Raw genomic sequence first — 72,089 nt, forward strand, 5'->3', positions numbered from 1 at the left:
GCCTCCTGCCTCCCCCTAATTATGTACCCTTGCCCCTTTCCCCACCCAAACAGGGAATGCTCCTTTACACACCAATCCTTCCCTTCACACCACACTGGCTTTTACTACTCCCCTACTTGTCCCTTCCTATTTTGTTATATCATTTAGGCTTATGCCCAAAAGGTTTCTGCCCCATGATAGTCTTTTATAGACTTTGTACATCTTATGCAATTACTAGATAGAAAGATAGAAAAGATGTAGAGATATTGTGAAGAGATGGTTGAGCAGGCTGCGCTTAAACCTATGAGATGAGTCTCTCCAGGTAAGTCTCTCTCTCTAAAGAGGGGTTGAGCACAGGAGGATGCATAAATCTCACAAGGTTGGCAGCCATTAAAGCCTTCCCTCCTCCACAGAAAGTCTTACATCTTCCCACCTGAGCATGGCATTCCTTTAAAACATTTAAGCCTGCTCCATTCCATTTTTCTTTACTGTGTCCATTTAGATATAAAGGGATAGGAGGAGATGTTGCAGAGGAGTTATTCTGTTGCAGTCTCCGCCCCCAGGTTTTTCTATGCCCCGCTAAATCCTAGAGTGCCCCCTTTCAACCAATCCTGGCTCTGCCCCCAGGTTTTCCTATGCCCCGCTAAATCCTAGAGTGCCCCCTTTCAACCAATCCTGGCCCTACACGTCACCCCTGGTTGTCGCCCAATAAAAAGCCCCCTCACCCCTCCCCTCTCTCTCTCTGGGCTCTCGGCTCTCCCTCTCTGAGGTCTCAATCCCTGCTCTCCCCCCGTGGTCGGCCATTGCTGGCTGGCTCCACGTGGTCTGAACCAAACCTCCCCCCCATCCTATAATAAATATTTGTGTACCCCTTTGCTCTGGACGTCCGCTCTCTTCTCCGCGGTGCAGCCCGACACCAGACCACCGCAACAACAGGCCATAATCCTGGAGGCAATACAGAAAGAAAGAAAAAGAAAGAAAGAAAGAAAGAAACTGATAGAGAAAAGAATACAGGTAATATACATGTATATGTGCGTCGGTGTTTCCAGTTAGTACATGTAAATGCACTTTTATTTATCTAGTAAAGCAGATCTGCAGGGGTCTACCTTTCTCTACCCCATCTGTCTTTCCCCTCCTCTCTCCCTTTCTATCTGTCCTATGCAACAATATTAACAACAACAATAATAATAACCATAACAAAGTTCAGGCAACAAGGGCAGCAAAAGGAGACAGAATGGTCTGCAGTAGCAGTGGATTTGTGGTGCAGGCTGTAGTCCTGACAATAACCCTGGAGGCAATAAATGGATAAATAAATAAAGAATTACATAAATTAAGACTACATGAGGAAAAATACAGGTAATATACATGTATATTATGTGCCTGTGTGTTTCTACTGAGTAAAATGTAAATGCACTTTATATATTTGGTGAAGCAGATCTTCATGGGCCTGTCTTTCTCTCCCCCATCCTTCTTTCCCATCCCCTCTCCATTTATCTCTGTCCTCTGCAAAACAGTAACAATCACAACAATAATAACAACAATATTAACCACAGTTATCAAGCAACAAGGGCAGTAAAAGGGGAAAAATGGTCTGCAGGAACAGTGGATTCATGGTACAGACACTGAGCTATGGCAATAACCCCTTGAGGCAATCAATCAATAAATGAATAAATAATACAGGTAATAGACATGTATATGTCCCTGTGTGTTTCCACTGAGTACATGTAAATGCACTCTTAATTATTCATTCACTAATTTATTTTATTCACTATTTATTTATTTCTTACCGAGCCAAAGAATTTTTTTTCATTGCTATAAAATGTCACAGGTGGTGCTAAAACTGGTTAAGCACCCATGTTACAGTGCACAAGGACCTGGGTTCTAGACCCTGGTCCACAGTGCAGGGGAAAATCTTGACAAGTGGTGCAGAAGTGCTGCAGGTGTCTCCCTGTTTTTCGAACTCTCTCTCCCTCTCTTCCCATTCAATTACTGACTATTTATTCCAATAAATTAATCAATAATAATATAAATAAGAAAAAACAAATGAAAATGAAATATCCAGAAAGCCAAAGATACTGTGTATTTATATAACCAAGCTTTTTATATTTATTTATTGAATTAGTTAGTTATTGAGGAATTAATGTTTTACATTCCACAGCACACTAGGATTCTGACTCCAGTAGTCTTAAGTATCCCTAGATGGCTCTCTGCCTCTACAAAACCAATGCATAGACACAGGCATCCATCCATCCATCAATCCATCCATCTCTTACATAGCCAGGTGAATTTCATTTCATTGCTAAAAAAATGTCACCTCAAGGGTACCAGGTGGTGCCATACTTGGTTAAGCACTCATGTTACAGTGCACAAGGACCTGGGTTCAAGACCCTGGTTCCGACCTGCAGCGGGAAATCTTTACAAGTGGTGCAGGTGTGCTGCAGGTGTCTCTCTGTTTCTCAAACTCTCTATCCCTCACTTCCCTCTCAATTCCTGACTATTTATTCCAATCAATAAATCAAGATAATAAAGTGAAAAAAAAGAAAGAAAGGGAAATGAAAAAATCCCAATAATTCATGGGGCTATTCAAGACTGTGCTTTCCCTGTTAAGATCCTCACCGCATACCATAAATTGTTTTGTAATTTTATTTCTTTATCTTCCCTTTTGTTGCCCTTGTTGTCTTTTTTTATTGTTGTTGTATTGTTGTTGTAGTTGATGTCATCGTTGTTGGATAGGACAGAGAGAAATGGAGAGAGGAGGAGAAGACAGAGCGGAGGAGAGAAAGACAGACACCAGCAGATCTGCTTCACTGCCTGTGAAGCGACTCCCCTGCAGGTGGGGAGCCGGGGGCTTGAACCGTGATCCTTATGCGGTCCTTGCGCTTAGTGCCACCTGCGCTTAACCCGCTACGCTACCGCACTGCTCCCGAGAAATTAATGTTTTACAATCCACAGCACACTAGGGCCCTGACACCAATGGGCTCAAGTACCCCTAGATGGCTCTCTGCATCTACAAAAACAATGCATTGACCCCTGCATCCATCCATGCATCCATTCATCCATCCATCCATCCATCCACCAGTCAACCAAGCTCAGTACAAAAGGAAATACATCCTTGAATGATGAAGACAATCAACCCTGAACAGGTAGGTTGCAAAGTGGCCAGTTCGGCTGAATAGGGCAGAGGGGCAGAACCAGGGAATGTGTTGGGGGGTGTGGGTGTGGGTCGGGTGAGCCGGTGACCCTGTGAGCTGGGTCAAGTCAGGGGTGTGGGGGGCGAAGGGGGTGCAGGCTGATGTTACTGGAGAAGTGTCACAAGTGTTGGAGCTCCTAACCAGGGCACCCGGAATAGAGATCATTCAAGAGGAGAGAAGCAAAGAGCAGAGCAGAGGAGAGGATAGGAGAGGAGAGGAGAGGAGAGGAACTGAGAAACTCACCTGGACAGAGGCAGCATACAGACATCAAGGAAGGCAGGCAGGCATGCAGGCAACTCTGACCTGGGCTCCCTGGATCCCAGGCTCACCACCTCCTTTCCTCTCTTGGCTACCAGCCCTGAGGTCCCTCCTCGGTCAGCGCTGTCCTCCCATCCTTCCATCCCTCTGAGCCAGGGCCCTGGGGTCTGGGCGCTGCTGCCTGTCCTAGTGGCAGGGCAGTTGGGCTGCCCAGTGGCAGTGTGCCTAGCAAAGAATTCCTGGGGGAGGACATCACAGAGGGCTCCTCCTGTTGCTAGGCCACAGGGACCCCACCCATCCAGTTGAGCCCTAGGGAGGCAGTGGTGGTTGTGGCAGCAGCCATGACCACCAGCCAAAGTTGGCCAGCCACCAGAGCCAGAGCCCCAGGCCAAAGCTGGTGGTGGCCAGCCACCAGAGCAAGAGCCCCAGGTCAAAGCAGGTACAGGTGGGCTGGGCTGAGGGGCTATGGGCTGAGTGCACTCTGGTGGTCAAGAGTCTTTTTCTCTTGGGGTAGGGGAGGGAGTTGAGTCTGTCCAATGTCCTGGGGCGCAAGAACTGCAAACAAACCATCTACAATGTAACATGTGGGTCTGAGGCCACCCAATCCCTTGTGCACTTTGCAGGCCTATGACTAGGGAAAACACCCCAGTCTGAGCACAAGGTTTGGCTGGGCTAGTGGCTCCTCCTGTGGACTATGAGACAGACAAATAGCAGAGTCTTCAGGTTCACAACCTGTTCTTCCCAGAACCTGATTATTCATTAGGGTTAAACAAACAAACAAAAAAGGCTTTCTTTTTCTTCTTCCTCTCTGCCTGGGTATCCTGTCTGATGCCTCTTTCTCAGTGAAAAAATGGGAAAAATCTTTTTTGGAGGGAAAATGACCTAAATGCAGGCAGGTGGACTCCGTGGAGGGTGGATGGAGGGTGGAGCCTGCCCTGGCTCTGGAGCCCCAGCTGCTGTTCCAGGTGCTCTCTGATACCAGAGATCCCCATGTGTCCTGTCATGACACATGTGGGTAAAAAAAAAAGATGTTGTTGATATGTGAAGCTCTCAAATACCTTCTCAATCAGGAACAGTGGATTGCACAATGTTTATGCTAATGATTCTCCTGACTGAGGCTTTCAACCATGGTTCTTCTGTTTACCTTTCCACATTTTATTGTTTAAACTGTTTAAAAAACCTTAAAATCATACTAAAGAGACTTCCAATTATAATGGAATTATTCAATTGTGGTAAACTTCTAACCTGCTACAAGTTTTGTTTTATAAGTAAATGAATTAGAGCTCTCAAGTTCTCTACAGAAGAGCAAAATTCCAGCAGCTGACCTTCCTCATGCAACGTTCCACCACCTGGCATTCTTCCGTGGACATCTGCTTTGGACTGGCACTTCTATCGGACTCACTGGTACACCTCTTGGACACTTTTCACAAAACTAGCAGCTTCCCTTTACACTTCTGGGTTTCTCAAAGACTGACTGCAGCCAGCTGCCTTGGAACTCTATAGGCAATAACCCCCCTCCTTGCTAGGTAATGCCCACAGAGGTAGGAAATGCCCATCGAGGCAAGAAAAGCCTACAGAGGCAAGAAATGTCCTTTAGTTTGAGAAGAGAAGCCCACAGAGGCAATAAACGCTCCCTCAGGCCTTCCCTTGACATCACACTGGTTCTTGTTGCTTGCTTACTTTTTCCTCCATGTTTATGCCAGTTTCTTTTTTAAAAATGCCTATACGATATAGGTTTCTGTTCCCCACACTCCTGATACTATGGTCAAATAGTTAAAAAGAAGAGGGGGAATTGTTGGTATGCTTCTAGTTGTGCTTCTGGAATCTAGTTCTGCTTCTGTTACATTGCTTGACATTGTAGTCTATTTACGTGGTCATTCTGTTACATTGGTTTGGCCTCACTCCCCCCTTGGTCCCCCTGCCTCTGGGAGATTTTGGTTTAATCCTTTCTAGTTTCTGCTTCTTCCTTCTCCCCTCTCCCAGCCTATGTACTTCCTGAGTTCCTGACTCTGCCACAGGAGGAGAAGGATGCAGGACAGATTTGAGTTGTGATTAGATTAGATTAGTTTTTTTAACAGTTCACTCATGAATAAAGAAATACTGCTTCTCCCCTCAGCTGTGAGTCCCTGGTCTCTGTCTCCCACCCACAAAGCTAGCATACTGGTGCCCTGAACTCTGAGTGACAGCTACCTGTAGCTACAGGTGGGTTTCCCAGTTCCTCTCCTTTCCATTCCTCTCCACTCCTAACCTCTCCTCTCCTCTTCTGTCATCTCCTCTTTGCTTCTCTCCTCTTGTCTGTCATCTCTGCCGGGTGCTCTGCTCACCAGCTCCATCGCTCTTGACAGTTCTCCTGTAACAGCCGCCTGCACCCAGTTTCCACCCCAGTCCCTGACCTGACCCAGCTCACAGGCTCACCTGCTCATCCCACCCACAGCCACAACACCCATCACATTCCCTGAATCAGCCCCTCTGCCCTATTCAGCCGAACTGGCCACTTGGCAACCTACTTGTGCAGGGTTGATTGTCTTCATCATTCAAGGAGATACCTCCTTTTGTACTTAGCTTGGTTGACTTGTGGATGGATATTTGGATGGATGCATGGGTTGATGGATTGGTTTTGAAGAGGCAGAGAGCCATCTAGGGGTACTTGAGACCGCTGGCATCAGAGCCCTAGTCAGCTGTCGAATGTAAAACATTAATTCCTCAAAAATACATAAATAAAGTAAATAAATATAATAAACTGGGTTAAAAAACATGGTGTCTTTGCCCTTTCTGGATATGGTATGCTGTGAGGATCTTAACAGGGAAAGCACTGTCCTGAGCAGCCCCTTGAAATGTTGGGATCTTTCATTTTCCTTACTTTTTTTTTCTTTTTTTCTTTTTTAACTTTCTATTATCTTGATTTATTTATTGGAAAGAGACAGTCAGGAATTTAGAGGGAAGGGAGGGATAGAGAGTTTGAGAAACAGATAGACACCTGCAGCACTTCTGCACCACTTGTAAAGATTTCCTCCTGCAGGTGGGGACCAGGGTCTTGAACCCAGGTCCTTGTGCACTGTAACATGAGTGCTTCACCAGGTGAGGAACCACCTGGTACCCTTAATGTGGCATTTTTTAGCAATGAAAAGAAATTTTCTTGGCTAGAATAAATAAATGAATAAATAGAAGTGCATTTACATTTACTCAGTGGAAATACACACGGACATATTCATGTATATTACCTGTATCATTTATTTCCTCAATGGGGTTATTGCCACAGCTCAGTGCCTTCACAACGAATCCTCTGCTCCTGCAGACAATTTTTCCCCTTTTGCTGCCCTTGTTGATGATTATTATGGTTATTATTATTATTGTTGTTGTTGTTTTTGTTGTGATGGTTACTGTCCTTGTGGAAGACAGAGAAAAATGGAGAGAGGAGGGGAAAGAGAGATGGGGGAGAGAAAGATAGGCCCCTGAAGATCTGCTTCACTAAATAAATAAAGTCCATTTACATTTTACTCAGTAGAAACACACAGGCACGTATACATGTATATTACCTGTATTTTTATTCATGTATCCTTTATTTTGTTTATTTATTTATTTATTCATTTATCCATTTATTGCATCCAGGGTTATTGCCAGGGCTAGGGGCCTGCACCACAAATCCACTGCTCCTGCAGACCACTTTTTCCCCTTTGGCTGTCCTTGTTGCCTGATCTTTGTTGTGGTTATTATTATTGTTGTTGTTGCTGTTACTGTCCTTGCATAGGACAGAGAGAAAGGGAGAGAGGAGTGGAAAGACAGAGTGGGGAGAGAAAGGTAGACCCCTGCAGATCTGCTTCACTAGATAAAAAAAGTGCATGTATATTTACTAAGTGGAAACACCGAAGCATGTATACATGTATATTATGTGCATTTTTTTCTCTATGAGTTTATTTATTTATTGCTTCCAGGGTTATTGCCAGTGCTCGGTTAATGTTATCATCACATTAATTGGTAACTGGGTTAACTTGGAAAAGTCCTTTTGTTAGGGTTTGTTGTACAGTACCCAGTATCTTGTATATAGCTGTGCTATTGGCTGCTTCTGATCTACTTGGTCTAGGCTTTTGAGTGAGTCCGCCTATCAAATACACAGCCTATATATTAAAAAGACTCAGTCTGTGTTTTAAAAGACTTCAAGACATACAATTAATTCTCCCCTCTCATATTAATTAACTAGTGATTTATATGACTACATTTTACTAGGAGTGTACATAAACACCATTCCCACCACCAAAAGACTGTAACCCATCCCTCCCATCGACTCCCACCCCCCACTGTCCCAGGAAGCTGCATGTCTACCCCTCACCACAGGGTTTTTACTTTGGTGCCCTACTTAGAGTTTGGTCAGGTCCTCCTTTTAGTTTCCCTTTCAGATCTTCTTACTCAACTTCTGTTGATGAGTGGGATCATCCCATACTCATCTTTATCTTTCTGACTTAGTTCACTTAACATAATTCCTTCTAGCTCTGTCCAAGATGGGTCAGAGAAGGTGGGTTCATTGTTCTTGATAGCTGCATAGTATTCCATTGTGTATATATACTACAGCTTTCTCAGCCAATCATCTGTTGTTGGGCACCTGGGTTGCTTCCAGGTTTTAGCTATTATGAATTGTGCTGCTATGAACATAGGAGCACACACCTCTTTTTGGTTGGGTGTTATGGAGTCCTTGGGGTATAACCCCAGGAGAGGAAATACTGGATCATATGAAAGGTCTATGTCTAGCCTTCTGAGAGTTTTCCAGACTGCTCTCCACAGAGGCTGTACCAATTTACATTCCTACCAGCAATGCAAAAGGGTTCCTCTGTCCCCACATCCTCTCGAGCATTTGTTGCCACTGTCCTTTTTGATGTATGCCATTCTTACAGGAGTGAGGTGGTATCTTACTGTTCGTCTTAGTTTGCATTTCTCTGACAATCAGTGACCTAGAGCAGTTTTTCATATGTTTGTTAGCCTTTTGGATCTCCTCTAAGGTGAATGTTTTGTTCATATCCTATGCCCATTTTTTGGATGGGGTTATTTCCTTTTTTGGTGCTAAGTTTGCTGAGTTCTTTATATATTTTGGTGATTAGTTTCTTGTCTGATGTATGGCATGTGAAGATCTTCTCCCATTCTGTGAGTGGTCTCTTTGTTTAATAGTTTCTTTGGATGTGCAGAAGCTTTACAATTTTATGTAGTCCCATTGGTTTGTTTCTGCTTTAGTCTTACTTGCAATTGGGTTTGATTCATCAAAGATGTCCTTGAGGTGTAGGTGGGAAACTGTTTACTGATGTTTTCCTCTAAGTATTTGATTGTTTCTGGTCTGACACCCAGGTCTTTGATTCATTTGGAGTTGATTTTTGTTTCTGGTGAGATAAAGTGGTTCAATTTCATTCTTCTGCATGTTACAACCCAGTTTTCCCAGCACCATTTATTGAAGAGAGCCTCCTTCTTCCATTTAATCCTTTGGGCCCCCTTATCAAAGATTAGATGCCCATAGGTGTGGGGATTTATTTCTGGGCTTTCAATTCTGTTCCACTAGTCTATGTGTCTATTTTTGTTCCAGTACCATGCTGTTTTGATGATGATGGCTTTATAATATAGTTTAATGTCTAGGAGTGTGATGCCTCCATTTCTGTTTCTTTTCCTCAAGATGGTTTTGGCAATTCTAGGTGTTTTCATGTTCCAGATAAATGATTGTAGTGTTTGTTCTATTCTCTTAAAGAAGCTTGGTGGAACTTTGATGGGTATTGCATTAAATTTGAATATGGCTCTGGGGAGAATATTCATGTTGATGATATTTATTCTTCCAATCCATGAGCATGGGATATCTTTCCATTTATTGGTATCAGTTTCTATTTCCTTTAGTAGCGACTCATAGTTTTCAGTATACAATTCTTTCATTTCTTTGGTCAACTTTATTCCTAGGTATTTTATTGATTTTGCTGAAACAGTAAATGGGAGTGATTTCTGGATGTTTCTTCTTCAGATTTAGTGTTTACATAAAGAAATGCCACTGATTTTTGTACGTTGATTTTGTAGCCTGACACCTTGCTAGACTGCCTAATAACTTCCTATAGTTTTCTGCTGGATTATTTAGTTTTTTCCATGTATACTATCATATTATCTGAAAATAGTGAGAGCTTGACTTCTTCCCTTCCAATCTGTATTCCTTTGATTTCTTTCTCTTGCCTGATTGCTATGGCAAGAACTTCCAATACTATGTTGAAGAGTAATGGTGACAGTGGTCAGCCCTGTCTAGTCCCTGATCTGAGGGGGAATGCTTTCAGCTTCTGTCCATTGAGTATGATGTTGGCAGTAGGTTTGCTATATTTAGACTCCACTATCTTTAGGAATTTCCCATATATTCCCATTTTTGTAGAGTTTTCAGCATGAATGGGTGTTGGATTTTGCCAAAGGCTTTCTCTGCATCTATTGAGATAATCATATGGTTTTTGTTTTGTTTTTATTGATGTGGTGAATGACATTGATTGAAAAAATAGCAACCAAGTCCAAGTGAAGAAGAAAGAGAATAGAAAGAAGGGATAGCAAGAATAGACAGTTATGCAAATCTAGTATCCACTGTATATTTTAGGGGTAATAAGAGGAGAAAGGGAAGTAGAGCATATATACACACATAGAGAGTCCACTCTGAGTCAGATTTCTTCCATAAAATAATTCACAAATTCAGAAAGGCAAAGGATAAGGAAGGAAGAAGTGTATGACAAAATAAAAAAGAGAAACAAGAGAGAGAGAAAAGATAAGAAAAAGAGCTGTAATTAAAGAGCAGTGAAAGGAAAGTTTTTTAATTGATTACTTTATGTTTTATTTTATTTTTTTTAATTAGCTAGGAGGAGGAAGAAGGGGAGAGTCTGTAGAGGAGGGAGAAGTAATGAGACAAGTTCCTCTCACAATAGATAAGATGCCCACTACCCTAGCAATGATAGATACCCTAAGAGTTAATTCTGATCAACCTAAAAGGGGGGGAAGATATATTAATTTATATAAGATTAATAATAAAATAGAGCAGGGTAAAAAACCCTGTCCCAGATTGCCTCAAGCCTCCTGAGCAGAGGCAGATGATTGTTAAGAAAGAAAAAAAAAGCCTCAGGACTAGACAAGGATAGCAGGAATAGACAGTTATGCAAATATATTATCCACTGTATATTCTAGGGGTAGCTAAAGGAGGAAGGGAAGTTGAGCAGAGATACTCGCAGAGAGAGTCTACTCTGAGTCAGTTTTCTTCCCCAAAATAATTCCCAAACATGTATCAGTGAATTCAGAAAGCTGTAGGATTAAGGAAGAAAGGATGACAAGAATGAGAAAAAGAAAAAAAAAGCGAGAAAAAAGAAAAAGATAAGAAAAAGAACAGTAATAAAAGAGTGGTGAAAGGAAAGTGTTATTTGTTTATTTTTTTATTTAATTAGCTATGTGGGGGGAGGGGAACTGCCTGAGCAGAGGCAGCTGGTTGGCTACTTAGAAAGAAAAAAAGGCCAGAGGTTTCAGAAGGGAATAGACTTAGAATAAATGATACTCCTTGGTGGGACGGGAATCTTGGTAAAGAAAGAAGCTCATCAGGGGAGCCTGCTAGGAGCTGGTCCCCAGGGACTGGTTATGGGGGGAGGGGGAGGAGGTTTGGGATTAATAATTTAAAAGAAAAAAAATTTTTCCCTTTCTTTGTACTCTATTTTTAGCCCAAATTAAGTTATAGTCACCTCCTTGGTGTTACCGCTAGGACCCCTTATTGACTGGCCTACTAAAGAGATAAAATCCTACCTTTTCCGGGAGTCGGGCTGTAGTACAGCGGGCTAAGTGCAGGTGGCACAAAGCACAAAGACCAGCATAAGTATCCCGGTTCGAACCCTGGTTCCCCACCTGCAGGGGAGTCACTTCACAGGCGGTGAAGCAGGTTTACAGGTGTCTATCTTTCTCTCCTCCTCTCTGTCTTCCCCTCCCTCTCTCCATTTCTCTCTGTCCTATCCAACAACAACAACAACAATAATAACTACAACAATAAAACAATAAGGGCAACAAAAGGGAAAAATAAATTAAATAAATATTTTTAAAAAGTATTTAAAAAATCCTACCTTTTCCAGTCGATGTGGTCAGAGCTCAAGCCACTAGCATATTCTCAGTCCGCCATCTTCCTGGAACCCCCCATGTCTCAACTTTTTAATGCACAGATCATAGGCTGAGTCTTTGATATGTTGACTCTCTTAAAAGCTTAGACCAGGGAGAGCAGTAGTAGCTGGTGGCACAGCTATATACAAATAATGTCAAAGGATATAAATTATGGTGATGTTGGGTATGATACAGCTAATCCTAACAAAGGGATTTTTCAAAGTGAACCCAATTACCAAGTAATGTGATTATAGCAATATCAATCTATTGTCTTTTTAAACCCTAAGACAGCAGGAACTTCCCCCTTCCTCTATAAAGCCTATATTTCCCCAGTCCTGGAACCTCTAGAGTGGGGCTCACTTTCCTGCATGCTTCTCTCAGTTCATACCAAATGACATCACATCTGGTGATCCCCATCTAATCCATGCAGCTAGTACCACCTTGGCATGCTTCACTTCAGATTGTTTCCAGAGACATCAGGCATGGAATGTCAAATCTTCAGCCTCATTACTTGAGTGAGACCTTTCCTTTCATAGGATTCTCTAATTCCATTCCAGGTGGTTCACTTCCTAACAGAGTCCCAAATCACAGATATAGACCAGGTCCTGTGAGACAGAGCATATGTTCACATGAATCCATAAATTAGGGCAAAATATATACCTGAAGGCAAAAGTACACAATACTCTTTAGTGAGTCAGTATGAAGATCATAATGAAATAGTGTCTACTTAGACTTAGATACCCTCCTCACCCACTTCCTATTATACTTCCCTCACTCACTTCCAAGCTATCCTTATCAAAGCAAGATATGTGAAATCTGAATAAGGGCAAGTGACTGGCATATTTTAAGGATGACTCTTTAGTCACCATCAGGCCACCCCATCATCTGGGGCCTTACTTGGGGAGTCCTGAGATTCCCAAAGGGAAATGATGGACCTAGACATCAAATAAATCCCCAATCCCTCTCTCCATTGTTACCAGTAATCTCTACCAGGAACAACAAAACAGACCCCTTTGTGGGCCTCCATAGGACCTTGCCCTCAACTTGCACCAACAGAGGTAGATAATGTCCTGTCCTCTGAAGGGAGGATGGACAATACACTCTATGCTACACTTGAGGAAGAAGGGTCCCGATATTGGGCAGCTTGTACTGTTCCTACTCATGACCACAGAATGTGAGCTCTACAGGGATCTACAGGGATGCAGAGGTCACATAGGCTTCTAAGATGAACATGGGCCCCAGATCATATCAAATCAATGGGGTTTACAGTCAACAATATCTATATACGTTTCCAATAGTTGGGAGCTACTTTCTTCCCTGATCCAGCTTTCTGGTCCTTTTTCCATCCATGACATCATCTCCCCAGACAATAACTAGGATCTACCTGCATATCAGACTTTAGGCTCAGGGAAAAGAAAACTATTATAGCCACAATACCTTTGGTATAGAACTAAAATGTGCCTACTAGATGTTTACAAAATAGACCCCCCAAATCTTCATCTGCACTAACTCCAGCCTTTAGGTTCATGACTAGTCAACAACTTATTTGGCTTTATATGTTAACTCTCTTTTCAGCCACCAGGTTCCAGATACTAGCATGATACCAATGAGACTTCCCTAGACTGACAACCCCCAAAATGTGTCCTAGAGCTTAATTACCTAGAACACCACAACACTAGGGAAAGAAAGAGGCAGGCTGGGAAAATGGATCCTCCTATCAACACCCATGTTCAGTGTGGAAGCAATTATAGAAGCCAGACATCCCACCTTCTGCATCTCACAATGACCTTGTGTCTGTACTCCCAGAGTTTTAAAGAATGGGAAAACTATAAAAGGAGGTGGTGGGATGCAGAGTTCTGGTGGTGGGAATTTTGTGGAGTTGTACATATCTTATCCTATGGTCTTGTCAGTGTTTCCATTTTATAAATAAAAAAGAATATATATGTTCCTTTACTCACATAAAAGAAGGAAAGAACATTTTACTGTGGAATTAAAGCACACAACATAATTTGCTAATCATCTTAAAATCTTTACAAACAGAACTCACTAAGCAATTAGGAAGCATGGGATAAAAATTGTAAAGAGAACTCTCGGGAGTAAATGACACTAACTGTAATCTACTCACACATTCAGAAGAAGAAATAATTCCCAATCTAGAAGATAAGGCTTGCCCACTCTTTAAATTCAGAGCTGAGGGGGAGTCCAATGATTCAGAAGACTGAAGCAACTCTCTGTGAAACTGCAGACTCCATCAAAAGATCAAATATAAGAGTGATAGGTATATCTGTGGAGGAGGACACAGCCAAAGGCCAGTCCATTTTCAGATCAGTTTTAGCTGAAAACTTCTCTCACTTAAGAAAACAGAATTCCCACACAATTCTCACCACCAGAACTCCCTATCCCATCCTTCCCCTACCCCTGAAAGCTTTCCTATTTTTTTAAAATTCCTCTGGAAGTATGGACCCAGGATCATTATGGGGTGCAGAATGAGGAAGGTCTGGCTTCTGTAATTGCTTGTCCACTAAACATGGTCGTTGGCAGGTTGGTCCATTCTACCAGCCTGTCTTCCTCTTTCTATAGTGGGGAAGGGATTTAAGGAGGCAGGCTTCCAGGACACATTGGTGGGGTCATAAGCTCAGAGATGTCAGGTTGGCATCATGTTAGCATATGGCACCTGCTGGCTACAAAATTAAGATATAAAGGGTGCAGGTAAATAGCATTTTAGCATTTTGATTATGCAAAGAGACTTTCACATCTGAGGCTCTGAAGTCACAAGTTCAATCTCCCACACCACCATAAAGTCATAGCTGAGCAGTTTTATGGTAAAAAAAAAAGTTTACTTAATCATGAACCTAAAAGCAAGGATATTGCAGATGAGATCCAGGCTTCTCCATATTGCAAAAATCTGGTAGGTTTGTTTTCGGTATATTCAAAAGGCCCATGACAAGTTTTTGCCTGAGCCTAACAGGTAGACCCAAGGTATTGTCTGGGAAGATGGTGTCATAGTTGGAAAAAGGACTATAAAGCTGGATCAGGGAAGAGAGTAGCTCCCAAATATGGGGGAAAGTATATAAATATTGTTAACTGTAAACCCCATTGATCTTCTCTGAGGCCCATATTCAGCACAGGAGCCTGTGTAACCTCTGTATCCCTGTAGGTCTGAGCTTGCCTCTGTGCTGGCATTGGGCTCCTGCATGCTGGCATCGGGCTCCTGTGTGCTGGCGGCGGCCTCCTGCGGGCTGCGGGACTGCGAGGCTGCGGTGTGCGGGGTTGTCTGGGCACAGCCGGCTGGCTGGCTGGCTGGCTGGCCAGCAACATTATCAATGTGATTTCAGTGTGCTTCAATGCCTCATATATACACTACTTAAGGTATTGAAACTTATATAAATGCTACTATATATATATATCTATATAATTTATATAATTATGTTACATATGTGTTATAGGTAACAAAATGTAACATAATATATTTAAATATATAATGTATAGTAAATATTATTTTTATTAAATTGTGTGATTTCATCCTATTATATAGCATAAAATTGAAATTCTAATATTTCTCAAGATTACTGGAACAGTATGGCCCAGATCTTTGGATTGGTAGAATGAGATTTGTATCTGGATCTGCTGGGCCATAAGCAGTCCTCCTCCTCCTATTCCTCACTGTTGTTTTATGCCTATTACCAAGATACCAACACAACTCAGAGCCAGTGGTGGGGAAAGTTATGGATGGAAAGTGACTGTTGAGAGATGTGCCATCTTCTCTTGTGGCAGAGGCCCTGCAGTGAGGAAGGTGGGACCTGTATTCAGTGAGAGAGGATACCTATGGGCTACAAAGCATCATGACTTCTCTTGGTGGCAAGTAACCAGAACACACCAGCACTTTATTGCAATACTGTCTACAGACAAGGGCTGTAGAAGTCCTGCATTTTAGAGTCTATGGGATTAAGAGTACGTGGAGTTGAAGAATACAATGACCTGAACCCTGTGCTGCTCCTTCTAGACCTTGTACAATAACCCAGAATCTCCAAATGCATCACTCAAAGGAACTACTATTTGCTTCAGGGACCTGAACAGGTGTCTCTTCTCCTGTATCAGTATGTGCATCTCCTCACATTTGTGATGGCCAGTGGATGGCTAATGGCATGGCATGGCATGGCATGGCATGGCATGGCATGGCATTTTGATATGATGTCTGCGGTTCTGCTTACCTGTGTGCTTATTCCCATTAGGACCATAAGGTGTAAGACATATATGGGCAGGGAAAGACAGATCAGGGACTATGAAATGGCTCTACTTGAACTACCATGTTCTAGCACATGTATCATAGAAGTCTGAAGATCCTAGACCTGCAACCACAGGGACAAATCTGACAAGGCATGCGAAGTGTTTTCTGTAACAGTATTTAGCTGAATATATAGAAAATTTCTAGTTATATCCTTTTTCTTTCTTTCTACCTCTCTTTCTTTCTCTCTTTCTTACTTTTTTTCTTCTTTCCCAGAGCATTTATTAGCTCTGGCTTATGGTGGTATGGGTATTAATTGAGTCTAATACTTTAGAGCCTCATGCATAACCATTACACTGGTTCTCTTGACTATGATAGTATTCTTTTTTAAAGATTTTTATTTATTTATTAATGAGAAAAATAAGAAAAGATAGAGGAAAAATACAGACATCACTCTGGTACATGTGCTGCTGATGATCTAAGTAGGGACATCTTGCTTAAGAGTCCAATGCCACATCAACTGCTCCACCTCTCAGACCACTTCTTTGTATTAGTCTTATTTTTATTTATTTAATTCTGAATGACAAGTCCATTGTATAAGAGAGGTAAAATTCCACACAATTCCCACCGCCAGAGTTCTTTATCCCAACTCCTCCATTGAAAGCTTTCCTATTCATTACCCGCTCTGGGAGCATGGACCCAGGATCATTCTAGAATGCAGAAGGTAGAAGATCTGGTTTCTGTAATTTATTCTCTGCTGGACTTGGACATTGGCAAGTCAAGCCATACTCCCTGCTTGTTTCTATCTTTCCCTAGTGGGGCAGGGCTCTAGAGAGGTGGGGATCCAGAACACATTGGCGAGGTCACCTGCCAGGGGAAGTCCAGTTGGCATCATGGTAGAAACTGCAACTTGGTGGCTGAAAATAATTAAGATATAAAGGAGAACAAAGTTTTAATAATCAGTAACCTAAAGGTAAGAATATATACATGTAGCCATAAGTTATGGGAAAATATACACCTTAAGGTAAAAGTGCACAGTGCTGTACAGTGAATCAGTAAGTGCGGTAAGCAAGTGGAAAGATCTGTTAGAGATGAGTAGCTGAGTAAGTTGTGGTCTATATACACAGTGGAATACTACTCAACTATTAAAAATGGTGAATTCACCTTCTTCACCCCATCTTGGATGAAGCTTGAAGGAATAATATTAAGTGAGATAAGTCAGAAAGACAAAGATTAATATGTGATGATCTAGCTTACATACAGAAGTTGAAAAACAAAATCAAAAGGGGAACCACTAACAGAACTTGGACTGGAGTTGGTGTATTGCAGCAAAGTAAAAGACTCTGGGATGGGTGAGGAGAGTCCAGGTCCTGGAACATGGGCAGAGGAGGACCTAGTGGGACTTGAATTGTAATGTGGAAAACTGGGAAACATGCATATACAAAGTATTGTGTTTAGCTGTCAACTGTAAACCATTAATCCCCCAATAAAGACACTAAAAAAACCTGTTAGTACTCTTATGCAGATTCCAAAAATGATATGGGCAAGTGTGAAAAGAAAATTCATAAATTTCAGATCTCAGGAGGAACTAGAAAAGCATCTCTGCTAACTGACATTCTTTAACTGGGCTCTCTGTCTTTCTCCATAAAAATATATTTATTTATTTATTTATTTATTTATTTATTTATTTATTTAATAGAAACAGTCAGAAATGTTGAGGGAATGGGAAAGTAGAGAGGGAGAAAAACAGAAAGACATCTGCAGCACTGCTTCATCACTTTTAAAGCTTTCCCCCTGCAGATGAGGACAAGTGCTGGAACCTGGGTCCTTGTGCAATGTAACGTGTGTGTGCTCTCACATGTGTGCCACCACCCAGCCTCTATTGGGATTTTTCTCTTTCTAGCACTACATTAACCCATTACCAAAGGTATGTGAATGTACTTGAAGTGTTGGTGTATCTGGTGGAACCAAAAGCATTTATTCTACAACTCTAGGATGTATCTGGTACAGAAAGTGTATCAAAGAAAGTGGTAGCCTCCAGGAGATCAACAGTCCTATAGTGTGGAAAAATGTTCACACATTACATTATGCAATTACTTTTAGTGTTGTCTTTCCCTGTCTGAATATGTCCCTTACCATCAGTTTCCAGAGGTCTGTTCCTATTGTGACATGATGCCCTTCCTTTTTGTTGTTACATAAATGTGTGTGTGTGTGTGTGTGTGTGTGTGTGTGTGTGTGTGTGTGTGTGTTCTTTCCCAGCTCCAGCTCCACAGGTGGAAAATCATCATTACAAGAACACATCCTGCCCCTACTTCTGAAATATTTTCTTTCAGCTAAAGTCTTCTCTAACCTTCTTTCACCTGTACACAATTTCAGGTTATTTGAAAGTCTGTCTTTTTTCACATCGTGGAACAATTATAAAAACACTCACATGTGAGGCTGACTAAGGCATTGGTAAAGAGATGGTCAGGGGTCACTATCCCAGGAGCTTCAGGCTCCCCAGGTGCCCCTGGGATATTCTGAAGGCTGAGGTATTTTACCCAGTAGCTACCAAGCCCATTTCTCAGGGCCCTGTGCTGGGGAAATGCTGCCTTGGGAGATGAATTTCTTGTGGTTGTGAGGTGTCTGCATAACTGAAATGGTTCATCTGCTCCTTTCTCACTTACTTGGGAATGTCCATCCTTTGCCCTGCAATGCTCACACTGTGGTAATTGACAGACCTCCTAGGTTGGGAAAGGCTCCAATTGCTCATCCTGACTCTGGGTCACTTTCTTGCCAGAATCTGTTAAGAAGAAATAGCTGGATTTGCTCTTAGCAAGGGTCTGGGATGAACCCTGGTGTGAGTGTGAGGGCTTCAACAAAAATCAACTGATTATTCCACTAACAAAAGGGATTTATCTGGACACCAAAAAAAAAAAAAAGCATTTGTAAAAGTGAAGTCTCATTATGGGACATGTGTGGACTTCTCCCACTTTATATGTACTTATAAATCCTGCTATATAAAGAGCAGCACCCCTCACTATGGCTTTTACTGGCATGCTGTGAGAAGAGACACCTCTGTTTCCCTAATTTTTTAAATATGTTTATTTACTATTGGATAGAGAAATTTAGAAGGGGTGGAGAGACATAGGGGTAAAGAGACAGAGATATACCACTTGTGAAGCTTTCCCCCCTGCAGATGGGGATACCAGGAGCTTGAACCCATGTCCTTGCACTCTGTAATGTGTGTGATTAGCCAGGCGAACCACTGCCTGGCCCTACAACCTCCATTTTCCCTTAACCTTCGTGGGAACTCTCTCCTAGCCTTCTCTGTCCTCTCAAAGATTTTTAAAGATTTATTGTACTTACTACAAATGACAGAGTTTACTTGAGCAAGAGAGAAAGAGACAACCCAGAGCACCACTCTGGTACATGTAGCACTCGGGATTGTGGGGTGTCAGCTGAAGCTAAAGGTCTCCCTACCACATTTCAATAGGATTTAGGAATGCTGATTTATTTTTCCTCTTTAAACATTTTATTTACATGTTTATTTACTTATAAAATAAAATATTTTATTTACTTTATTGGAAGGTGACAGAGAAAAATTGAGGGAGGAAAGGGAGGGAGGGGAAGAGACAGACACTTGTAGCCCTGCTTCACCACTTGCAAAGCTTTCCCTTTGTAGGTGGGGGACAGGGGATTGAACCTGGATCCTTGCTCACTGTAATGTGTGCACTTAGTCAGATTTGTCATTGCCTGGATCTGGAATATTGATTTTCATAAGATTATAATTTATCTCATGATGAATGCTATATGGTCCCCCGAACACAATTTTGAAGCATCTCTCAAGCTAAAAACAAGTCTGTACTAGGCTCAGAGGCCAAGCTTGCTCTCTTCAGAGTAAGTGAAATAGAAGTGAGAAATGGATGAATGGATGAAGTGTGAAAAAAAAAGAGTGGGAAAAAGAGAAAAAGGAAGGAAAAGAGCCAGGGAAAAGATAGTACCTGAGCACCATCTGGATAAAGTAGATCATTAAAAGGAAATCTGGGGTCAGGAGGTGGCACACCAGTAAAGTGCACATGTCACTATGATCAAGGAGCCAGGCTTGAACCTTCCTTCCCCACTGCCTGGGAGAAGATTCACAAGCTGTGGAGCAGGCTGTAGATGTTACTCTCTCTCCATCTTTTTTTCTCTGCCTCAATCATAATTTAAAAAGAGGAAAATGGCTGCTGAGGACAGTGGATTCATTGTGTAGGCTCCCAGCCCCAGCAATTCCCAGTCAGGTGAGCAACTAAGTACCAAACTGTTTCCTCCCTTGTGCATGAAACCTGGCCTGTGGACATCATCTGCTTCTTATTACTCTATTCAGCCTTGCTGGCCACACCAATTGTACCTGAATACTGGTCACTAAGTTCTCCGGCTACTCACAGTGCCCTGGCTTTCTTTGCTCATCCCTGCTTATGTTGCTTCTGAAGAGGTAGTTGGAAGAGGGTCCAACTCAGGGAACTGCCTTCTCTCTAATCTTGCCTACACAGTATTCAATTCTCTTTATTCCTCTACATAAGTTATTCCCCCAATAAATGATGAGTCAAGTACCAATTATAACAGCCTTGGGCTGTTATTGATTTTGACTCAAAAAGTTTCACTTTCTCCAAATAGGGAATTAAGTACAATTTTATTTGCCACAGTAGCTTTTGGCTAAGTATGAAAGAAATGAGCACAACTCCAAATTGTTTCCATGAGATTATATTTTAACATTGTTAGCAATTGTTTCTGACATTATGGCTACTGATTTAAATTACAGTTCAACAAATTACTGCCTATGATATCTATGACTTCTTCTTCTAGCGTTTGCCATATCTATGACTAATATCACTAGCTACCCCACATATTGTAGCAACAGAACAGAAATAGAGGCTTTAGGAGAAAAAAATAAAAGACCCAGAAATGGAGTGGCATGCTGACTAGAGCCTTGGACTCTTCACACAAGGTCCCAAGTCTAACCCCTGCATCTCGTGTGTTGAGTGATATTCTGGTCCCCTCTCTCCTCCTCTCAACAAGTCTTAAAATGAATCTTTAATTCAACTCTCTGAAGACTTAGCTGAGATCCACAGACTCAGATGTGCTTTGTTTTTTTTCCCTCCTCCAGGGTTATTGCTGGGCTCGGTGCCTGCACCATGAATCCACCGCTCCTGGAGGCCATTTTTCCCCCCTTTTGTTGCCCTTGTTGTAGCTTCGTTGTGGTTATTGCCCTTGTTGATGCAATTCGTTGTTGGATTGGACAGAGAGAAATGGAGAGAGGAGGGGAAGACAGAGAAGGGGAGAGAAAGATAGACACCTGCAGACCTGCTTCACCGCCTGTGAAGCGACTCCCCTGCAGGTGGGGAGCCGGGGACTCGAACCGGGATCCTTACGCTGGTCCCTGCGCTTTGCGCCACATGCGCTTAACCCACTGCGCCACCGCCCGACCCCCCAGATGTGCTTTTTTAATATCCACAGGTGAAAGATGTGGACAATATGTTGTCTAACTTGGAAAAATACCAGTCAGATCTGTCCCACTTATTTCACTTTCCATTTATTTTTCACAATACTACTCAACTCAGGTTGTGGTGATGTGAGGGAAAGAAATTGGAACTTCAGGCTAAAAGTTTGTTGAGCAGGTCAGGGTTGTATCTCCCTGATACACTAGAGATGACTTTTTATCACCAGTGTGCAGAGTTACAGAAACATACCTGACCACAAGCACAACAAAGAACACACATCAATCACTTGAACTACTGATCTAAATGATCAGGTAGATCTCTAGCCACTTCATCTGTTCCCAAAGGGGCTTGAAGTGGGGCAAATGTTTATGATATAAGTGTAACCAAGGGCTAGCTAAGGAACTCACTGAGATAGTGTGGGACTTTGCCATGTGTGTGGCCCAGGTTTGAGTAAAAGATCTACCGTATTGAGAGAAAGCATCAAGGCTGTGGTATCATTCTCTGCTTGTTTACCTCAAAATTAAAATAAGCAACCAAACACATTCATATGAAAATATTTTATTGACAGCTTTATGCCACAATAGACTGCTTCACAAATGAGTTCAAGACAGACAGGAATAAAAAATGTCAAGTTAATACTCTTCACCCTCATCATCTCCATTAGCACTATCTGCTCCAATCTCCTCATAATCCTTCTCTAAGGCAGCCATGTCCTCTCGGGCCTCAGAAAACTCTCCCTCCCCCATGCCCTCACCGATATACCAATGGACAAATGCACGCTTTGCAAACATTAGGTCAAACTTGTGGTTCAGCCAGGCCCAGGCTTCAGCAATGGCTGTGGTGTTACTCAGCAAGCACACAGACCGCTGGACCTTGGCCAGGTCTCCACCAGGGACCACAGTGGGAGGCTGGTAATTAATGCCAACTTTGAAGCCAGTGGGGCACCAGTCCACAAACTGGATGCTATGCTTGTTCTTAATGCTGGCAATGGCAGCACTGACATCTTTGGCGACCACGTCACCACGGTACAACAGGCAGCAGGCCATGTATTTACCATGGCGAGGGTCACATTTCACCATCTAGTTGTTTGGCTCAAAGCATGCCTTGGTGATTTCCGGAACTGAAAGTTCTTCATGGTATGCTTTCTCAGCAGATATTACAGGGGCATAGGTGGTTAAAGGGAAGTGGATGCGGGGATAGGGCACCAAGTTGGTCTGGAATTCTGCCAGGTCAACATTCAGGGCTCCATCAAACCTGAGGGAAGCAGTGATGGAGGACGCTACCTGACTAATAAGGCGATTGAGGTTGATGTAGGTTGGTCGTTCAATGTCCAGATTTCGACAACAGATGTCATAGGTGGCTTCATTGTCTACCATGAAGTCACAGTCACAATGCTCCAGGGTGCTGTGAGTGGTGAGGATGGAGTTGTAGGACTCCACGACAGCTGTGGACACCCAGGGAGATGGGTAGATGGAAAACTGGAGCTTGGACTTCTTGCCATAGTCGACAGAGAGACGCTCCATCAGGAGAGAGGTGAACCCAGAACCAGTTCCCCCACCAAAGCTGTGGAAAACCAGGAATCCCTGAAGACCTTCGCACTTGTCGGCCTGCAAAATAAATTAAGTCTTGAAGGTATCTACAGTGACTTTTCTGAATCTCTGATTACAGTGGCCAAGCTTATAAAAGAAATATGAATAATGCTTGTAAAACAGTCAGGACTTTGAGGAATTTAAGTATTCAGAGAAACTTCACAATCAATTACTTGTTGGGGAAAATTCCACTAAAATGGCTATTTTATTTTTTATTAGTGATTTAATATTGATTTACAAAGTTATAGATAACGGGGTATAATTTCACACTGTTACCACCACCAGAGTTCCACACTCTCATTCCTTCCCCTGGAAACTGTATTAGTAATCCCAAGGTCACAGATATGGATTGGCCAATTTCCTTTTTTTTTTTTGCCTCCAGGATTATCTCTGGGGCTTGGTTCTTTCTCTATGAATCCACAGTTTCTATGTTTTCTGGCTTTTTAAAAAATATTTTGATATGAGAGAAGTTGAGAGGGGAAGGGAAGACAGAGGGGAATAAAGATAGATACCTGCCACCTAACTAACCATTTATGAAGTGACCTCGCTGCATGTGAGGAGCTAAAGGCTTAAACCAGGATCTTTCAGTGGGTGCTTGTGCTTTGCAATATGTGCACTTAAACTGGCACACCACTGCCAGGCCCCCAATTGACTTAATTCTATAACTAGCTGTACTTACACATATTTGCCCATTTTACTGTAGTCTTAACTTTTCTTTCTACATATATTACTATGTCCAAATGCCTTTCTTTTTTCCTCTTCTCTCTCTGGGTCCTGATGGAATTGGAGTTCTGAGCCCTCTGGTCATCTTCCCCTAATATTTCTCCCCCTCTGGGATTATACACCAATGTTCTTTATGGGGTATGGAAGGTGAATGTTCTGGCTTCTGTAATTGCTTCTCTGCTGGACATGGATGATGGCAGGTCAATCCATACCCCCAGTGAAAAAGGCTATTTAAAAAGTAAACTACCTTCATTTCTGAAATTAAAGGAATCACAAGATCTGTAATGACTGTATAGTTTAATTTTGAAACAGAATGTAATCTTTGTTGCCCTTGGTGTGACCACAGAGCAAGGGAAACTTATCAGTTGGAGTGTGACCAAGATAGCCTGCAACCACTGCCTCTGTGTAATGGATACTTCAGAAAGATTTATCAAACAGAAGGGAAAACACAAAGCAGAATTAGGTGTAATGCACCAAAGTAAAAGACTCAGGTTGGGGGGGCGAGTGTTTAGGTCCTGGAATGTGATAGTAGAGAAGGGTGGGGGTGGAGGGGGGTGTTATATTATTATGTGGAAAACAGAAATGTTACCCATGTACAAACTACTATAGTTTACTGTCAACTGCAAACTATTAATCCCTCAATAAAGAAAAAAGATTTGGTAACAAGTTTCTGAGCAGGAATATATCAGAACCATCAAGTTCCAATGGAATCAGGTACTGGAGTCAGGTCAGGTCTAGGTCTGGCTCCAGCAGGTTCCTTTCTGTGTGGTTTTAACAAAGTTAATTATTCAGTTTTATATATTTCACTAAATACTAACTTGAAACAGTGATCAGCACAGTAAGGAGTAGTTACCAGAAAGAAAGTTGATAAAAGTGATTATTACAATTCAAGACCCCCCCCCAACACACACACACACACACACACACACCTCACTGGGGTTTCCTACTTATATGGGAAGTGTTGGCTGACAAACTAGTATTCTATGAAAGGTTGCTAAAAAATGGTATCTAACACTCACCTATCAAAAGGTGTTCAGATTTGTGGACATTCTCCACTGACCTCTGTGAGACCCATTTATAAACCATGATGGTTATTGTTCTTAAATGTCATCAAAATAAAACAGAAAAGAGAAGCTGGTCTTGCTGCAAATAGTTGTGCCATAGCCCAAGAGTGTCTCAGCTGAGAGTCTAGATGTTCAGTGAGGGCCATCAGTGTGCGAAGAGTTCTTGTAGTTAGTCCCACGCCACATTGAGCAAGTGATGTTATCTTATCAGTTTCCGAATCTGATCGGAGACAGGGTCTATAACCTCCCTGCCCAAGCTGTAATGTCCACGAGCATAGTTATTAGCAGCGTCTTCCTTGCCCGTGATGAGCTGATCAGGGTGGAATAGCTGGCAGTAGGGGCCACTGCGAATTTCATCTGCAAAGGGAAATCATAGAAGCCTCTCACCACTAGCCCTGTGTAAGAAGACCCAGCCTTAAGGTGTCTGTGGAGTCCCAGGACACACCCCTGGGATCTCACCCAGGTTACAGGCCAACTCACCAATGACTGTGGGTTCCAGGTCTACAAACACTGCCCTTGGTACACGATTGCCAGTGCTAGTTTCACTAAAAAAGGTGCTGAAGGATTCATTTCCATCCCCAGTGGACCTGTCACTGGGCATCTGGCCATCAGGCTGGATGCCGTGTTCCAGGCAGTAGAGCTCCCAGCAGGCATTACCGATCTGGACACCAGCCTGGCCAATGTGGATAGAGATGCACTGACGCTGTGGGAGGAAGATGCCCATATATATATTATATATATTTATTTATCTGATTGTTTTTTTAACCAAAGCACTGCTCAGTTCTGGTTTGTGGTGGTAGGGACGGGAGAAATTGATTCTGGAACATTGGAGCCTCAGGCATGAGAGTCCCTGCATAACCATTGTGCTATTTACCCCCTCTGCAGGTGAACTATTTATGAATGATTCACTCTCAGGGTTCTGGTTGGTGTACCTGGTTGTGTGCAAAAATTAATGTGCAAAGAAACTGGCTCTAGGGAAACATCACAAGTGGTAAAGCAAAGCTGTGTCTCTCTTTCCCTTTCGACCCATCCCATCCTTCTCAATTTCTGTCTATCCTATCAAACAGAAGGGAAAAAAAATGGTCACCAGCAGGAAAAGTGGATTCATGTAGGTAAGGAGATCAGCAATAACCCTGGTAGGGAAAAAAAAAGACTTCCAGGGTGGAGCTATGGTGGCCTATTCACAGAAAGTTGTCCCTTCACCAGAAAACAAATGTTGATATTATAACAAAATAACTAAACAAATTTCATCAGAGAACATCTGGGTTTTTTGGTAAAGAAAGGATCATTAATATTTGAAAGTCATTGATTGTGTGGACTCCAGGAGCTGGGGGAAGGGAGAAAAGGACATTAACAGAAACGCAGCATTGAGAGTGGGGATATATAGCATACTGGATATGCAAAGAAACGTGGCTGAGGCTCTGAAGTCCCAGGTTTAATACCCTGTACCACTATAAACCAGTGATGAGCAGTGCTCTGGTATAAATAAATAAATAAATAAATAAATAAATAAATAAACGCAGCATTGCTTAGACATCAGCTACCATATTTGCATTTGCTTTAGATCCACCTGGTGGATATTAAAGGGCCTCCTGGAAACCATTCAGGAACCTAGTGGTTTAAGAGAGTTTAAGTTACTGTTTAGGGATATAGAAGCCACAATCTATTGTGTGAACCCCAGAGGGTCCATCCAGGAGCACTAGGGAAATGATTTTTCTTCCTTCATGGCAGCCAAGAAGCTTACCAAAGTCTAAGTTGTCCCAAATGGCATAGAAACCCTGGTGAATGGGATCAGACCACCCTGCAAGGAGGAAAGTGACTTTTACTTCAAAGCAGAGTTCCCACTTTTAGGAATCAATCTGGAAACAGTAGGAGGTCTGGAATCCCCCTACCCCTCCCCTGCCCCTGACAGACTGTTTAAGGGACATCAGGTGTCATAATACTGCAGTACTATTTCATCCCCATTGCAACTCAAATATAAGGCAGAACCCAGCACCATTTGCTGGCCAACAACAGAAACCAAACAGATGTGTAAAACTAGGAAAATGCGGGTGCTGCATAACCAAGAAATTCAATGATACAGTTACAGAAGAGCTATCAGCAGAGGAAGAATTTAGCAACTGCATTGTCAGGAAATTTGAAGAAACAGATTAAGAAGGAAGCGACTTTAAAGTGTCCCTTGATAGTAAAATGGAAAACTTGAAAACAGTTATAGGGGATGAAGGACACTTTGTATACATTCCACTCTCAAGTAACAAGTAAAGGAATTAGACTTACCCACATAGAACAGACAATATCAGAAATAGAAGACAGGGAGTCGGGCGGTAGCACAGCGGGTTAAGCGCAGGTGGTGCAAAGCGCAAGGATGGGCATAAGGATGCGGGTTCGAGCCCCCGCTCCCCACCTGCAGGGGAGTCGCATTATAGGCGGTGAAACAGGTCTTCAGGTGTCTTTCTCTCCCCGTCTTCCCCTCCTCTCTCCATTTCTCTCTGTCCTATCCAACACCAACAACAACAATAAAAAAAAAACAAGGAAAACAGAAGGGAATAGATAAATAGTAAAAAAAAAAGAAAGAAAAAGAAAAAAAAGAAAAAAGAAAAGAAAAGAAATAGACAAACTAGCTATACTCTTTGAATTCAAAGTAGGAGGAGAAAAATAACCTTTAGGAAAAATGAAGCAACTCTTAATTTTTTTTACATTTATTATCTATTCCCTTTTTTGTCCTTGTTTTACTGTTATAGTTATTATTGGTGCCATCATTGTTGGATAGGACAGAGAGAAATGGAGAGAGGAGGGAAAGACAGAGAGGGGGAGAGAAAGACACCTGCAGACCTGCTTCACCACCAGTGAAGTGACTCGTCTGCAGGAGGGGAGCTGGGGGCTTGAACCGGGATCCTTACACCAGTCCTTGTCCTTTGTGCCACATGTGTTTAACATGCTGTGCTACTGCCCGACTCCCATGAAGCAACTCTTCAAGAGGATTAAAGACTATTATGAAAGTAATATCAGGATTATGAGTGTCTCAGAAGGAAAGGATAAAAAGGAAGGGAGCAAAGACTACATTCAAGGAAAAGATAACAGAACATTTCCAAATGTGTGATTTGGTCAGAAGGCAGATGTTCAGGAAGGAGACAGAACTCTCAAATTTCTAAACCCAAATAGGATTACATTAAGAAACATCACTGTGAAATTATATAAAGTAAAAGAATAAAGTGATTCACACACACACACACACACACACACACACACACAGTATAGTCAGATTCACAGAAGATTTTCCTGCAGGAACCATGGAGGCCAGGAGAGAGAAGTGGTATATTCAAGGTTTTAAAACAATAGGGTATGAAGAACACTTTGAATTCCTTCCAGTATCAAATAGCAAGTAAAATAAGTAGACTCAGCCATGTATAAGAGAACATCAGAAACAGAAGACAAACTGGCTACACTCTCTAAAAATGTGCCAGTCTCACACATTTTATGCTAGAAGACTATCATTCAAATATGCAAGAGCAATCAAAACAGTGCCAGACATACAAAAACAAAGGAGTTTGCCATCGCCAGACTTGCTTTGCAAGAGTTACTGAAAGGAATGTCACAGAGAAATAAAAAAGGAACATTGAACACTCAACAAAGTGATACATAGTAAAACAGATCATAGAGCACAGCCATAAAAATATGAGACATCAAGGACTGGGGTGGTGGTGCACTTGGTTGAGTGCACATGTAAAATGGGCAAGGACCCAAGTTTTAGACACTGGTCCCCACCTTCAAGGGGAAAGCTTTGCAAGTGGTGAATCAGCATTACAGGTGTCTCTCCATCTCTCTCCCTCTCTATCTCCCCATTCCTCTCAATTTCTGGCTATCTCTATCCAATAAGTAAATAAAAGTAATTAAAAATTAAAATATAACCATTTACAAAAGATATGAAACAACTTTAAAATATGAAAGAAGTGGTAATGGATAAATCTTGCTAGTGAAAAGAACAATGAGAAAAGAACATTTTTTCAAAAGATTCTTTTAGGCTGAGAAGACAGCATAATGGTTATGCAAGAAACTTTCATGCTTTTTTAAAGTTTTTTTAAATGCATTTTTAATATTTATTTTTATTTATTTATTCCCTTTTGTTGCCCTTGTTTTATTGTTGTAGTTATTATTGTTGTCATTGTTGTTGGATAGGAAAGAGAGAAATGGAGAGGGGAGGGGGAAGACAGAGAGAGGGAGAGAAAGACACCTGCAGACCTGTTTCACCACTTGTGAAGCAACACCCCTGCAGGTGGGGAGCCAGGGCTTGAACCGGGATCCTTATGCGGGTCCTTGTGCTTAGCGCCACCTGCACTTAACCCACTGCGCTACAGCCCGACTCCCTCATGCTTTTTTTAAAGAAAGGATTAATTAACAAAAAGGAAAAAAAAAGAACATTAGTGGAAAACTAGTGAAATCCATAAAAAGCTTGGAGATTAGTTCATAGTTATGTATCATTGTCAATATTCCAATTTTGACAAATGTACCTGGCTAAGTCATATGTTAACACTTGGGGACACTGCATGAAGGATAGTAGTGGTTCTTTTGCAGCTTTTCTGTAATTCTTAAATCACTTCCAAATAAAATGTTTATTAAAAATAAAACCTCAAAAAAAAAGAAACTTTCATGCCTGTAGCTCTAAAGTCCCAAATACAATTTCCAGCATTACTATAATCTAGAGTTGAGCAGGACTCTGGTCTCTACTGTCTCTTTATATATTTCTCTCATAATAATTTTGTTTATTTTTTGAAGACTGTTAGGATTTCAGGTCCTGGTGCAAGATGGTGAAGGTGCACCTAGGTGGGGGGGGGGCAGGTTAGAGTGTTTTGCAGAGAACTGAGAAATTTTACACATGTACCAAAAACTGTATTTACTGTTCATGAGTTAGGTGGTAGAACAGCAGGTTTAGGGCACATGGCACAAAGCATAAGGACTGGCCTAAGGATTCCAGTTCGAGCCCCCAGATCCCCACCTGCAGGGGAGTTGCTTCATAGGCAGTGAAGCAGGTCTGCAGGTGTCTATCTTTCTCTCCCTGTCTTCCCTTCCTCTCTCCATTTCTCTCTGTTCTATCTAACAATGATGACATCAATAACAATCATAACCACAACAATAAAAATCAAGGGCAACAGAAGGGAAAATAAATAAATGAAAACCTCTTAGATGTATTTACATTAAACCTATGTAATACTTTCATGTATAATGCATTCACACTCAGAGTTCTCTATGTATTTTTAAATGAAGTAATTATCTCTAGTATGTTTGAGTCTCTCCTACAACTCTGTTTTGTTTTTAATCCCTTCTATATGTAATACTTTGAGGTTATTTAATTTGATATATGTGTTCAAGGATTCTTATTACTGTTTACATCTATAGCCAAATTACCTACATTTCTAAACCAGATGGCTTAGCTTATATGTTCAATATAAAGAACTGAAATACATGGACTTGTATAGGTTTAAAAAGTCAGATTTTGGCAAAATTATAGTGGTTATCTTTGAAGGGAGGTGGAGAGTGGTGAGAGTACTGAATGTGGTGGTTGGTGTGGTATGGAACTACACGCTTTTGTAATCTTATGATATTTTAAACCATTTAATGACTTATAAAAATTAAAAAAACAAATTAACCAAAAAGAAAAGAAATGACTCATACCTGACTAAGTAACCAGCTTTTTGTATAATTATCTTTCTGGAAGCCTCTCCTGCTCAAGGACTATTTCCCAAACATGTTTTGTGAAAGACAGTTCAGAGACATGCTTTGGGAATCCAGAGATATTAATGAACTGCTAGGTTAAGACTAGAGACCGCACCCTAGTTTTGTAGCTGCAATTGATATTCAGAGTAAGGACTATACCATTTTACAAGGACAGAGTAGTAGCTCTTGCACCATTTCCCTCAGCATCTGGGAAAAAGCCTGGTGAGAACGCCAATGCATGCAAAATTCCTCCTTCCAGCTTTCATTCATTCTGATAACTTTGTACCTTTTGAGTTCACCTGGTCTTTCTTTAGTCCTATTCTTGTAGAAGAACTTTTCTTTCTCTATTTAAAACTAGCTTGAATCAGCAAACTACAGTCAAATGATTCATTTAGAAAATGCCAGATAAGCAGAAGTTAGGTACATTCTAAATATTGGAAGCATATAACCTTGTGGAACACATCTTTTTAAACAGCATTTTCCTTTTACTACCAACACTCCTGAGGGAAGAGGAGTGTGTCACAAAGACTTTGCTGTTTCCTAGTAAAATACATATTTATCAGAGTGAAGAAATTGTACAGTTTTTTAGAGTTTAATAATACCAGGAAACTGCTTTCCTTTTCTTGCTAAGCAAAGCCACCCATTAGTTACCAAAATCACTCCCAGTTAACAAAGAGAATGAACAGAAAACTTATATGTAAACACGTGAAAAAAGGGGGGAAAAGGGTGCCGATTATAATTCATTATAAGCCATAAAAGATAATTTTAGACATCCAAATTATCACCAGCAAATATCCCATTGCATTTCTCCTTGAGCCAGAGGATTTCAAGCTTTCAAAAGTTGTGAAAAGGAAAGTAAAGAACTTTCCACACTAGCTAAGCTTTCTTTTCTTTTTTAAAAATATTTATCCCCTTTTGTTGCCCTTGTTTTATTGTTGTAGTTATTATTGTCGTTCTTGATGTAATTGTTGTTGGATAGGACAGAGAAATGGAGATAGGAGTGGAAGACAGAGAGGAAGAGCGAAAGATAGACACCTGCAGACCTGCTTTACCTCTTTTTTATTTATTTATTTATTTTTATTTTTTATATTTATTTTATTTATTTATTCCCTTTTGTTGCCCTTGTTGTTTTATTGTTGTAGTTATTATTGTTGTTGTCATTGTTGGATAGGACAGAGAGAAATGGAGAGAGGAGGGGAAGACAGAGAGGAGGAGAGAAAGATAAACACCTGCAGACCTGCTTGACTGCCTGTGAAGTGACTCCCCTGCAGGTGGGGAGCTGGGGTTCGGGATCCTTATGCCGGTCCTTGTGCTTTGTGCCACCTGCGCTTAACCCGCTTCTCTACAGCCCGACTCCCCTGCTTTACCTCTAGTGAAGCAACTCCCCTGCAGGTGGGGGGGCAGAAGAGTCAAACCAGGATCCTTATGCCGGTCCTTGTGTTTTGTAGCCACTTGCCCTTAACCCTCAGCACTACCTCCCAACTCCCTCTAGCTAAGCTTTCTAAGGGGCCATTACCATAACCTGAGGTAATGTCTTCAGTTATCACCACCTTTGAGTTTTGATCCTTCTTTCCACATCCACTTCCATAAAACAGACATGGTACTCTAACCAAGTCGGCAAACTCACTGTCACTGGTGTGCTCTTCCTTTCTCATTCAGACTGTATTTGTGTGTGTGTGTGTGTGTGTGTGTGTGTGTGTGTGTGTGTGTGTGTGTGTGTGTGTGTGTATGTAGTGGGGGGTTATTCTAGTGAACCCATGCATAGCAATAGCCCACTACTATATCATGCTCAATTTTAACTAGACTATTTCACAGCTCCAGAAAACTGGAGACAATTGGATATCTGTTTATGGCTGTCCCCAAGGCCAGGGTTATAAAATACCTGAAAGGGGTAGTCAGGCGATAATGCAGTGGGTTAAATGCATGTGGCACAAAGTGCAAAGACCAGTGTTAAGGATCCCCACCTGAAGGGGAGTCACTTCACAAGAGCTGAAGCAGGTCTGCAGGTGTCTGTCTTTCCCCCTCTCAGTCTTTCCCTCCTTTCTCCATTTCTCTGTCTTATCCATCAATAGCAACCACAATAAAACAGGTGCAACAAAAGGAAATAAATAAATACTAAAAACAAACAAACAAAAAACACTTGAATAGATCCTGTAATAGAGACTAAGGGCTTCTTTGACTGAAGAAGAGCTTTCTGTGGTTCCCAACTTTCTTTTATCCTGCTGCAGTATAATCTGCATCTTACAAAGCCATGTGGCTACAGCTCTGCTCTCCTGTGCTCACCCCCCCTGGAATTTAGGCAGGTAAGTGGCACAAGGTGGAATCAGTATAGATCTAATTTAAAACCAGCAGTTGTCTCATCAAAAACAAATGAAGGGGGTCGGGAAGTAGCACACGTGTCACACAGCATGAGGGCCGGCATAAGGATCCTGGTTCAAGGCCCAGGCTCCCCACCTGTATGGGAGTCCCTTCACAGGGAGTGAAGCAGGTCTGCAGGTGTCTTTCTCTCCCCTTCTGTCTTCCCATCAAATCCCCTTTTTTCTCTGTCCTATCCAATAACAAACAGGATTAACAATTAACAATAATAACCACAATGAGGCTACAACAACAAAGGCAACAGAAAGGGGGGGGGAAATGGCCTCTAGGAGCAGTGGATTCATGGTACAGGTATTGAGTGATCCCCAGCAATAAGCCTGGAGGCAAAAAACAATTAAATTAAAAAAAAGAAACAGTTTTAATTTAACCAGGAGGCCTCATTAGGTCTGTTGTTTTTGCTCTCCTGCCCTTTTAAAGGTCTCAGTACTCCCTAACTTGCTCCATCTAGTATCTTTTGGTGAAAAGCACTCAAGTACTTTATTACAGTCAGAAATATTTTTGTAACTGTGTGCTAGTCTCTGAAGGAGCAACAGATCAACTAATCACTGTTAATTGTTCTTCACTAGATATTTGTAAGCCCACTATTAAATCACCCATTAAAAAAGAATAGATACTGTTGTAATATTTGACACACAATTGTTTTAAAACATGGCTTATTTTTGGATACAAACTCAAAGACAGTTGTTTCCAATACATATGGGAAGCATACTCAAGTTGTATATAATTTCATGCTTTTTTAAAACCCAAGAGGTTGTCAGTCCTGGTCTACTCTGGTTTTATAGGAAACCATCTTTTTTTTTTAATTCTTACACATTTTATTGTGTCTAGTGATGTTAGAAAAATGCTTAGAATGACACAATAGGAAGCTGACTATATTCTTTCATGCATCATAATGTCTCATGAAGGATCTCACTAGACCAGAGATACTCAACCCTTAGCTTGCATTAGAACCACCCAGAACATTCTTAAAAACAGACTGCTGACAGAGAGCGGAACTTTTGCTTGTCTGATATCTTCAGAGTTGGTGAGGATTCTTCCCATCTTAGAAACATCTTCCAATTTCACCCAGATATAATATTCTAAGAGTAGAACAACACCTTCTTTTTGGATTCATTAAATCACACTATTTCTCACATACAGGAGATAGTTAATAAATAATTATTTTAAAAATTCTGGGATTAGCAGAGTCGCATATTTGGCTAATAGGGCTCTAGGGGGCCTCAGTTAACAGTAAAGTCAGCTACCAAAGAGAAGAGTCTAATTCCATCTGTTAGCTTTGTCGTTTTCTTTTTCTTTTTTTAATTTATTTTTTATTTAAGAAAGGATAAATTAACAAAACCACAGCTTTGCTATTTTTATGCAGTTGGGAGATTCTACTTTTGAATTTGAAAATAAACATTTTTCTTCAACAAAATGTTATTCAGGTGTATGTATGCATCAAATCCTAATTCCTTTCCTTTATGTGCAAGTAGCCAAAATAGGATAAGATCTAACAAATTGTTAAATCTAGGAGAAATTATATATTGAACTTTCCTTTAAATTCAATTAACTTGTATTTACATTGACTTTAATGCCTGTGAATATATGTGACTGGGAAGTTGTTCAGTGGTAAAGCTCATCCCTTACAAATGTGGCAGGTCTAAGTTTCTATCCCTGAAGAACATAAAAAAGAAAACCAGATCATAAATGAATGCTACTATGGTCTCTCTCATAGAAATGTACAAAGACATCCCAACTTCAACAAGGCAGCTAAAACTAGACAAAAGTTGTTCCTTATAATGGAGGTGTCTTTTTTTTTTTCTTTTTAATTTCCCTAGCAGCTAAGGCAAAACTGGCTCATGTCTACCAAAACTGCTTCTTTCTTTCTGACACCCAACAGATTTACACTTCCTTCCCTTCCTTGTAGGTGTGGCTGTGTTCATAAAATTCTTGCCAAGAAATGTGGCTATGAAGGGTGTAAACTACAGCCACCTGGAGTGAGCCACACACACACAAAAAAAAAATTCTCACATCATTCCTTGCTCAGAGCAGGACAGACAAGAAGATAGAAGGAACCTGTTCTTTGAATGACCCTATGGAACAGAATAATCCACACCCTCCACTATCTTTACTTCGGCAAGAAATAGACCTCTATTGAACTAACCTATTAAGATGGAGAGATTTTTTTTTTCTGTTGGAATTGCTTTTAGCTCTCCAACCAACATCCTAAATTAGTATTCTGTAGCTGATTCCTGTCATCATATCATTAAGGAGCACATTTTGATAAAAGTATCACCTGCAACAATTTAGAAGTCAAACAACATAGGAATTCGTTTGCTAAAGTTATCCCTTATAAAGAGGAATTGGATTGTGATAGTTAATGACTGCCTTCGCACAAGGATAATGAGAATGCAACTAGTATTGAGTAATTCTATTTTTCTTTTCCTTTATGATTTATTTATTGGTCAGAGAAAGAGAAGATCAGAGCTTCACTACAGCAAATTTAGTGCTAAGGATTGAAGTCAGTAACTCCTGCTTCAGGTTCCAAGATCTATTTTTGTACCTCCTTCTTGGGAATGAGAATTTCTAAGTAGAGACAAAAGGAAAATAAATAAAGGGATTTTGCAATTTGTAAAAACTGATAGCCATCTGAACTTAGCAATAGAAAGACAGCTGGTTTAGAAAAGTCAATTAAACAAAATGACTTGGGTTCACATGGTAGAAAGACTGGTAAAGCATACAAGTTACTAGGTTCAAGGACCCTCCTTCAACTTCCAAATCTCCATCTGCATGTGGGAATTTTCAGTGGGATAGGTTGCAAGACTCTCTCTCTCCTTATTTATCTTTGTCACTATTATAATTAAAAATAAAGTAAAATAAAATAAAATAAAATAAAATACCATGCAGTGGCTCAGTCAGTAAAGTGCACGTGATACATAGTTCAAGGACCAGGGTCCCTGCCTTCAACGGGAAAGCTTTAGAAGCAGTCCTATAGGTGACTCTCTATCTCTCTCTATCTTCCTATTTCACATCCTGTTTCTCTGTCTCTAATATATATATTTAAATAATCTTGATATATAAGGTTTTTTTTAATTACTAATGAAAATGATGACTTTCTCATATAGACATCTAGCCCAAGCAATAATTCTGGTAGTAAAAATGACAAAAACAATATTTTTTGTAGTTACTGTTGTTATTGATGTCATTGTTGTTGGATAGGACAGAGAGAAATGGAGAGAGAAGGGGAAGACAGAGAGGGAAAGAAAGACAGGCACCTGCAGACCTGCTTCACTGCCTGTGAAGCGACTCCCCCAAAGGTGGGGAGCTGGACCAGGATTCATCCTTTCATGCACTTGTCTTTTTTAAAACCTGGCTTAAATAGAAGGCTTCAGACCCAGACAAGTCACTGAAAGTTTAAATGAAGATTAGACAAGGCAACAGTTAATACCCTTCATAGGAGGAGTCCACTTGATGCAACTGAAGTTCTCCCCAAGCTCTAGATACAGGTGACTCAGCAGAGAGAGCCACCACCACCCCCTGCCACAGAACTCACAGGGATGCTGGCTAGAGCATGCCAGAAGTATTAGCATCTCCTGTGGAAGCATAGGAGGTGTTCCAAGAGTCCCTCAGGACAGTGGGAAAGTAAGTCACTATGGCAGAAGGGAGGGGGAGGATCTTTAGTTTCTGTAAGTAAGTCCTTAGTGGCAGTAAGCCATGGGAGGGGTCCTTCTTGCTGGGATCTCCTGAGGCCCAGGAGGAGGCACTCAGGTGAACTTGTCTTGCCAAACCAGACAAGATGACAGCCTTGATGCAGCTCAAAGTGCAGCTGAATTCCTGCCACCCCAGGGGCCCTGGAGCCAACCCCTGCCCCAGCCCCTTCATATTTACCATGACTAGGACTTTATAGGTCTCAGTAGCTCTGGAGAAGGCAGGTGATGTTCTCCCACAGACAAGCTGCACGGAATCTAGGAATAGATGCAACAGAGTAGCCCTGCCCCCTCACTGGCCTTATATAGTCTTCCTCATCTACCATAAGTGCAGAGAGCTGGAGCCAAACTTTTTAAAGGGGCCAGGAGAACTAGGAAGAGGAGACACGTGGGCCTGAGGATGGGCAGGATGAAAGAGAAGAGCCTAGAGGAGCATCTTCACTGACTTCAGTGAGTGGGGGCTGCGGTGGCAGGTAGGCAAAGTCTGGGGAGCTCAGGTGCCAGGTAAGGGCAGCTGCAACCACAGTCATCTCCCCTGCTGCTCCCCTCAAGGCTACTCCTGTCATGGTGACTGGGACCTGTGTGGCTGCTAGCCACCCCTGCCACAGAACTTCCTAGAAGGCACGGCCTAGAGTTCCTGCCCAGCACTTTTGGCCTTCACAGCCTACCTGCTGGGCCACAGGTGACTTCTCACCTCAAGGCTCTTAAATACCATAATATGGCCCTAAGAACATTCATCTGTTTGGTTGGTTTTCTCCTTTTTTTCTCCCTTCTTTTTTCTCCTCTCCCCTTCTCTCCCTTGTACACCCCTCCCCTCCTCTCCTGTCCTATCCTCTCTTTTCTTTTTCTCTAAGGTTATCACTGGGACTCTGTGCTTGCACTGTGATCCACTGCTCCTGCTGTGGCCATTTTTTCATTTTTTTATACAACAGAGATAAATTAGAAGGGAGAGGAATATAGAGGGGGAGATGAAAAGACACCTGCAGACTTGCTTCACTGCTTGTGAAGCAAGCCCCCCACACAGGAGGGGAGATGGGGGCTCCAACCAGGATCCTTGTGTGAATCCTTGCACTTAGTACTGTATGAGCTTAACATGGTATGCCACCACCCTGCCCCCTTGATTGTTTTCTTTATTCACTTTCATACGTTTATCTTTATCTTATTATATATAATTAATTTTTAAAATATTTATTTTCCTTTTTGTTGCCCTTGTTTTTATTGTTGCAGTTATTGTTGTTCTTGATGTCATTGTTGGATAGGACAGAGAAATGGAGAGAGGAGGGGAAGACTTAGAGGGGGAGAGTAAGACAGACACCTGCAGACCTGCTTCACCTCTTGTGAAGCAATTCCCCTGCAGGTGGGGGGCCAGTAGGCTCAAACCAGGATCTTGATGTCAGTTCTTGCATCCACTTGTGCTTAACCTGCAGCACTACCTCCCGACTCCCTCTAGCTGAGCTTTCTAAGGGCCTGTTTCCATAACCTGAGATAAGTCTCTAGTTATCACAGCCTTTGACTTTTGATCCTTCTTTCCACATCCACTCCCATAAAACAGTCATGTTACTCTGACCAAGTCTGCAAACTCACTGTCACTGGTGTGCTCTTCCTTTCCCATTCAGACTGTATTTGTGTGTGTGTGTGTGTGTGTGTGTGTGTGTGTGTGTGTGTGTGTGTGTGTGTGTGTGTGGTGGGGGGGCTGTTCTAGTGAACCCATGAGTAGGAATATCCCACTACTATATCATGCTCAATTTTAACTAGACTAACTATTTCACAGCTCCAGGAAACTGGAGACAATTGGAGATCTGTTTATGGCTGTCCCCAACCAAGGCCAGGGTTATAAAATACCTGAAAAGGGTAGTCAAAAGGTGATAGTGCAATGGGTTAAATGCACATGGCACGAAGTGCAAGGACCAGTGTAAGGTTGGAGCTGCTGGCTCCCCACCTGCAGGGGAGTCACTTCACAAGAGCTGAAGCAGGTCTGCAGGTGTCTGTCTTTCTCTCCCCCTCAGTCTCCGCCTGCTTTCCTTGTTTCTCTCTGTCTTATCCATCAATAGCAACCACAATAAAACAAGTGCAACAAAAGGAAATAAATAAATAGTAAAAAAAAAAAAAACACCTGAATATATCCTGTCATTGCGACTAAGGGCTTCTTTGATTGAAGAAGAGCTTTCTGTGGTTCCCAACATTCTTTTATCTGCTGCAGTCTAAACTGCCTCCTGCAAAGCCATGTGGCTACAGCTCTGCTCTCCTGTGCCCCCCCTCCAGACTTTAGGCAGGAAAGTGTCATAAGGTAGAGTCAGTATAGATCTGATTTAAAAGCAGCAGCTTTCTCATCAAAAGCAAATGAAGGGGGTCAGGCGGTAGCACAGTGGTTAAGTGCATGTGGCGCACAGCATAAGGGCCAGCATAAGGATCTGGTTCAAGCCCCAGGCACCCCACATGTAGGAAAGTTGCTTCACAGGCAGAGAAGCAAGTCTGCAGGTATCTATCTTTTTCTCCCCTTCTGTCTTCCCCTCCTCTCCCCATTTTTCTCTGTCCTATCCAATAACTAATTGCATCAACAATAACAATAACCACAATGAGGCTACAACAAGGGCAACAACAAGGGAAAAAATGGCCTCCAGGAGTGGTGGATTCATGGTACAGGCACTGAGTGAGCCCCAGAAATATCCCTGGAGAAAAAAAAATAATTAAAAAAAGAAAGTTTTAATTTAACCGGTAGGCCTCATTAGGTCTGCTGTTTCTGCTTTTCTGCCCTTTTAAAGGTTTCAGTACTCCCTAACTTGCTCCATCTAGTATCTTTTGGTGAAAAGCACTCAAGTACGTTATTACAGTGAGAAATATTTTTGTAACTGTGTGCTCGTCTCTGAAGGAGCAACAGATCAGCTAATCACTGTTAATTGTTCTTCACTAGATATTTGTAAGCCCACTATTAAATCACCCATTAAAAATAATAATAGATACTGTTGTAATATTTGACAAATAATTGTTTTAAAGCATGGCTTATTTAAGGAGACAAACTCAAAGATAGTTGTTTCCAATACCTCTGGTAAGTTATATCAAAAATACTCAAGTTGTATATAATTTCATGCTTCTTTAAAACCCAAGAGGTTGTCAGTCCTGGTCTACTCTGCGGTTTTATAGGAATCCACCCTTTCACGCAATTGTCTTTTTAAAACCTGGCGTAAATAGAATGCTTCATATACAGACAAGTCACAGAAAGTTGAAATGAAGACTAGACAAGGCAACAGTTAATACCCTTCATAGGAGGAGTCCACTTGATGCAACCGAAGTTGTCCCCAAGCTCTAGATACAAGTGACTCAGTGGAGAGAGCCACCACCACCCCCTGCCACAGAACTCACAGGGGTGCTGGCCTGAGCATGCCAGAAGTATTAGCATCTCCTGTGGAAGCATAGGAGGTGTTCCAAGAGTCCCTCAGGACAGTGGGAAAGTAAGTCACTATGGCAGAAGGGAGGGGGAGGATCTTTAGTTTCTGTAAGTAAGTCCTTAGTGGCAGTAAGCCATGGGAGGGGTCCTTCTTGCTGGGATCTCCTAAGGCCCAGGAGGAGGCACCCAGGTGAACTTGTCTTGCCAGACCAGACAAGGTGACAGTCTTGATGCAGCTCAAAGTGCAGCTGAAGTCCTGCCACCCCAGGGGCCCTGGAGCCACCCCATCCCCAAGCCCCTTCATATTTACCATGACTAGGACTTTATAGGTCTCAGTAGCTCTGGAGAAGGCAGGTGATGTTCTCCAACAGACAAGCTGCCACGGAATCTGGGAATAGATGCAACAGAGTAGCCCTGCCCTTCACTGGTCTTATATATTCTTCCTCATCTGACCATAAGTGCAGAGAGCTGGAGCTTTGGCTGATCCCTGCTAAACTATTCAAAGGGTCCAGGAGAACTAGGAAGAGGAGACACGTGGGCCTGAGGATACACAGGATGAAAGGAAAGAGATTAGAGGGCATCTGCACTGACCTCAATGAGTGGGACCTGTGTGGCTGCTAGCCACCCCTGACACAGTACCCCCTAGAAGGTCCGGACTAGAGTTCCTGCCCAGAACTACTGGCCTTTACAGCCTAACTGCTGGGCCACAGGTGTCTGCTCACCTCAAAGCTCTTAAATCCCATCATATGGCCCTAAGCACAACTCTTCTGTTTGATTGCTTTTCTCCTTTTTCTCTTCTTTTTTCTCCTCTCCTTTTCTCTCCCCTCCCTCCCCTCCTTTCCTTTCCCCTCATTTCCTTTCCCCTCCCTCCCTTCCTTTGCCCTCCTCTCCCCTCCTAATCCCTTTCCTCTCCTCCCCTTCACTCCCCTCCTTCCCTTTCTGCTCCCCTCTCATCCCCTCCCCTTACCTCCTCTCCCATCTTCTCTTCTCCCTTTCCCTCCTCCCCCCTTCCCTCTTCTCTTCACAACCTCCTCTCCTCTCCTCTTTTCTTTTCCTCCATGGTTATTACTGGGACTTGGTGCTTGCAGTGTGATACACTGCTCCTGCTGTGACCATTTATTTTATTTTTATTTTTGATAGGACAGAGAGAAATTAGAATGGAGAGGAATATAGAGGAGGAGAGAGAAAGACACCTGCAGACCTGCTTCACCACTTGGGAAGCAACCCCCTACTCTGCAGGTGGGGTGATCAGGGCTTCAACTGGGATCCTTGTGCGAATCCTTGTGCTTAGTACTAAGTGAGCTTAACAGGGTATGCCACCGCCCTGCCCCCTTGATTGTTTTTATTTATTCACTTTACTATATTTCTCTCTATCTTATTATTATAAATAATTAATTTTAAATATTTATTTTCCTTTTTGTTGTCCTTGCTGCTTTTATTGTTGTTGCTTTTATTGTCCTTGTTACTGATTCCATTGTTGTTGGACAGGACAGAGAGAAATGGCAAAAAGAGGGGAAGACAGAGAGGAGAAGTAAACAATAAACACCTGCAGACCTGCTTCACCACCGTGAAGCAGCTCCCCTGCAGGTGGGGAGCTGGGGGCTCAAACTGGGATCCTTACTCTGGTCCTTGCTCTTTTTGCCACATGCACATAACCCACATAATTAATTTTTATAAAGACAAAAATTGGGAGGAAAGGGGAAGATAGGGAGAGAGATAAGCGAGAGAAACATCTGCAGTACACCATTACTGCTGGTAAAGCTTCTCCCTGCTTCCCCACCACTGGGGGCCTGGGGATTGAACCCATGTCCTTGCATGCTGTAATGTGTATATTCTCTCTGGCTACCTCTTGTGCCACCACCTGGCTCATTTCCTTTCATTTTTAAATAATGTTTTTGTTCCTAACAATCTTTTAAATTTGATTGGGGGGGGCTTAGATACAAAGACAATGAAAACACCCACACCAAAGCTTCATTGTGGTGGGGGCTGGGCTTGAACTTGGGGTTGTGTACAGAAAAGCAGCAGACTATCCAAGTGAGCTGTTTCCCCAGCACAATGGTTTCTTTCCTGTTGAGGCCAAAGCAGATTCTTCCAGTTTGTCATGGTAGCTTCTTTTTATTGATTGATTTTGTAATTGCCACAAAGTTTATTACTGGGGCTTAGCAACCATTTTCCTCCATTCTTCATTCCTTTCTGTTTTATTAGATAAGACAGAGAGAAATTGAGATGGAAGAAGGAAACAGGGAGAGCGAAGGATAGACACCGACAGACTTGCTTCATTGTTCATGAAGCAGATGTGGAGCAGGAGCTTGAGCCCAGATTCTTGCGCATCAGCTACCATTTCTGGTTACTCACTAAGCAGAAGAGTTGGCTTTATACACTATAGAAATAACACTTTCCCCACAAGACAAGCCTCGTTTGTTATCTCCACTTTACAGAAGGGGAAACCAGGACTCAGAGAAATTAAGCTAAAACTGAAGACCACACAGTGGGGATGGTGGTGCTGCCCTTTCTTGAGGCGTTCAAGATGCTCACTGATGCTATTCAGACCTTCCCCAAAAGTTTCTTCAGATGCAGGCTTTCTTTTAGTTATTTTACATTCTCTGCATCTTCATGCTAACATAGTAATATATATACTTTTATATTTGATTGAATTTTTAAAACAAGTTTTATTTACTTATGAGAAAGATAGGAAGAGAGAAAGAACTAGACATCACTCTGGTACATGTGCTGCTGGAGATTGAACTTGGGACCTCATGCTTGAGAGTTCAGTGCTTTATCCACTGTGCCACTTTTATTAACTTTATTTTTACTGCTCAGCTCTGGCATATGTTGGTGCTGAAGATTGAACATGGGACCTTGGAGCCTCAGACATGAAAGCCTTTATGCTGTCCGTTATGCTCTCTCCCCAGCACTTATTTTAGTTCAATTCCTGGCACTACTATAAGACAGAGACAGGTGGTGCTCTGGTGCACCTCTCAAAATAATTTTTTAAACTTTACAACCTGTTTTTTAATGCCCCTCCACCTCCAAAGGAGATGGGGGCCTCACCCATGCACTATATGAGTAGGGGGAGGGTAGCCTGGCTAGGTCCAATTTTTATTTTCATTCGAGCAAATTTGAAACCATGCTTCAGTCAGACAAAGCTTCCAAAGAATCAGTGATACATTTGGTAAATAAAACAATACTTGGACCTTTTATTGCAATTAATAATGCTTTAGGGAAAGAGTGTTATGCATCTACTTATGTCCAGGGAGCTTTGGGCTTGAAATTGCTGTCAGGACATTAGTAAATAGAAAATAATTCAGATAAAACTGGACATTATGCACCTTTTTTTTCTTCTTTTTTTCAGAGACACACAGATTCTGAAAGAGACCACACTCAGCACAAGCTTCGTTCATTGTGGTAGACATTGGGCTCAAACCTGGGTTGCAAACATGGCAAAGCCACATTCTATCCAAGTGAGTTATTTCACTGACCCTAATTTCTATTTTTTAAGTTAGGATGCCAGTGACTTTGAAGAATTCATTTGTGTCCAGTTGAAAATTGCATGTTACAAACAATAGCAGTATAAGCATATTTTGTGCTTTTATAACAACATAAAAACAGAATTATCTACTCCAGTAGTGCTTTGGAGATATTTTTCAAAATTTAATTTTAAGAAAGATGTTTATTATGCAAGTATGTGAAATAAGATCCTGAGATTTGAAGTAATTTTCTTTAAACTAAAAAAAAGAAGAGTAAATGCCTAAAGTTCCACTTTTACTTGAGTCCTGTGTTAGCTTATTACTCGCCTTACATCATAGGAAATGATATTCTAGCAAAACAACTTATTGAATTTATTGTCTTAAGGCAAGGCTACTACTAATAATAAAAGGAAAAGGAGAATTTGTCCTACTTTCAAGACCTCAGAAGAACAGCTATATCTGTCTCCTTAAGGTTAAGTTCAACCACCTGCTTGATGATAAACTTTGGGAAAAATCTGTGTTTTGCTTTAAATGTCTTTCCCTCTTTTTATTCCTTATACACACAAAATAATAGGATACTGTCCTCTAGTTGATGTGTTATTTTCTTTTGTGAGAAAACAGTCCTTAATAACTCTATCAATATTGGCTGCCCAGATTATCATGTAGATATTGGCAGCCTTTAATTCCTTTTTTGCATTTTATTGTTATTAATTTATTTATAAAATACAAAATATCAACAAGGCCACAGGATATGATGGGGTATAACTCAACACAATTCTCACCACCAGCTCTCCATATCCCATCCCCTCTCCTGAGAGCTTTCCTATTCTTTATCCCTCAGGAAGTGTGGACCCAAGGCCATTGTGGGATGCAGAAGGTGGAAGGTCTGGCTTCTATAATTGCTTCCCCTCTGAACATGGGTGTTGACTTCAATCCTTAGAGGAAATCTCCTCAGTGACAGCAAAATGACTTCACTGAGGTGGAGAGCCTCACTGCTTCTTCTTCCTTGGAATGTCTGGGAATATGGGATATTCTTTCATACATAACTCTATTCACCTCTTGCAGTGTGATAAAATTAGTTAATCTCCAATTGTAATTTAGGCAGAGTCCCCTGAACCTAACATAATTGTGAAATCTCAGGGAAAACTAGGCAATATTTAAAAAATTCTAGCATGGTGACCCAGAAGGTGGCACAATGGCTGAAGCACTGTAGTGGGGGCTGGGCTCAAACCTGGGTTCCAGATGTGGCACAGCAGTCTACTGTCCAAGTGAGCTGTTTCACTGGCCCTGATAAAATCTTCCACATTGGTTGATTAGTTAACAAGGGAAAGCCCCTCTTGGTCATACAGAACACCCAGGGTAGAGTCCCCAGTACAGGACCTGAATATGCCACCAGGGAAAACTTGAGAGCTGTGATGTCTCTCTCTCTCCATTTGAGAAAGCTGGCCTGGGAAGTGAAAGCTTCTGTAATGACAAAATAAACAAAATAAATATCCTTTATACCATAAAAGGCTGAGAATCATATTATTCTTTTATTTATATTTTTTATTTATAAAAAGGAAACATTGACAAAACCATAGGATATGAGGGGTACAACTCCACACAATTCCCACCTCAAGACCTCCGTATTCCATCCCCTCCTTTGATAGCTTTCCTATTCTTTTTTAATATTTATTTATTTATTTCCTTTTCTTGCCCTTGCTATTTTATTGCTGTAGTGATTGTTGCTGTTGTTATTGTTATCATTGTTGTTGGATAGGACAGAGAGAAATGGAGAGAGGAGAGGAAGACAGAGGGGGAGAAAGATATACACCTGCAGACCTGCTTCACCGCTTGTGAAGCGACTCCCCTGCAGGTGGGGAGCCGGGGGCTTAACTGGGAACCTTATGCGGGTCCTTGGCTTTGCACACCATGTGTGCTTAATCTACTGCACTGCCACTGGACTCCCAGATTTCCTATTCTTAAACCTCTGGGAGTATTGACCCAAGGTCATTGTGGAATGCAGAAGGTGGAAGGCTTGGCTTCTGTAATTGCTTCCTCACTGAACATTAGCTTTGACTGTTTGATCCATACTCCCAGCCTGCCTCTCTCTTTCCCTAGTAGCATGGGGCTCTGGGGAAGCGGAGCTCCAGGATACATTGGTGGGGTCATCTCTCCAGGGAAGTCTAGTTGGCATCATGCTATCATCTGCAACCTGGTGGCTGAAAAGAGAGCTAGTATACAAAGCCAAACAAAATTTTGAACAATCATGGACCTAAAGGCCGCAATTGTGTAGACGAAGAGTGGGGGGGGGTCCTCCATTTTGTAGATAGCTAGTAGGCATATTTTAGTTATATTCCAAAGGGCCTGTGGCTATACTAGTTTTCCTTTTTTTCCCTTAGCCTGAAATCTGCAGGTGGATCCAAGTTATTGTCTGGGGAGATGATGTCATGGCTGGAAAAGGAACAGAAATCTGGATCAGGGAAGAGAGTACATCCCTAAATTGGGAAAGGTGTATAAATATTGTTGACTGTGAACCTCATTGATTTGGTCTGGGGTCCGTATTCAGCTTAGGTGCCAATGGGACCTCTGCATCCCTGTAAATCTGAGCTCACATTATGTTGTCATGAGTAGGAACATTCCATGCTGCCCCAGTACTGACCAATCTTCCTCAGGTGTAGCATAGAGTATGTTGTCCATCCTCCATCCTGAGGATGGAGCTTTCTGTATCATTGTTGATCCAAGTTGAGGGCAAGGTCCTATGGGGGCCCAAAAAGGGGTCTATTTTGTTTTTCCTGATAGAAATGACTGGTATCAATGGAAAGAGGGATTTATTCAAGTTCTAGGCCCATCAGGTCTGTTTGGGAATCTCAGGATTCCCCGATTAGGGTCCCAGCTGGTGAAATGGCCTAATAGTGACTTTAAGAGTCATTGTTAGAGTATTCCAGTCTCTTGCCCTTATTCAGGTTTTGCAGTCCTTACTTTGCTAAGGTTAACTTTGGAGTGAGTGAGATAATTGTAATAGGAAGTAAGTGAGGAGGTTATCTATGTCCAGGTGGATGCTATTTCATTACGAACTTGATACTGACTCACTACAGACTATTGTGTATTGCTGCTTTCAGATATATATTTTGCCCTAATTTATGGATACATGTGAACATATGATCTATGTTAAGGGACCTGGCCTATATCTAGGTTTTGGGACTTTGTCAGGAAGTGAACTTCTACTAATTTTTGCCTGAGCCTGATAGCTAACATGCAGGTGAACCAAAGGTATTATCTGGAACGATGGTGTCAGAGTCAGAAATAGGACTAGAAAGCTGGAACTGGGCAGAGAGTAACTCCCAAATATGGGGAAAGTATATAAGTATCATTTTACAGTGTCTTTTTTTTTTAGGTCTTTTTATTTCCTTGCTGTTTTAGGTCATTGCATACTATTGTGCCCTTTTGCTTTAAGGTGTATATTTCCCTTAATTTATGGGTACATGTGCACATGTGTTCTGTGTGACTTTGTTAGGAGGTGCACCACTTGCACTCATATATGTGTGGATTCACCACCCATTTTTTTGGGGGGGCTACTTTTTCAGATAGATAGGCAGCCAGAAAAAGGGACTTAGACTTGGAGCTTTCTCTGATACCATGGAACATTCCATGTGGTACAGAGACTCAAACCTGGGTCACATGATTGGCAAGGCACATGTCCCACCCAGTGATCTTTCTCCAGCCAATCTTACAACATTTTTCATAGTTCTCTTATTGTATTTACAGAAGGGTTCAGTATCACTTCCCTTTTCATAGGGCTTTCCATTCTGGGAGATCAAAAGAGAAGATTGGCTTTCACCTCTGAAGTTTCCTATTTTATTTTCACTGAAATATCATTTGGCCTGTTATGATTTGTTTTATATATCCAGAAGATATGCTTTGGGACTGTTTCCATACAGTGGCTATTTGAAACAGCTGAGTAGGTTCTATTTCCTCTGCATTTCTACTCCATATACTAGAGCCGTGTCATCTCACACCAAGCATTTACTCATCCTTCCTATGATTAGTAACCATTCCCTTGGTGGCCTCCTCCTACCACTTTAGGATACAAATAGAATTAATACATTTTACAACTATGTATTTCATTTTCTAGAAGGTAGATTCTGTCACCAAGTTGAAATCTCCATTTATAGCAATGTGTGTTTAATAATTCTATTTACCTATAAGGCACCTAGACAACCCAATAAGTAGACCCCTGAGGGTTTTCTTCCTATGAATACAACTTTTTTAAAATTTGTTATTAATAGTATGTTACAAGATTTTATAATTACAGTGTGTAGTTCTTCACCATGCCTACCACCAAAGTTCTATACACCTACCCTCTCACCTCCCAAAGAGAGTTTTCCACCACAGTTTTCACAAATCTTAGAAATGGTTTCCTTGATTCTTCTTCTCCTTCTTCTTCACCTTCTCCCCCTTCTCCATCTTCTTTTCCAAGTTCATGTGCATCCAACCTCTAAATCCCACATCAGTGAAACCATCAGTAATTGTCTTTTGTCTTTTACTTATTTTGCTATGTGTAGTTAATCATCTCCAGTTCCATTCATTTTGTCTCAAAGGACACAATATTATATTTTTGATTGTAGAGTAATAATGAATACAACTTCTTGTCTGAAGCCCAGTCAGGAGGAGATATGCTGAGGGGCTGTGCATCTCAGGGTAACCTTTCACATTTTACTATGCTGAGTATCTCTCTACCTACCCTCTTTCACTGGGACACACAATCACATATTTTGTTCCCTTTTTAAAAAAATACTGTATTTCATCTATTACACATAAGAGAGGAGGAGAAAGATATTATCACAGGAGACAAAGGGAGAGACCAGTGAAAACACCAGTTCAGTTCAGGTGGCATCAGGGATTAAACTTGCAACTTGTTTATGCAAGCCAAAAATGCTACCAGCTGAGTTTTCTTCTTGGCCCAGGCATTTTATTTTCATTATCTTACTCCTTTTTTCTGTATTTATTTATTGGATACAGACAGAAACTGAGAGGGGATAAGGGAGCTAGAGAGAAAGAGAGACACCTGCAGCCCTACTTCAATACTCATGAAGCTTTCCCCCTAAAGGTGGGGACTGGGTATTGCAAGAACACATGGAGCCATTTAAGTTAAAACCAATAAGGGATTTATTTAGAAAGTCACAATAATCATGAAGAAGTGGTTCTAGTTAAAAGAACAGGCAAAGTCTAAATTCTGCAATCAAACCACCCAAGATCACCATGTGTGAGGACTAATCTGAAATCCTAACCAACAGAAACATGCTGTGGTGAAGGTGACCCAGCCAAGGGAGTGTGCTGCTCTGAACCCCTCCTTTTATGCATTCCCCTCTATGTATCCTCCTCAGGCTGATGTCATCACTTGTATGATAATAGTCCCAAGCTCCTGTTGGGGTCACAACAATTCCCCAATTCTGATGATAGACATAGACAAGATGTACAGTGTGTATGAGCATATGAGAAATAAGCAAATCTTCAGTGACTCTAGAGTTACCACTGAAAGCTCTGCCTTCACCCCACAGAGTGTGGACACAATAACTGGGTGTCAGATAAGGCCCTCTTAGCCTGAAGACCTGTGTTCTAATATCTCTTTAAGTCCAACACTCAAGGAAGCTCAGAACATAGACTTACAGAGACGTCCCCAACAAAGACTTACAGAGGCTCCTGGGTGGCAATCCTGGCATATCCAGGGTGTTGGACTGCTGCAATGCATGCTTCAGCTCGTTGTGTTCTTGTGAGGAGTTTGCAGAAGAATTGTAAAATTATTTTTAAAAAGCAGAAAGAGTAGTAGACCTGCTCCAAACAGCACTTGGAGATTGAGTCCAGTACACCAGTTTTTGGAGTTTAACCAATATGCCAGATCATCTAAACTGCTGAGTGTCATATTCCTAGCTTCAGACTTGAGTCTGCCCAGTTGTGATTTTAGCTGTTTATTTAGATCATTTATATCTCATCCAAGATGGTCCTTGAAGGCCCCATAAATGAGCTTCTGAACATCTTCCCAAAACTGTGAGTAATTGAAAGGTACTTGAGTAATTCACATAGACTGATATTCTGTGTCACACATTAATTTATTGTGAATCCACAATGCCTGCTGGTGTTCTCCAAGCCAGGAGACTGCAGCCTCAAGGGCGTCAAGACTATTCAGGATTTCCTGATCAATTGTCATTTGGGCTAAAATCTCAGAGGTCATGTTGTGAAAGTATTCGTTCATCTGATGTGCTGTTTGAACAGATTGGGACAGCAGTTGAAGTCATAGCAGCAATTGTAATGGCAATTACAGATGCTATCAATAATCCAAAAAATCTCTTACTCCTACGAATGTGTTCTAAAGCTGTAACAACAGTCAGAAATCGAGAGGAAAGGGAGGGATAGAGAGGTTGAGAGACAGAGAGATAACTGCAGCACTTCTGCACCACTTGTAAAGATTTCCCCCTGCAGGTGGGGACCAGGGTCTTGAACCCAGGTCCTTGTGCACTGTAACATGAGTGCTTAAACAGGTGCGGCACCGCTTAGTCCCCTGAATGTGACACTTTGTCGGTTGGGGCCAGGTGTCAGGCTGCACCGCAGAGAAGAGAGAGGAGGTCCAGAGCAAGTGGGTACACAAATCTTTATTATTGGATCCGGGGGGGGGGTGGCTCAGGCCACGTGGAGTCAGCCGACAATGGTCATCCCCACTATCTCAGCACAGGGCAGGAGTGAGAGAGAGAGAGAGAGAGAGAGAGAGCCCAGAGAGAGCAGGGGGGGAGTGAGAAAGCTTTTATTGGGCAATAACCAGGGGTGACTTGTGGGGGCAGGATTGGTTGAAGGGGGCACTGCTAGGATTTCGCAGGACGTGGTAAAACCTGGGGGCAGAGACTGCATCAGTATAATTCCTCAGCATCAACACTTCTTTAACAATGAAAAGAAATTCTCTTGGCTAGGTGTGAAAGAAAAAATAAATAAATAAACATGCATTTACATTTACTCAGTGGAAACACACAAGCATGTATACATTTATATTACCTGTATTATTTATTTATTTATTGCCTCCAGGGTTATTGCCAGGGGTACATGCTTGCACCACAAATCCACTGCTCCTGCAGACCATTTCCCCGCTTTTTCTGCCCTTGTTGTTTGATCATTGTGATTATTATTGTTATTGTTATTGTAACTGTCATTGCTTAGTCAGAGAGAAATGGAGTGAGGAGGGGAGAGATGAGGGGAGAAAGATAGACCCCTGCAGATCTGCTTCACTAAATAAATAAAAGTGCATTTACATTTACTCAGTGGAAAAACACAGGCACATATACATGTATATTACCTGTATTTTAATGTGTTTATTTATTTGTTTATATATATTAACTTATAGCCTCCAGGATAATTGTCAGGGCTAGGTGCCTGCACCACAAATAAACTACTCCTGAAGACCACTTTTTCCACTTTTGCTGCCTTTGTTGCCTGATCTTTCTTGTGGTTATTATTAGTATTGCTGTCACAGTCTTTACATAGGACAGAAAGAAAGGTGGGAGGGGAAACACAGAGGAGGGAAATAAAGATAGATACCTACAGATCTGCTTCACTAAATAAATAAAAGTGCATTAACATTTATTCAGTGGAAACACCCATGTTGGAGCTCGCGTGGGTGGTCTCTCAGCTAGAAAGGTAAACTACCGAATTTCCATCACCAGTTCAAGAGACTACATGAAAAGAAAGAAACTCGGGGAGGATTCTGCTATGAACACACTCGTTTATTGAGGGGAAGGTTGGGTTGATATAGAAGGCTAGACAAAGAACAGTTTTCACATATGTCAGAATTCACAGGTTTCTTAAAGGTCAGCATGCCCCTGTGGCAGGGGTTGGTATGACAAGATTTGATACATAAAGATCAATATGATTAGTCTCCTGTTGCAGGCATTTAATTATGCAAAGGCATTTGTGAGAAGAATAGGGGTGAGATAGAGAAGGAAGAACAGGCTTCAAAGACATCAAAAGGGCTACAGGAAATGAGATCTTGGGGGATTCTCACTTGTCCAGAGCTAGGAGTGGGTGACAAGATGTGCTTTTTATTTGTGATCAAAAGGTGAGGTGGAATGTGTAAACTCTGAGTGAATGAATCTTAAAGTATGCGGCCATATGGCCTGCAGTTTGAGGTTTCTGTGTGCTTGAGAGTCAAGAATGGAAGAACTTAGTCTGAGAGATGGTTTTTCCCATTCTCTCACCTCAGTTTAGAGATGAGCGAGTATGTTCTCAGACCTCCATCCAAGGATGGGAGAAGTTCTCCCTAAGCTATATCAAGCTTATTATAGTCAGGGCTAAGAGCCTGCACCAGGAATCAACTTCTCTTGTAGACCATTTTCCCCAATTGCTGCCCTTCTTTATTGATCATCGTTGTGATTATTATTATTAATATTATCACTCACCAAAATTTTTTTCAATCCCTTTTTTCACTGAGAAACAGGCATCAGACAAAAGAGCAAGACAGGGAAAAAACACTTTTTCTTTTTTAACAGTAGTGAATGAACAGCTTCTGGGAAATATAGGTTCTGAATCTGAAAATTGTCTGTCTCTGAGTCCACAGGAGGAGCCACTACCCCAGGCAGACCTTGTGCTCAGAGTAGGGTGTTTTTGCCAGTCATAGGCCTGCACAGCACACTGTAGATTGGGAGGGCCTGATATCCAAATGTTACATTGTTTATTGTTTGTTTGCAGTCTGTGCTCAACAGGATATTGAAAAGACTCAACTCCTTCCCCTACACCAAGAGAAAAAAGAATCTTCACATCCTCAGAGCAAATGGAGTTTGTGTGGGGGGAGGGGCATGTGTGGGATGTTCATACCCAGTTGTGTGTGGGGAGACATGGCAGAGAAGGAAAGGGGGTGAAGGGCAGAGGAGACTGTCTGGGGGGCAGGCTGCAGGCAGGGGAGCCCCTGAGTGTGTGCAGGGCTGTGTGGGGGTGGTGGTGGGCAGTTAGGGCAGGTCCCCCTTGTGGATGGTGAGATGACAGCTGGGCTGTCCCAGGGCCCCCAGGGGTAGAGGGCAGCAGTAGGCTGGTAGGAAAGTAGTACAGGGAGACACAAAGTAGATGACAGTTGGGTAGCTGGGGAACAGGGGGTAAAGGGAAAGGGGATCCTTGTAGAGGGGGCTGGAGTGGAGAGTGGGTGGAGCTGGAGTCAGGCAGATCCTAAGAATCAGGGACTGACAGGTCCAGATACCTGCACCCATCCACTGGATAGCAGCTGCAGCAATCTGATCAGCAACTCTGGATTTCTAGGCCAAGGGCCTCATGTGAGTCCCTTCAGAGAAGAAGGAAGAGGAGGAGGAGGAAGGGGAGGAGGGCCACGGTCAGCAGGCAACAGGGTACACAGGGGCCTCCACTATGGAGGCCTGAGTCAAGGCAGCCACCCACAAAACCCGGGGCAGCTCAGGGCACCCAGGGACAACGGGGGTGTCTTTGGGGCGGGGGCTGTCAGTCAGTCTGTCTATCAGTGCACATGGTTGGACAGGGACCTGAAGGCCATTGGCCCCCAGCCCTGGGATATCAGACGCCAGCCCCGCCCCTGGACACAAGACACTCTGCCCATAGCCCCTGGGCCCTACCCACCTGTTCTGGCTTTGGCCTGGGGCTCTGGCTCTGGTGGCTGTCCACTACCCCTCAGGTCAAGTTCGGGGTGGGGGTCATGGCCTCCCAAGGGGTCAACTGGATGGGCGGGGTCCCATGGCCTAGCAACCACGGGAGCCCTCTTTGATGCCCCCCCCCCGAGAATTCTGTGCTTAGGTGCACTGACACTGGGCAGACCAACTGCCCAGCCACTAGGTCAAGCGGCAGTGCACAGACCCCAGTGCCATAGCACAGAGGGACGGAAAGACTGAAGGACAACGCTGACTGATGATGGACTTTGGCACTGACAGCAAAGAGAGGAAAGGAGGAGGTGAAGCCAGGAGCCAGGGAGACCAGGCCACAGTTTCCTCATGCCTGCCTACCTTCCTGGATGCCTGTATGCTGCCTCTGTCCAGGTGGGTTTCTCAGTTCCTCTCCTCTCCTCTCCTCTCCTCTCCTCTCCTTGCCTCTCCTCTCCTCTTTGCTTCTCTCCTCTTGTCCTCTATTCCTGGTGCCCTGCTCACGAGCTCCAGCACTTGTGACAGTTCTCCAGTGACAGCCTACCGCATCCCCTTAACACCCTCCCTGCCCCGGATGTGACCCAGCTCACAGGCTCACAGGCTCACCCAACCCACACCCACACCCCCCAACACATTCCCTGGATCAGCCCCTCAGCCCTATTCAGCTGAACTGGCTACTTTGCAACCTACCTGTGCAGGCTTGATTGTCTTCATCATTCAAGGTTATATCTCCTTTTGTACTTAGCTTGGTTGATTGGTGGATGGATAGTTGGATGGATGGATGGATGGATGGATGGATGGATGGATGGATGGATGGATGGATGGATGGATGGAAGGAAGAAAGGATGGATAGATGGATGGGTGGATGGATGGATGGATGGATGGATGGATGGATGGATGGATGGAAATCTTCTTCTAGCGTTTGCCCTTCTTCCATAGCCAGTCAACAGCTTCAGGTTGAGCTTGATGTCTGCTTGTTGCTGGCTTTGAAAGTGACTGGGATCCATGTGGATTCAGTCGGCTAGGAAGGATCGTCAGTTTCCCCAATAAATGGGTACTCACAGGATGCACCACGAGAAGGTCGATCCAATGCAACCCATGGATGGATGGAATGATGCACGGGTTGTTCAATTGGTTTTGTAGAGGCAGAGAGCCATCTAGGGGTACTTGAGACCTCTGGCATCAGAGTCCTAGTCTGCTGTCGAATGTAAAACATTAACACCTCAATAAATAAATGAATAAATAAATTAAATAAACTAGGTTAAAAAAACATGGTGTCTTTCCCCTTTCTTGATATGATATGCTGTGAAGATCTTAACAGGGAAAGCACTGTCCTGAGCAGCACCTTTAAATGTTGGGATATTTCATTTTCTTTTCTTTTTCTATTCTTTTTTTTTTACTTTCAATTATCTTGATTTAGTGATTGGAATAAATAGTCAGTAATTGAGAGGGAAGGGAGGGATAGAGAGTTTGAGAAACAGAGAGACACCGGCAGCACTTCTGCACCACTTGTAAAGATTTCCCTCTGCAGGTGGGGACCAGGGTCTTGAAACCAGGTCCTCGTGCACTATAATATGAGTGCTTTACCAGGTGAGGAACCACCTGGTACCCTTAATGTGGCATTTTTTAGCAATGAAAAGAAATTTTCTTGGATAGGTAATAAATAAATAAATGAATAAATGAATAAAAGTGCATTTACATTTACTCAGTGGAAACACACAGGGACATATAAATGTATATTACCTGTATTATTTATTCATTTATTGATTGAATGCGTCTAGGGGTTATTGCCACAGCTCAGTGCCTACACCAGGAATCCACTGCTCCTGCAGAACTTTTTCCCCTTTTGCTGCCCTTGTTGCTTGATTACTGTGGTTATTATTGTTTTTATTTTTATTATTGTTTTTGTTGTGATTGTTACAGTCCTTGTGGAGGACAGAGAAAAATGGAGAGAGGAGGGGAAAGAGAGATGGGGGAGAGAAAGACAGGCCCCTGAAGATCTGCTTCACTACATAAATAAAGTACATTTACATTTTACTAATTAGAATCACAAAGGCATGTAGTATACATGTATATTACCTGTATTTTTATTCATGTAGTCTTTATTGGTTTATTTAATTCATTTTTATGTATCCATTTATTGCTTCCAGGGTTATTGTCATGGCTGGTGCCTGCACAACGAAACCACTGTTCCTGCATCCCACTTTTTCCCTTTTGCTGCCCTTGTTGCCTGAACTTTGTTCTTGTTATTTTTTACAGTTGTTGTTGTTGTTACTGTTGTTGGATAGGACAGAGAGAAAGGGAGAGAGGAGTGGAAAGACATAGGGGATAGAGAAAGGTAGACCCCTACAGATCTATTTCACTAGATAAATAAATGTGCATTTACATGTACTAAGTGGAAACACCGACACACATATACAGGTATATTAGCTGTATTTTTTTCTCTATCAGTTTGTCTTTCTTTCATTATTTCTTTCTTACTTTCTTTCTTTATGTATTGCCTCCCGGATTATGGCCAGTGCTTGGTGACTTCACCAGGAATATACTGCTCCTGCAGACCATTTGTTCCCCTTTTGCTGCCCTTGTTGCTTGATCATTGTTATGGTTATTATAATTATTGTTGTTCTTGTCATTACTGTCCTTGCATAGGAAAGAGGGAAAAGGAGAGAGGAGGGGAAACACAGAGTGGGTGAGAAAGTTAGACCCCCTAAAAATCTGCTTCACCCTCTGTAAAGCAACTCCCCTGCATATGGGGATCTGGGGGCAGACCTCTCATTCTTCCACCTGTCCCCTGGTTATGGGCCACAAGAGTTTAACCCTCTGACATACTGCCCAACCTCCCTGGATTTACTTTTTTGCTGCAATATAACCTACCTGCTCTTGAATCCTCATTATCCTGAGGATCAGTCCTGAAAAAAGTTACATGACATGATACAGGGTGATCTCTGCTATGACAGAGCTCCTGGAACAGCAGCTGGGATTCTGGAGCCAGGGCATGGGGCACCTATCCATCCACCCTCCACGGACTCCACCTGTCTGCATTTTGGACCTGTACCCTCCAAAAAAAGATTTTTCTCCTTTTTTCACTGAGTAACAGGAATCAGACAGGATAGCCAGGCAGGCAGAAAAAAAAGTTTTTTTTTTTCTTTTTACCCTAGTTAATGACCAGCTTCTGGGAAGTACAGGTTTTGAACCTGAAAACGTTATCTGCCTCTGCCTGTCTCTGAGTCCACTGGAGGAGCCACTGCCCAGCCAGACCTTGTGCTCAGAGTGGGGAGTTTTTGCCAGTCCTAGGCTTGCACAGCGCACTTAGAATTAGGCGGCCTGAGACGCAAATGTTACATTGTAGATTGTTTGTTTGCAGTTCTGGCACCCCAGGACATTGGACAGACCCAACTCCCTCTGGGACACCAAGAGAAAAAGACTCTTCCCATCCTTAGTGCAAATGGAGTGGAGGGGGAGGGGAGCGAGTGCATGTGTGGGCTGCTCATGCCCAGGTGTGTGTGTGGGGCCGTGGAAGGGGTAGGAAGGGGGTTGATGGGCAGGAGACTGTTTGGGGCGCAGGCTGCAGGGAGGGGAGCCCCTGAATAGGTGCAGTGCTGTGTGTGGGTGTGGTGGAAGGGGGTTAGGGCAGGTGTCCCTGCTGGATGGTGAGAAGGTAGCTGGGCTGGCCCAGGGACCCCAGGAACAGAGGGCAGCAGCAGGCTGGCAGGAAAGGAGCTCAGAGAAGGCACACAGTAGATGACAGTTGGGGAGCAGGGGGACAGGGGGCAAGGGTAAAAGGGGGCATCCTTGCAGAGGGGGAGGGGTCTGGACTGGAGAGTGGGTGGACTTGAGGCAGGCAGGTCCCAAGAATCAGGGACTGACAGGACCAGATACCTGCACCCAACCACTGGATAGCAGCTGCTGCAGCCAGAGCCAGCAGCCCTGGCTTGCCTAGGCCAAGGGCCCTGAGTGAGTCCCTCTGAGGATGAGGAAGGGGAGAGGGATGGGGGGGAGGGCCACTGTCAGCAGGCAATGGGTCGACAGGGGCATCCACTATGGAGGCCTGTGTCAAGGTGGCCGCCCGCCAAACCCGGGGCAGCTCGGGGCAGCTCAGGGCTCCCAGGGCCCTGGGGGTGTCTGTGGGGCGGGGGCTGCCAGTCAGTCAGTGTGTCCGTGTGTCAGCGCATTTGGTTGGACAGGGGCTTGGAGGCCCTTGGCCCCCAGCCCTTGACTGTCAGATGCCGGCCCCGCCCCATGACACAACCCCACCACACCCCTTACCCCCGAGCTCTGCCCACCTGCACTGGCTTTGGCCTGGGGCTCTGACTCTGGTGACTGGCCACCATCCCTCAGATCAAGTTCAGGGTGGGTGTCATGGCCACCGCCTCCCTAGGGGTCAACTGGATGGGCGGGGTCCTCGTGACCTAGCAACCTCTCCAGCCCTCTGTGATGTCCCCCCCCCAGGATTCTGTGCACAGGCGCAATGACACTGGGCAGCTCAACTGCCCTGCCACTAGGTCAGGCTGCCAGTGCCCTGGCACAGAGGGATGGAAGGACTGGAGGACAGCGCTGACCAACGACAGACCTCAGGGCTGACAGCCAAGGGAGCAAAGGAGGAGGTACACCAGGGAGCCAGGGAGCCCAGGCCACATCTGCCTGCATGCCTGCCTGCCTTGCTGGATGCCTGTATGCTACCTCTGTCCAGGTGGGTTTCTCAGTTACTCTCCTCTCCTCTCCTCTTCTCTCCTCTCTTCTCCTCTCCTCTCCTCTTCTCTCCTCTCTTCTCCTCTCCTCTTGTCTTTCCTCTCTTCCGGGTTCCCTGCTCACCAGCTTGATCACTTCTGACATTTTGCCTGTAAAAGCTGCCCGCACCTCCCCCTCTGAGCACCTGTTGTGACCCAGCTCACAAGCTCAGCTGCTCACTCCAACCACACCCACACCCCCCACCACATTCTCTGGATGAGCTCCTCTGCCCTGTTCAGCCAAACTGGCCACTTGGAAATGTATCTGTGTAGGCTTGACTGTCTTTATCATTCAAGGTTATATCTCCATTTGTCCTTAGCTTGGTTGATTGGTGGATGGATAGCTGGATGGAAGGATGGATGGATAGATGGATGGATGGATGGATGGAAAGATGCACGGGTTGATTGATTGGTTTGATAGAGGCAGAGAGCCATCTAGGGGTACTTGAGACCTCTGGCATCAGAGCCCTAGTCTGCTGTCGAATGTAAAACATTAACTGCTCAATAAAAAAATTAATAAATCAATAAAATAAACTGGGTCAACAAAAAACACGGTGTCTTCGAGCTTTCTGAATATGGTATGCTGTAAGGATCTTAATAAGGAAAGCATTGTCCGGAGCAGCCCCTTGAAATGTTGGGATAATTCATTTTCCCTTCTTCTTCTTCTTCTTCTTCTTCTTCTTCTTCTTCTTCTTCTTCTTCTTCTTCATCTTCTTCTTCTTCTTCTTCTTCTTCTTCTTCTTTTTGTTTCTTTGCTTTCTATTATCTTGATTTATTTTTTGGAATGGACAGTCAGGAATCGAGAGGGAAGGGAGGGATAGAGATTTTGAGAACCAGAGAGACACGTGCAACACTTCTGCACCACTTGTAAAGATTTCCCACTGCAGGTCGGAACCAGGGTCTTGAACCCAGGTCCTCCTACAGTGTAACGTGAGTGCTTACCCAGGTGAGGCACCACCTGCTAAGCTTAATGTGACATTTTTTTAGCAATGAAAAGAAATTCTCTTGGCTAGGTAAGAAATAAATAAAATATAAATAAGTAAATAAAAGTGCTTTTACGTTTACACAGTGGAAACACACACTGGGACATATTCTTGTATATTACTTGTATTATTTATTTATTTATTTATTTATTTATTTATTGCCACAAGGGGTTATTGCCATAGCGCAGTGCCAGTACCACTAATCCACTGCTCCTATGTTCCATATTTTCCCCTTTTTGCTGCCCTTGTTGCTTGATTATTGTGGTTATTAACATTATTATTGTTGTTGTTGTTGTTGTTGTGATGGTTACTGTCCTTGCAGAGGACAGAGAAAAATGTAGAGAGGAGGGGAAAGAGAGATGGGGGAGAGAAAGCTAGGCCCCCTGAAGATCTGCTTCACTAAATAAATAAAGCGCTGACATTTTACTCAGTAGAAACACAGAGAAACGTATACATGTATATTACCTGCATTTTTTATTTATGTATTCTTTATCTGTTTGTTTATTTATTTATGTATTTGTGTATTTATCCATTTATTGCCTCCAGGGTTATTGTCAGGGCTAGGGGCCTGCACCAGGAATCCACTGCTCCTGCAGACCACTTTTTCCCCTTTGGCTGCACTTGTTGCCTGATCTTTGTTGTGGTTATTATCCCCCGACCAGGATTCTGTGCTCAGGCGCACTGACACTGGGCAGCCCAGCTGCCCTGCCACTAGGTCAGGCGGCCAGGGCCCTGGCACAGAGGGAATGAAGGATTGGAGGACAGCGCTGACCGACCACAGACCTCGGGGCTGGCAGCCAAGGGAGCAAAAGAGGAGGTACACCAGGGAGCCAGGGAGCCCGGGCCACAGCTGCCTGCATTCCTGCCTGCCTTGCTGGATGCCTGTATGCTACCTCTGTCCAGGTGGGTTTCTCAGTTCCTCTCCTGTCCTCTCCTGTCCTCTCCTGTCCTCTCCTCTCCTCTCCTCTCCTGTATGCTCCGCTCTTTTCTCTCATCACTTCCAGGTGCCCTGATCACCAGCTCGAGCGCTTTTGACATTTCACCTGTGACAGCTGCCAACACCCCCCCTACGCGTCCCTGACGTGACCCAGCTCACAGGCTCCCCTGCTCACCCCACCCACACCCACACGCCCCACCACATTCCCTGGATCAGCTCCTCTGCCCTATTCAGCCAAACTGCCCAGTTGGCAACGTATCTGTGCAGGTTTGACTGTATTTATCATTCAAGGTTATATCTCCTTTTGTACTTAGCTTGGTTGATTGTCGATGTATAGTTGGATGGATGGATGGATGGATGGATGGATGGATGGATGGATGGATGGAAGGAAGGATGGATGGATGGATGGATGGAAGGATGGAGTGATGCACGGGTTGATCGATTGGTTTTGTAGAGGCAGAGAGCCATCTAGGGGTACTTGAGAACTCTGGAATAAGAGCCATAGTCTTCTGTCGAATGTAAAACATTAACACCTCAATAAATAAATGAATAAATGTATTAAATAAACTGGGTTAAAAAAAACGCGGTGTCTTTTCCCTTTCTGAATATGGTATGCTGTGAGGATCATAATAAGGAAAGCATTGTTCTGAGCAGCCCCTTGAAATATTGGGATATTTCATTTTGCCTTCTTCTTCTTCTTCTTCTTCTTCTTCTTCTTCTTCTTCTTCTTCTTCTTCATCTTCTTTTTTTTTCTTTGCTTTCTATTATCTTGATTTATTTTTTGGAATGGACAGTCAAGAATTGAGAGACAAGGGAGGGATAGAGATTTTGAGAACCAGAGAGATACCTGCAGCACATCTGCACCACTTGTAAAGATTTCCCACTGCAGGTCGGAACCAGGGTCTTGAACCGAGGTCCTCCTACAGTTTAACATGAGTGCTTAACCAGGTGAGGCACCACCTGCTAAGCTTAATGTGACATTTTTTTTAGCAATGAAAAGAAATTCTCTTGGCTAGGTAAGAAATAAATAAAATATAAATAAGTAAATAAAAGTGCTTTTACGTTGACACAGTGGAAACACACACTGGGACATATTCTTGTATATTACTTGTATTATTTATTTATTTATTTATTTATTGCCACAAGGGGTACTTGCCATAGCGCAGTGCCAGTACCACTAATCCACTGCTCCCATGTTCCATTTTTTCCCCTTTCGCTGTCCTTGTGGCTTGAATATTGTGGTTATTAATAATATTATTATTGTTGTTGTGATAGTTACTGTCCTTGCGGAGAACAGAGAAAAATGGAAAGAGGAGGTTAAAGAGAGATGGGGGAGAGAAAGATAGGCCCCCTGAAGATCTACTTCACTATATAAATAAAGCACATTTTCATTTGACTCAGTAGAAACACAGACACACGTATACATGTAGAATACCTGCATTTTTTATTTATGTATTATTTATCTATTGATTGATTGATTGACTGATTGATTGCCTCCAGGGTTATTGTCAGGGCTAGGGGCCTGCACCAGGAACCCACTGCTCCTGCAGACCATGTTTTCCCCTTTGGCTGCCCTTGTTTCCTGAACTTTGTTGTGGTTATTATTATCGTTGTTGTTGCTGTTACTGTCCTTGCATAGGACAGAGAGAAAGGGAGAGAGGAGTGGAAACACAGAAGGGTGAGAGAAAGGTAGACCCCTGCAGGTCTGCTTCACCAGATAAACAAAATCATGTATATTTATTTACAAAGTGGGTACACCGACACATGTATACATGTATATTACCTGTATATTTTCTCTCTGAGTTTCTATATATAATGTATGTATTTATTTATTGCATCCAGGGTCACTGCGAGTGCTCGATACATATACCTGGAATCCACTGCTGCTGCAGACCATTTATTCTCCTTTTGCTGCCCTTGTTGCTTGATCATTGTTGTGCTTCTTCTTATTGTTGCTGTTGTTACTGTCCTTACATAGGATAGAGAGAAAGGGATAGGGGAGGGGAAAGTCAGAGGGGGAAGTGACAGATAGAGCCCCTGAAGATCTGCTTCACCCCCTGTAAAGCTACTCCCCTGCAGGTGGACCTCTGGGGGCCATACCGCAGATCCGTCTGCCTGTCCCCTCGTTTCCTCCACCACCTCTTAACCCTCTGACATTCCGCCCAACCTCCCTGGATTTCCTTTTGACAGCAATATGACCTGTCTATTTTTTGAATCCTCAATATCCTGAGGATCAGTCTTGGAAATAGTCTCATGAGAAGCCACAGGGGGATCTCTGGAATCAGAGAGCGCCTGGAACAGCAGCTGGGGCTCTAGAGCCAGGGCATGGTCCATCTAACCATCCACCCTCCATGGAGTCCACCTGCCTGCATCTTGGTCCTGCTCCCTCCCAAAAAGATTTTTCTCCATTGTTTCACTGATAAACAGGCATCACATAGGAGAGTCAGGCAGTGGGAAACAAAGAGCCTTTTTTTTTTTTTTTTTACCCTACTGATGGACCAGCTTCTGGGAAGTACAGGTTTTGAACCTGAAAACGCTGTCTGCCTCTGCCTGTCTCTGAGTCCACTGGAGGAGCCACTGCCCCAGGCAGACCTTGTGCTCAGAGTGGGGTGTTTTCGCCAGTCCTAGGCTTGCACAGCGCACTTGGGATTGGGTTGCCTGAGATCCAAATGTTACATTGTAGATTGTTTGCAGTTCCGGCTCCCCAGGACATTGGACAGACCCAACTGCTCTGGGGATACCCAGAGAAAAAGACTCTTCCCATCCTTAGTGCAAATGGAGTGGAGGGGGAGGGGAGAGATGTGCATGTGTGGGATACTCATGCCCAGGTGTGTGTGAGGGGCCCTGACAGGGGTTAGAAGGGGGTTGAGGGGCAGAAGGAGACTGTTTGGGGGGCAGGCTGCAGGCAGGGGAGCCCCTGAATAGGTGCAGGGCTGTGTGTGCCTGTGGTGGCAGGGCGTTAGGGCAGGTCCCCCTGCAGGATGGTGAAGATGGCAGCTGGGCTGTCCCAGGGCCCCCAGGGCTGGAGGGCAGCAGCAGGCTGGCAGGAAAGGAGGCAAACAGTAGATGACAGTTGGGGAGCTGGGGGACAGGGGGCAAGGGGAAAAGGGGGCAACCTTGCGGAGAAGGGGGAGGGGGCTGGACTGGAGAGTGGGTGGAGCTGGAGGCAGGCAGGTCCCAAGAATCAGGAACTGACAGGGCCAGATACCTGCACCCACCCACTGGATAGCAGCTGCAGCAGCCAGAGCAGCAGCCCTGGCTTGCCTAGGCCAAGGGCCCTGAGTGAGTCCCTCTGAGGATGAGGAAGGGTAGGGGGAGGGGTAGAGGCAGGGGGAGGAGGGCCGCTGTCAGCAGGCAACGGGTCTACAGGGGCCTCCACTATGGAGGCCTGTGTCCAGGTGGCTGCCCGCCAGATCCGGGGCAGCTCAGGGCTCCCAGGGCCCTGGGGGGTGTCTGTGGGTTGGGGGCTGTCAGTCCGTCAGTCTGTCTGTGTGTCAGTGCACTTGCTTGGACAGGGGCCTGGCGGCCCTTGGACCCCAGCCCTGGGCTGTCAGATGCCGGCCCCGCCCCCGGACACGCCCCCACCGTGCCCCTTGCCTCAGAGCCCTGCCCACCTGTGCTGGCTTTTGCCTGGGGCTCTGGCTCTGGTGGCTGGCCACCACCCCTCAGATCAAGTTCAGGGTGGGTGTCATGGCTGCTGCCACCACCACTGCCTCCCTAGGGGTCAACTGGGTGGGCGGGGTCCTCGTGGCCTAGCAACCTCTCGAGCCCTCTGTGAAGTCCCCCCCCAGGATTCTGTGCGCATGCGCACTGGCACTGGGCAGCCCAACTGTCCTGCCACTATGTCAGGCGGCAGCAACCAGACCCCTGGGCCCTGGCACAGAGGGACGGAAGAATGGGAGGACAGCGCTGACCGACGACGGACCTCGGGGCTGGCAGCCAAGAGAGCAAAGGAGGAGGTGCGCCCAGGAGCCAGGGAGCCCGGGCTACAGCTACCTACATGCCTGCCTGCCTTGCTGGATGCCGGTATGCTAGCTCTGTCCAGGTGGGTTTCTCAGTTCCTCTCCTGTCCTCTCCTGTTCTCTCCTGTCCTCTCCTGTCCTCTCCTGTCCTCTCCTCTCCTGTCGTCTCCTGTCCTCTCCTCTCCTCTCCTCTCGTCTCCTGTCCTCTCCTCTCCTCTCCTCTCCTCTCCTCTCCTGTCCGCTCCTCTCCTCTCTTCTCTCCTCACTTCCGGGTGCCCTGATCACCAGCTCGAGCGCTTTTGACATTTCACCTGTGACAGCTGCCCACACCCCCCCTCCGCGTCCTTGACGTGACCCAGCTCACAGGCTCACCTGCTCACCCCACCCACACCCACACGCCCCACCACATTCCCTGGATCAGCTCCTCTGCCCTATTCAGCCAAATTGCCCAGTTGGCAACATATCTGTGCAGGCTTGACTGTCTTTATCATTCAAGGTTATATCTCCTTTTGTACTTAGCTTGGTTGATTGTGGATGGATAGTTGGATGGATGGATGGATGGATGGATGGATGGATGGATGGATGGAAGAATGGATGGATGGATGGAAGGATCGAGTGATGCACGGGTTGATCAATTGGTTTTGTAGAGGCAGAGAGCCATCTAGGGGTACTTGAGAACTCTGGCATAAGAGCCCTAGTCTTCTGTCGAATGTAAAACAGTAACACCTCAATAAATAAATGAATAAATGTATTAAATAAACTGGGTTAAAAAAAACACGGTGTCTTTTCCCTTTCTGAATATGGTATGCTGTGAGGATCATAATAAGGAAAGCATTGTTCTGAGCAGCCCCTTGAAATATTGGGATATTTCCTTTTGCCTTCTTCTTCTTCTTCTTCTTCTTCTTCTTCTTCTTCTTCTTCTTCTTCTTCTTCATCTTCTTTTTTTTTTTCTTTGCTTTCTATTATTTTGATTTATTTTTTGGAATGGACAGTCAAGAATTGAGAGACAAGGGAGGGATAGAGATTTTGAGAACCAGAGAGATACCTGCAGCACATCTGCACCACTTGTAAAGATTTCCCACTGCAGGTCGGAACCAGGGTCTTGAACGGAGGTCCTCCTACAGTTTAACATGAGTGCTTAACCAGGTGAGGCACCACCTGCTAAGCTTAATGTGACATTTTTTTACCAATGAAAAGAAATTCTCTTGGCTAGGTAAGAAATAAATAAAATATAAATAAGTAAATAAAAGTGCTTTTACGTTTACACAGTGGAAACACACACTGGGACATATTCTTGTATATTACTTGTATTATTTATTTATGTATTTATTGCCACAAGGGGAACTTGCCATAGCGCAGTGCCAGTACCACTAATCCACTGCTCCCATGTTCCATTTTTTCCCCTTTCGCTGCCCTTGTGGCTTGAATATTGTGGTTATTAATAATAATATTATTGTTGTTGTGATAGTTACTGTTCTTGCGGAGAACAGAGAAAAATGGAAAGAGGAGGTTAAAGAGAGATGGGGGAGAGAAAGATAGGCCCCCTGAAGATCTGCTTCACTATATAAATAAAGCACATTTTCATTTGACTCAGTAGAAACACAGAGACACGTATACATGTAGAATACCTGCATTTTTTTATTTATGTATTATTTATCTATTGATTGATTGATTCACTGATTAATAGCCTCCAGGGTTATTGTCAGGGCTAGGGGCCTGCACCACGAACCCACTGCTCCTGCAGACCATGTTTTCCCCTTTGGCTGCCCTTGTTGCCTGAACTTTGTTGTGGTTATTATTATCGTTGTTGTTGCTGTTACTGTCCTTGCATAGGACAGAGAGAAAGGGAGAGAGGAGTGGAAACACAGAAGGGTGAGAGAAAGGTAGACCCCTGCAGGTCTGCTTCACTAGATAAACAAAAAGCATGTACATTTATTTACAAAGTGGGTACACCGACACATGTATACATGTATATTACCTGTATATTTTCTCTCTGAGTTTATATATATAATGTATGTATTTATTTATTGCATCCAGGGTCACTGCCAGTGCTTGATACATATACCTGGAATCCACTGCTGCTGCAGACCATTTATTCTCCTTTTGCTGCCCTTGTTGCTTGATCATTGTTGTGCTTCTTCTTATTGTTGCTGTTGTTACTGTCCTTACATAGGATAGAGAGAAAGGGATAGGGGAGGGGAAAGTCAGAGGGGGAAGTGACAGATAGAGCCCCTGAAGATCTGCTTCACCCCCTGTAAAGCTACTCCCCTGCAGGTGGACCTCTGGGGGCCATACCGCAGATCCTTCTGCCTGTCCCCTCGTTTCCTCCACCACCTCTTAACCCTCTGACATTCCGCCCAACCTCCCTGGATTTCCTTTTGACAGCAATATGACCTGTCTATTTTTTGAATCCTCAATATCCTGAGGATCAGTCTTGGAAATAGTCTCATGAGAAGCCACAGGGGGATCTCTGGAATCAGAGAGCGCCTGGAACAGCAGCTGGGGCTCTAGAGCCAGGGCATGGTCCATCTACCCATCCACCCTCCATGGAGTCCACCTGCCTGCATCTTGGTCCTGCTCCCTCCCAAAAAGATTTTTTTCCCTTGTTTCACTGAGAAACAGGCATCACATAGGAGAGTCAGGCAGTGGGAAACAAAAAGCCTTTTTTTTTTTTTTTTTTTTTTTTTTTTACCCTACTGATGGACCAGCTTCTGGGAAGTACAGGTTTTGAACCTGAAAACGCTGTCTGCCTCTGCCTGTCTCTGAGTCCACTGGAGGAGCCACTGCCCCAGGCAGACCTTGTGCTCAGAGTGGGGTGTTTTCGCCAGTCCTAGGCTTGCACAGCGCACATGGGATTGGGTTGCCTGAGATCCAAATGTTACATTGTAGATTGTTTGCAGTTCCGGCTCCCGAGGACATTGGACAGACCCAACTGCTCTGGGGATACCCAGAGAAAAAGACTCTTCCCATCCTTAGTGCAAATGGAGTGGAGGGGGAGGGGAGAGATGTGCATGTGTGGGATACTCATGCCCAGGTGTGTGTGAGGGGCCCTGACAGGGGTTAGAAGGGGGTTGAGGGGCAGAAGGAGACTGTTTGGGGGGCAGGCTGCAGGCAGGGGAGCCCCTGAATAGGTGCAGGGCTGTGTGTGCCTGTGGTGGCAGGGCGTTAGGGCAGGTCCCCCTGCAGGATGGTGAAGATGGCAGCTGGGCTGTCCCAGGGCCCCCAGGGCTGGAGGGCAGCAGCAGGCTGGCAGGAAAGGAGGCAAACAGTAGATGACAGTTGGGGAGCTGGGGGACAGGGGGCAAGGGGAAAAGGGGGCATCCTTGCGGAGAAGGGGGAGGGGGCTGGACTGGAGAGTGGGTGGAGCTGGAGGCAGGCAGGTCCCAAGAATCAGGAACTGACAGGGCCAGATACCTGCACCCACCCACTGGATAGCAGCTGCAGCAGCCAGAGCAGCAGCCCTGGCTTGCCTAGGCCAAGGGCCCTGAGTGAGTCCCTCTGAGGATGAGGAAGGGTAGGGGGAGGGGTAGAGGCAGGGGGAGGAGGGCCGCTGTCAGCAGGCAACGGGTCTACAGGGGCCTCCACTATGGAGGCCTGTGTCCAGGTGGCTGCCCGCCAGATCCGGGGCAGCTCAGGGCTCCCAGGGCCCTGGGGGGTGTCTGTGGGTTGGGGGCTGTCAGTCAGTCAGTCTGTCTGTGTGTCAGTGCACTTGCTTGGACAGGGGCCTGGCGGCCCTTGGACCCCAGCCCTGGGCTGTCAGATGCCGGCCCCGCCCCCGGACACGCCCCCACCGTGCCCCTTGCCTCAGAGCCCTGCCCACCTGTGCTGGCTTTTGCCTGGGGCTCTGGCTCTGGTGGCTGGCCACCACCCCTCAGATCAAGTTCAGGGTGGGTGTCATGGCTGCTGCCACCACCACTGCCTCCCTAGGGGTCAACTGGGTGGGCGGGGTCCTCGTGGCCTAGCAACCTCTCAAGCCCTCTGTGAAGTCCCCCCCCAGGATTCTGTGCGCATGCGCACTGGCACTGGGCAGCCCAACTGTCCTGCCACTATGTCAGGCGGCAGCAACCAGACCCCTGGGCCCTGGCACAGAGGGACGGAAGAACGGGAGGACAGCGCTGACCGACGACGGACCTCGGGGCTGGCAGCCAAGAGAGCAAAGGAGGAGGTGCGCCCAGGAGCCAGGGAGCCCGGGCTACAGCTACCTACATGCCTGCCTGCCTTGCTGGATGCCGGTATGCTAGCTCTGTCCAGGTGGGTTTCTCAGTTCCTCTCCTGTCCTCTCCTGTTCTCTCCTGTCCTCTCCTGTCCTCTCCTGTCCTCTCCTCTCCTGTCCTCTCCTGTCCTCTCCTCTCCTCTCGTCTCCTGTCCTCTCCTCTCCTCTCCTCTCCTCTCCTGTCCGCTCCTCTCCTCTCTTCTCTCCTCACTTCCGGGTGCCCTGATCACCAGCTCGAGCGCTTTTGACATTTCACCTGTGACAGCTGCCCACACCCCCCCTCCGCGTCCTTGACGTGACCCAGCTCACAGGCTCACCTGCTCACCCCACCCACACCCACACACCCCACCACATTCCCTGGATCAGCTCCTCTGCCCTATTCAGCCAAACTGCCCAGTTGGCAACATATCTGTGCAGGCTTGACTGTCTTTATCATTCAAGGTTATATCTCCTTTTGTACTTAGCTTGGTTGATTGTGGATGGATAGTTGGATGGATGGATGGATGGATGGATGGATGGATGGATGGATGGATGGAAGAATGGATGGATGGATGGAAGGATCGAGTGATGCACGGGTTGATCGATTGGTTTTGTAGAGGCAGAGAGCCATCTAGGGGTACTTGAGACCTCTGGCATAAGAGCCCTAGTCTTCTGTTGAATGTAAAACAGTAACACCTCAATAAATAAATGAATAAATGTATTAAATAAACTGGGTTAAAAAAAACACGGTGTCTTTTCCCTTTCTGAATATGGTATGCTGTGAGGATCATAATAAGGAAAGCATTGTTCTGAGCAGCCCCTTGAATTATTGGGATATTTCCTTTTGCCTTCTTCTTCTTCTTCTTCTTCTTCTTCTTCTTCTTCTTCTTCTTCTTCTTCTTCATCTTCTTTTTTTTTTCTTTGCTTTCTATTATCTTGATTTATTTTTTGGAATGGACAGTCAAGAATTGAGAGACAAGGGAGGGATAGAGATTTTGAGAACCAGAGAGATACCTGCAGCACATCTGCACCACTTGTAAAGATTTCCCACTGCAGGTCGGAACCAGGGTCTTGAACGGAGGTCCTCCTACAGTTTAACATGAGTGCTTAACCAGGTGAGGCACCACCTGCTAAGCTTAATGTGACATATTTTTAGCAATGAAAAGAAATTCTCTTGGCTAGGTAAGAAATAAATAAAATATAAATAAGTAAATAAAAGTGCTTTTACGTTTACACAGTGGAAACACACACTGGGACATATTCTTGTATATTACTTGTATTATTTATTTATTTATTTATTGCCACAAGGGGAACTTGCCATAGCGCAGTGCCAGTACCACTAATCCACTGCTCCCATGTTCCATTTTTTCCCCTTTCGCTGCCCTTGTGGCTTGAATATTGTGGTTATTAATAATATTATTATTGTTGTTGTGATAGTTACTGTCCTTGCGGAGAACAGAGAAAAATGGAAAGAGGAGGTTAAAGAGAGATGGGGGAGAGAAAGATAGGCCCCCTGAAGATCTGCTTCACTATATAAATAAAGCACATTTTCATTTGACTCAGTAGAAACACAGAGACACGTATACATGTAGAATACCTGCATTTTTTTATTTATGTATTATTTATCTATTGATTGATTGATTGACTGATTAATTGCCTCCAGGGTCATTGTCAGGGCTAGGGGCCTGCACCACGAACCCACTGCTCCTGCAGACCATGTTTTCCCCTTTGGCTGCCCTTGTTGCCTGAACTTTGTTGTGGTTATTATTATCGTTGTTGTTGCTGTTACTGTCCTTGCATAGGACAGAGAGAAAGGGAGAGAGGAGTGGAAACACAGAAGGGTGAGAGAAAGGTAGACCCCTGCAGGTCTGCTTCACTAGATAAACAAAAAGCATGTACATTTATTTACAAAGTGGGTACACCGACACATGTATACATGTATATTACCTGTATATTTTCTCTCTGAGTTTATATATATATAATGTATGTATTTATTTATTGCATCCAGTGTCACTGCCAGTGCTTGATACATATACCTGGAATCCACTGCTGCTGCAGACCATTTATTCTCCTTTTGCTGCCCTTGTTGCTTGATCATTGTTGTGCTTCTTCTTATTGTTGCTGTTGTTACTGTCCTTACATAGGATAGAGAGAAAGGGATAGGGGAGGGGAAAGTCAGAGGGGGAAGTGACAGATAGAGCCCCTGAAGATCTGCTTCACCCCCTGTAAAGCTACTCCCCTGCAGGTGGAGGTCTGGGGGCCATACCGCAGATCCTTCTGCCTGTCCCCTCGTTTCCTCCACCACCTCTTAACCCTCTGACATTCCGCCCAACCTCCCTGGATTTCCTTTTGACAGCAATATGACCTGTCTATTTTTTGAATCCTCAATATCCTGAGGATCAGTCTTGGAAATAGTCTCATGAGAAGCCACAGGGGGATCTCTGGAATCAGAGAGCGCCTGGAACAGCAGCTGGGGCTCTAGAGCCAGGGCATGGTCCATCTACCCATCCACCCTCCATGGAGTCCACCTGCCTGCATCTTGGTCCTGCTCCCTCCCAAAAAGATTTTTTTCCCTTGTTTCACTGAGAAACAGGCATCACATAGGAGAGTCAGGCAGTGGGAAACAAAAAGCCTTTTTTTTTTTTTTTTTTTTTTTTTTTTACCCTACTGATGGACCAGCTTCTGGGAAGTACAGGTTTTGAACCTGAAAACGCTGTCTGCCTCTGCCTGTCTCTGAGTCCACTGGAGGAGCCACTGCCCCAGGCAGACCTTGTGCTCAGAGTGGGGTGTTTTCGCCAGTCCTAGGCTTGCACAGCGCACTTGGGATTGGGTTGCCTGAGATCCAAATGTTACATTGTAGATTGTTTGCAGTTCCGGCTCCCCAGGACATTGGACAGACCCAACTGCTCTGGGGATACCCAGAGAAAAAGACTCTTCGCATCCTTAGTGCAAATGGAGTGGAGGGGGAGGGGAGAGATGTGCATGTGTGGGATACTCATGCCCAGGTGTGTGTGAGGGGCCCTGACAGGGGTTAGAAGGGGGTTGAGGGGCAGAAGGAGACTGTTTGGGGGGCAGGCTGCAGGCAGGGGAGCCCCTGAATAGGTGCAGGGCTGTGTGTGCCTGTGGTGGCAGGGCGTTAGGGCAGGTCCCCCTGCAGGATGGTGAAGATGGTAGCTGGGCTGTCCCAGGGCCCCCAGGGCTGGAGGGCAGCAGCAGGCTGGCAGGAAAGGAGGCAAACAGTAGATGACAGTTGGGGAGCTGGGGGACAGGGGGCAAGGGGAAAAGGGGGCATCCTTGCGGAGAAGGGGGAGGGGGCTGGACTGGAGAGTGGGTGGAGCTGGAGGCAGGCAGGTCCCAAGAATCAGGAACTGACAGGGCCAGATACCTGCACCCACCCACTGGATAGCAGCTGCAGCAGCCAGAGCAGCAGCCCTGGCTTGCCTAGGCCAAGGGCCCTGAGTGAGTCCCTCTGAGGATGAGGAAGGGTAGGGGGAGGGGTAGAGGCAGGGGGAGGAGGGCCGCTGTCAGCAGGCAACGGGTCTACAGGGGCCTCCACTATGGAGGCCTGTGTCCAGGTGGCTGCCCGCCAGATCCGGGGCAGCTCAGGGCTCCCAGGGCCCTGGGGGGTGTCTGTGGGTTGGGGTCTGTCAGTCAGTCAGTCTGTCTGTGTGTCAGTGCACTTGCTTGGACAGGGGCCTGGCGGCCCTTGGACCCCAGCCCTGGGCTGTCAGATGCCGGCCCCGCCCCCGGACACGCCCCCACCGTGCCCCTTGCCTCAGAGCCCTGCCCACCTGTGCTGGCTTTTGCCTGGGGCTCTGGCTCTGGTGGCTGGCCACCACCCCTCAGATCAAGTTCAGGGTGGGTGTCATGGCTGCTGCCACCACCACTGCCTCCCTAGGGGTCAACTGGGTGGGCGGGGTCCTCGTGGCCTAGCAACCTCTCGAGCCCTCTGTGAAGTCCCCCCCCAGGATTCTGTGCGCATGCGCACTGGCACTGGGCAGCCCAACTGTCCTGCCACTATGTCAGGCGGCAGCAACCAGACCCCTGGGCCCTGGCACAGAGGGACGGAAGAACGGGAGGACAGCGCTGACCGATGACGGACCTCGGGGCTGGCAGCCAAGAGAGCAAAGGAGGAGGTGCGCCCAGGAGCCAGGGAGCCCGGGCTACAGCTACCTACATGCCTGCCTGCCTTGCTGGATGCCGGTATGCTAGCTCTGTCCAGGTGGGTTTCTCAGTTCCTCTCCTGTCCTCTCCTGTTCTCTCCTGTCCTCTCCTGTCCTCTCCTGTCCTCTCCTGTCCTCTCCTCTCCTGTCCTCTCCTGTCCTCTCCTCTCCTCTCCTCTCGTCTCCTGTCCTCTCCTCTCCTCTCCTCTCCTCTCCTCTCCTCTCCTCTCCTGTCCGCTCCTCTCCTCTCTTCTCTCCTCACTTCCGTGTGCC

At 44.3% G+C, this 72,089-nt stretch overlaps 1 pseudogene; it reads right to left on the bottom strand.

The window, feature by feature from the left end:
- Nucleotides 1-21,865: 21,865 nt before the first annotated feature.
- LOC132536226 (tubulin alpha-1C chain-like) lies at nt 21,866-36,612 on the bottom strand (annotated as a pseudogene).
- Between the last annotated feature and the right edge of the window lie 35,477 nt (nt 36,613-72,089).

This window comes from Erinaceus europaeus (genome assembly GCF_950295315.1).
Source record: "Erinaceus europaeus chromosome 6 unlocalized genomic scaffold, mEriEur2.1 SUPER_6_unloc_7, whole genome shotgun sequence".
Classification (NCBI taxonomy): Eukaryota; Metazoa; Chordata; class Mammalia; order Eulipotyphla; family Erinaceidae; genus Erinaceus; species Erinaceus europaeus.